General features: G+C 46.5%; 3 long non-coding RNA genes across 5 annotated transcripts; 2 read left to right on the forward strand and 1 right to left on the reverse strand.

Moving 5' to 3' along the window:
- Positions 1-4,090: 4,090 nt before the first annotated feature.
- Gm39606 lies at positions 4,091-7,050 on the forward strand. The gene is made up of 2 exons (XR_872284.2): positions 4,091-4,169; positions 4,332-7,050. It is a non-coding gene; the product is annotated as a predicted gene, 39606 (long non-coding RNA).
- A 13,445-nt stretch (positions 7,051-20,495) lies between these two features.
- Gm39607 lies at positions 20,496-58,391 on the forward strand. 2 transcript variants are annotated; one of them, XR_872286.2, is made up of 3 exons: positions 20,496-20,611; positions 22,179-22,311; positions 56,623-58,391. It is a non-coding gene; the product is annotated as a predicted gene, 39607 (long non-coding RNA). The 2 variants fall into 2 exon arrangements; XR_872287.2 differs by having other exon boundaries at positions 22,179-22,286; positions 56,623-56,641.
- On the reverse strand, positions 27,423-29,396 carry Gm32142. Of its 2 annotated transcripts, XR_381075.3 has the most exons (3): positions 27,992-29,396; positions 27,664-27,903; positions 27,423-27,565 (listed from the first exon to the last, which is right to left on the reverse strand). It is a non-coding gene; the product is annotated as a predicted gene, 32142 (long non-coding RNA). The 2 variants fall into 2 exon arrangements; XR_872285.2 differs by having other exon boundaries at positions 27,423-27,903.
- Positions 58,392-71,562: the final 13,171 nt, after the last annotated feature.

Below are 71,562 nucleotides of genomic sequence, written 5' to 3' on the forward strand. Positions count from 1 at the left end.
TTCATGTCTGCCCCTGACTCTTGCGACCTCCCAAAAATTAATTAATTAATTAATTAATTAATTAATTACAATTTTCAAAAAGAGTCCAGTTTGTGTTGTCTACATACCCACTGGAGCATGGTCAAACTCTCAGTGGTCTGCCCTTAACCAGAGCTGAGTCCTCCCCTCCTGAGCTCACCAGAAGCCATCACTGTGCCGATTCACACATCAGCATACCCATCATATTTTTTAAGAGTTCTCTTTGATGACTTCAGGCTGCTGCTTTTCAAGGATAGAGTTGGGGAGGAGCTGGGGTTGTCACAGAATCCTTCCATGTCGCTCTCACTCAACTGTGCATCTTCACAGTCAGCAGGAGACAGGGTCATAGGCTTCCACATGGTTTCTGGTAACAGCACAGACCGTGTGAACATGGCCCCCCAGCTGCAATAGAACCTTGTATCTAGACATGGCCTCTGACAGCCACACTGACCATACAACATGCCGTGCCTCAGGTGGCAACTCAATCCACTCACATCAACATGGCCCCCAGTGGCAGCAAGCCCCACAACATCAACATGACTCCAGGAGGGCTGGCTCAGCTGGCTCTTTAGGGTCTCATTGCATAGCTCTGGCTGTCCTGAGACTCACTGTGTAGACCAGGCTGGCCTTAAATACACAGAGAGACATCTGCTTCTGCTTTCTGAGTCCTGTGGCTAAGGCCTGCACCACCGCACATAGCTAGGTGGATATTTTATGCCGCTGGGTTAATTCTGGTTAAGCCTGGGAACACCTTTTCTCCCAAAAACTGCCACCACCGGTGGTCGATTAGCAAGTGACTCTGGAGCCCTGCCACATCAGCCTCACCTCCCTTGTCTGTCAGTCAGAGCCCTCCTCTTGGAATGTAAATCTACACCCTGCAGCAGTGGTTCTCCACCTTCCTTCCCTATGCCATGACACTTTAATACAGTTCTTCGTGCTGTGGTGTCCCCCAACCATAAAATTATTTTCATTTGCTATCTCACAACTCTGATTTTGCTACTGTTATGAATTGTAATATAAATATCTGACAGACAGGATATCGGGCATACAACCCTCAAAGGGGTCACGACCCACAGGTTGAGAACCACTGCTCTTGGGTTTTCAAGTTCCTTTTCCCAGAATTGTGCACTTCAAGACCCCACTTGCTTTCTCAAGCTCACCCTGAGTACTGACTTGCCATTAAACACATGCACCCACTCTCTTCCATCCCCCTGCTTTTTTTCCTCTGTACTTTTAACACAGCCATGGACTGATGCACACTTACCTTTCAGAGGAGTGTAGCTACTGATGAAACAGGTGAAAAACCGAAGCAGGTGAGGGACTCAACCTTCTTCACCCGGCTCTGCTTCCATCTTCTCCCTTACTGGTCCAGGATGCCTTTCTACTGCCATAACAGAAGAACCCCTTTCCCCCTGTGCTACAAGCTCTGGCCCACCTGGCTCCCAGATTTCTCTCATAGGTCTTCTGGATCCTGGCTTGGGGAAGAGCCCCGAGGCCCTAGGGTATGCTCATCATCCCCCGGTCACTGTGGCATACTTCTGTCTCTGCTCACTCTGAAGGGCACATATGTGGGTGTATGTAAACTTGTTCTGTGAGATGCTCAACATATCCTAATGGCGTCCAGGCACACCCAGTCACACCCTGTTCCTTTTCATCTGTGCTTGGTGCCACCATTTTCTGTGGGGCTAGAGAGCCTTGGGATGTGGGGCGGGGGGGGGGGGGGGGAGTGGCAGAGGAGGGTGTTGCAGCCCACCGGAGCAAGAGTGGAGTTGAGGTATGTTCACACCACAGAAATCTCATCTTGAAATTGGCAGGCATAGGATTGCTCCCCTCCTGCCCTGGACCCGTGTGTCCCAGTGCACATATTCCTGCACCCCTACCTTTGTTCCTCGGAGGAGGTCACATAGCATGCAGCCAAGTTAAACTCCCTCTCCCCTTATAAGGTCATGTCCAGCAGTACCTGAAATTCCTCCTTATGTAAATGAGGCATCCCCAGGATACTGGCTAATTGGGAATGTGGGACCTTTGAAACCTAAAGATCCACCAGAGTAGCTGGGCGGTGGTGGAGCACGCCTTTAATCCCAGCACTTGGGAGGCAGAGGCAGGCAGATTTCTGAGTTCAAGGCCAACCTGGTTTACAAAGTAAGTTCCAGGACAGCCAGGGGTATACAGAGAAACCCTGTCTCGAAAAAACAAAACAGAACAAAACAAAACAAAACAAAACAAAACAAAAATCCTGTACATTCACCCTGAAAGCCCCTATCCACCCTCAGAAGTGTAATAGCCCTGGTTTCCCCCACTTAAAGAGCTGGTTCACAGAAGCTGTGAGAGTCTGGAGAGTCTGTTCTCACCATGCTCTCTGCGACCTGATGTCTCTTTCAATCCAGTCAACCTGCCTCCGTCACCTTTCAGGATCTACTGTGTGATGGTTTGAATACACTTGGCCCAGGGAGTGGCACTATTTGGAGGTGTGGCCATGTTGGAGGAAGTGTGTCACCATGTGTATGGGCCTTAAGACCCTCATCCTAGCTACCTGGAAGCCAGTCTTCTCCTGTTTGCCTTTAGAATAAGTTGTAGAACTCTCTCTCAGTTCCTCCTACAGCATGCCCGCCTGGTCGCTGCTATGTTCCTGCCTTGATGATAATGGACTGAACCTCTAAACCTGTAAACCACCCCCAATTAAATGTTGTCCTTATAAGAGTTGCCTTGGTCATGGTGTCTGTTCACAGCAGTAAAACCCTAATGCACTGGTTGCAATCGCAGGTTATTACAACACTCCGAGATGCGTGGGGAAGCAGAGGCAGGATGGCAATTCTCTGTGATCTGAACTCCCTAGGAAGCCATCATTAGAACCTGGGGTTCACTGTCAACCCTGAATAGCTGAGGGCTGGGAGAGAGCATGGAAATGCTGGGGTGCCTCCTGATGAGGCGCCCCAGCCTTCCTCCACTTTCTAGTGACTAATGTTGGCAAAGAGGATCGCCCCTCCTCCCAGTTCCTAGGAATATCTTAACTTCAGCCACCATGAGTTGACTTGGCTTGAGAACAGAGCAGAACACTCTCACCCAAAGAAAAGAGAAACTGCCAGTTGAGGATCCCTTATCAAAAAGGCCAGGGACTTTCTAGTCCCTAATATTTGGATTTCAGAGTACTTCCGATTCTCGAGTGTTTGTATAGACTTCACCAGTTGACCTAAAATGCTCCAAAATTCAAACTTTTCCCCAACAGTTTTAACTACTCTGAGACAGGAGGATCACTTGAGCTCAGGAGTTCAAGGCCAGCCTTGGCAGCAGAGCAAAAACAAAATCTCTTTCATAAGTTTCAGAATTGAGAGCATCTTGAAATTTTAATCTGTTCAGCATTTGTTAACATGAACCCCAAGTCACTAAAGATTTTATTGAGGGGCTGGTGAGATGGCTCAGTGGGTAAGAGCACCCGACTGCTCTTCCGAAGGTTCAGAGTTCAAATCCCAGCAACCACATGGTGGCTCACAACCATCCGTAAGGAGATCTGACACCCTCTTCTGGAGTGTCTGAAGACAGCTACAGTGTACTTACATATAATAAATAAATCTTTTTTAAAAAAAAGATTTTATTGAGCCCTGGGGTGGGGGTGGGGGTGGGGGTGTTCTTACTGTGATAAAACTCCATGGCCAAAAGCAACATGAGGAGGAAAGGGTTTAGTTCACCTTACGGCGAATCCATCACCAAGGGAAGCCAAGCAGGAACCTGAAGCAGAAACTGGAACAGAAGCCATGGAGAAATGTTCCTTACCCACTTGCTCTCCATGGCTTGCTCAGCCTGCTGTCTTATACCAACCACGCAGGGCTATTTATCCAGGGGTGGAAGCACAATGGGCTGGGCCTTCCCCATCAATCACTAATTAAGAAAATGCACTGTAGACCTGCCTACAAGCCAATCTGATGGAGGCATGTTCTCAATGAGAGTTCCTCTTCCCGAATGACTCTAGCTTGTGTCAAGCTGACATAAGACTAGCCAGCACAGATACCTCCATGCCAAGCTCTGGGTTAAATATTAGAGCTAGTAGGTTTAAAATTAAACCAGGGTGCAGGCCCAGGAAGTGGAGTCTGGGTAGACATTAAAGTCTCAGAAGTGCCTAAGTCTTCCCCACAAAGGACAGAGGGAACTGAGAGGTGAGTGTCTGTGAAAGGACCCTGTGAGTGACATACATGGGGATGGGGGAGGGGGGTTTCCTCCACAGCGATGTCCCGGGGTATGAGTTCTGATGCCCTTCTAAACACAGGCTAATGGGGCTTGTGTTCTGCATGTGGCTCCGTGGCCACTCCTATTTACAGACAAAAACCAGAAGCCGAGAAGCCACCTCTCATGCCCAGACGCCACAGGAAGAAGAGCCAGCAGCTCTCCTCAGGCCTGTCTGACTTCAGTCACAGAGAGCCTGTGACAGCAAACTGGTCCCAGTTCCAGACAAGCAGGCTTCCACGAGGGACCAGGAAAGCACTGTCGAGGCCACTTCCCTGGTGCCTCCACTAGTCATATAAATGCCAACGGGCACCAGGGCTGTAGGCAATGGGGTCTGCCAGTGCTGGCAGCAATGGCTGTGTTGGTGGCCTCAAGTCACAGGAGGGAGCCAGCCACCATTTTGTGAGCATAAGGCTGAACTGGACACTAAATGGCTGCAGTCCTCCTGTCCTTTTGGTGTGAACCTTAGCCTTTAATGGCTGAACCATCTCTTTAGACTGCAGCTGCTGTCTTCCATAGCTCCTTTGTAGCAGGAGTTGAAGTGTCTTTGCTCAATCCCATGTCTGACTTGGCCTTGTGACTTAACCTCCCTGAATATGTAAGCATGTCTCAGTTCCAAGCCCGGGGTTCAAGAAGTCTTGTAGCTAGCTTTTGCACTTACATCTTTGGCAATGGAAAGAAGCCTGAGAGAGACCCAGGCTGTTGAATGGGGCACATGTGATCCAGTCACGGTTTCACCTTAGGTGACAGCCAAGCACCAGCCGTGTCCTGCCAGTTCACCACGTGACACATCAGCAAGCTGTAGCAGAGGCAGGCTGGAAGGCTCACCAGCTGGCCCGCAGACTCTGGAGCAAATAAATGTTTATTGTTTGAAGCTACAGTTTAAGCCAAGGGGCGGTGGCCTGATTGTGTGGCAATACAAAACTGATACAGCAGGAAAGCACACGAAAGAGAAGGAAGGTGTGAAGTTGGAGGTATTCCCACCAGGCATAAATGGAATAAAGAGGGACTCAGAGGGAAGGCAAGGAGAGCCTGCCTGAGTTCAGTGTGGAGTGGCCAGAGAAGAGAAATTCCAGATAGAGAGGAGGCTGAGAGCAATGAGCACCTGTTAACAGGGGAAGAGGGGCCTCAGCTAGCGGGGTGGCTGCATCCTGCCAGACTGAAGTACAAAAAAGAACTGAGAGAGCCCCCTACGGATCCCCTGGGGTCCTGAGTGCCATAGGAGAGGTCCAGACATGCCAGTGGGCAACTGCAGGCTCTGGACTGGGATGGGCATGTTAATAGTCTACATTTTAGTGACTGCGCGTGAGAAAGGCAGAGAAATGTGTAGGGGCCACAAGGGACAAGCACACTCAAAACCAGCAAGAAAATAGAAGGTGGCCAGAAGGTGGGGACCTTTAAATTGCACTGGTATTGTAAGTACAACGATGGTTAAACATGACTGTTAAATGTCACCATCCCAGAGCACAAGCATGGAGTCCAGGCTACTCCAGAGGATGCGGACGAAGGATTGCTTGAGAACACGATTTCAAGACCCCTAGGCAACATAGCAAGACTACCTGCATTTAAAAATAAACAAACAAACAAACAAACAAACAAACAAATAAATAACATCAAACTGTAGGTAACGGGTGGCACTGTGTCGGGAAGATTTCAGGGATTCATTGAAAATGGAAGGAGGAGCCCTGAAGGATGGCCCAACACTTAGGAGGCAGAAGCAGGTAGATCTCTGAGTTTGGGGCCATTTGGTGTTCTAGGACAGCCAGAGCTAAACACAGAAAGCCTGTCTTTATGAAGACCCCTTTCCTTTGTCCTTGGCGTTTCTCAGAACTTACTGGACACTTTCACTCCCTTCCCCAAGCTGTTGCAGTTTCTCCAAAAGCTTCAGGTTCCCCTGGCTCTGGCGCACAGCTCTCAGGCGTGCAGGGATTGCAAGGCCACGCTCTGCCTCCAGAGGGCGCTGCGCCGCCGCCTGGGGGAGCGACTGACCAGGGATATTGCAAGTGTGTTTGTATGTGTTCTTTAAATACGGCGCCTGCATCCCGGGCCCCTTCCCGATTACGTTTCTTATCCTGCTCGCATCTGTCTAGTGGAGAATTTAGCCGAGCCTGAGATGAGGCTAACTTCAGCGCAGGTGGGACGAGCAGGGTTTATGCAACAATGCAGAGCGGTTCCAGAACGCCCCCGGCTAGGGTGTCCCAGACCGAGTAGTACCAACAACCATAGGGAGGACCCTGTGGGGATCGCGACCCCAGAGCCTCACGGCTCGAAAGTCATAGAGACCTCAAGACCCAATGGCCTCTGGAAGCTCTCTGGAGATACCTTGGGAGTTTCCAATTGATAACTTGTTTCAGTTCTTAAAATAAAAACAAAGCCGGGCGTGGTGACGCTTGCCTTTAAACTCCGGAGGCAGAAGCAGGTAGATCGCGGAGTTTCAGGCCAGCCTGGTCTACGCAGCGAATTCCAACACAGCCAGGGCTACACAGAGAACCCCTGTCTCAGGTGCTCAGGCATGGGGACTGGAGGTTGGGGGTACGACCCCAAACCTAAGTAGCCCAGGGAGATGTCTCAGTCACTATTCCCCAGCAGGAAGCTGCGACACTTGGAGCCTTTGGGATTGGCAGAGTTAAAATCATATAACCCAGGATGCCGTGGACTCTTTTTTTTTTTTTCCAACCCCGACGACGATGGAATTTGGAATTGGGTAGAGGGGGCTGGGAAGGCAAGAAGCTGTGATCGGGATGCATCCTTAGGGTGGGGGTCTGGAGAAGTCGGTGTTCGGTCACTGGGTGAATAATAAAAGATGCAGCCCTGCCTGTGAGCAGTTTGTGTGATGTGTTCCGGAAAGATCTAAGTGTGGCAGAGGGTGAGAGCTGAGAGTTAGCAGGCTAACCCGTGTGTAAGAGTGCCTTCTGCGCGTTCAGCAATCCCTTAATTACCTAGGGAGACCTTCCGAAACAGGAACTCAATATTGGTCCCTAAAAGGTTGGGTAATGGGTTTTCCTTACTTCTGAAATCCAAGGGGATCAATCACTGATTCCCCATGGTTCCCAGACTCTTCTGGATGTCTTTGTCTTCTAAAAATCCTAGGCTCCCACGAGAAAGCACTTAGTTAAGGATGCAGAGATGCTGTGTACCCCTCAACCTATTAATCATCCTGAAACCTTTGCTAGGAATTTCCTGCTCCTTGATCCGACCTCCTCAGCAGCGCGGCTAACTCAGACCTGGGGAGGAATGCTTAGAATTGCTCTCGCCTGTCCATCTTCTATTTACCCCGCCCAGTCTTCTGTTCACAGCCAACCCCTGGGAAGCAGGGAACTCTCTGGCTTCCCTCTCCGGTCCTGCAGTAGCCATCCTGAGATGGCACCATCTTCACAAATTGGGTTTCTGTGTTCCTTCTCCAGTGAGTGCTTATATCAAATTCAGTGCGTGCTCAGAGTGCACCAGGCCGTCTGATTGCAGCCGGCCAACACCCACCTTTTTTATCGGATGGAGCTCAGAACCTCATACAGGCTAGGAAGGCACTCTACCAGTGTGCTACAGTCCAAGCCTAGTATTTAAAAAACGTTTGTGTATGTCAGCAGTTCTCAACCTGTGTGCCGTGACCTCTTTAAGGGTCGAATATCAGATACCCCACATATCAGAAATTTACGTTACAGTTCATAACAGCAGCAAACTTAGAGTTATTGTATGGTTGGGGGTCACCACAACATGAGGGACTGTATTAAAGGTTGAAGCACGGGGGAGATTGAGAACCACTGGTGTGTGTACATATATATTTAAATGTGTGGGTATGTGGTGTCTGTGTGTTCGTGTGGGTACACATGCATGTGTGTAAGTACCTGAGGAGACCAGATCAGTGTCCTCCTCCATCACTGTCCACTGGAGACACGGCTCCTGTGAGTATCACTATGAATTGTCAACTTGACAGAACTTGGATGGAATCACCTGGCATACCTTAGAGGGTGTCTTGATTGACATGGAAGATTTTGTGGTTCCCTGGGCTTGGGTCCTGGACTACATAAACAGGAGGGAGCTATCTAATCCTGAATATCCATTCCTCTCTTTTTGCTGACTGCAAAGCAATGGGCTCAGCTCCCTGAAGTTCCTGCTGCTCCCCAACCATGATGTAAATTAATGTCACTTTTGTCAGAGCATCAAGGCAAGTAAGGAATGCAGTCTCTCAGTAAACATAATGGTTCAGCTAGGCCTGCTGACCAGAGGGCTCTGTCTTCCTGCCACCACCCCCAGGGGGTGACAGATGTCCTGTAACAATTTTACATCAGTGCTCCAAATTCAGGTCCTTATACATGCTTGGCAGGCTCTTTCCCAAGTGAGGCATCTCCCCTATTGCAGTATTTTATATCTTAATAGGAAGAGCAGAGTAGATCCAAAGTTAAACCGTTTTATATATTGGTGAATATATGGAGAAATTAAAGTAGGCTGTATATAATGACCCGTGCCTGAAATCCCAGAGCTCAAAGGCTGAGGCAGGAGGAAAATCCTGGAGAATGAGGACGGGCCTGGGAAAGGTGGGGAGGTGGAAGGGATAAGGGAAAAGGGCTAACCCACACTAACACTATAGGGCTGAGGTGCAGTGCTGGTCTGGAAGATGCCTCCTGGAGAGGGGCACTTGAGACCTTACCAGCAAGAAGAGGGCCACCCTCAAGATGTGTAGACAAATGCTCCAACAGAGGAAACAGTCAGGACATGAGACCTGGGGTGGAAGCTACCAGAGAGGAAAAGGCACCAGGGACCTAGGAACAAGCTGTGCATGCTTTTATACTGTGGTGTGTTGTCTGAGCGATGTGACCCACACCTGTAGTCCCAGCATGTGGTCAGGGTCAGCCTCTTACCCCAAGAACCATTCAGGCTAGACATAAACACCTTTACCATATGGCTGACCCCAGTCCCAGCACTTGGGAGGCAGAGGCAGAAATATCAAGAGTTCTATGTCATCCTAACCAGATAATGACAGAGGAGAGGAGGCAGTGTTCAGTGACCTTAAGGAGAAGCGGCGGTGGGGAGGGCCTGGTGATGAGCATTCCGAAGAGCTGGGGTTATTTTATTTTAAAGTTGTACATTCAATTTTGTCTATGTATTTATTTTTGCAGCTGGTCTTGCTATATTGTCCAAGGTTAGCATCAATTACAGGCATGACATCTGTGACATTCAGTGTGTGTGTGTGTGTGTGTGTGTGTGTGCGTGTGTATGTGTATATATGTGTGTGTGTGTGTGTGTGTGTGTGTGTGTGTGTAACCCAGGTGAGCTGGAACACATATTTTAGCTGAGGGCGGTCTTGAACTCCTGACCTCCAGCTCACTTTGCTTCTTTATTTCTGGTGTTGTACCTCTCTCTCTGTGGCTAAGTAACAATGGCAGTGACTGGGAACAAAAGGACATTCTAGGGTCCAAGGTGCTTGGCCTCAGAAGTCTCTCTAGTGAGGGTCTTAGAGGTCAAAAGGTCAAGACTTGCACAAGCCCACCAAATGACAAGCGTCAGGAAACACAGGCTTCCATATTTGATCCTGCTGGAAGCCTCCCAGACAGCTTCCTTTACATGGGACCCCAATCACTTTGGCTGGCTGTGATTCTCAGCCTTCTCCTCTAGCTCCTGGTGTCTTCAGCGCCCTGCTTCGGAGTGGATTACTTCCCTCATTGGATGCACACCATGCAATGACTTTGTGCACCAGCTCAGCTACAACAGAGCTCTTGCTTCACGATGTGCCAGCGGAGTGTGATACAAACAAGATCCAGCTTCCCCTCGCAGCAAGGCTTCCTCTAACCCCACAGTGTGTTCCTGAGCTGAGGTCCTGCAGGGCCAGAGCTGGGATCTGGGGACTGCCAGTGGGTGCTGGAGACAGGGTCTCGCATCGCATCCCCAGCCCCTGCCTGAGACCTCACTGGCTTCATGGCTCTGGCGCTCACAGACCTTGAGCAGTCGGACAAACTCCGAGCATCAGTTTTTTTGTCTGTATCTGAGGCTAGAGCCTGACCGCCTATGAGTAGGGTAACTCAAGAATGAAGGGGGAGTTACCTGCTATGTTGCAGGAGGACAAAGGAACTCCCTGGGTGCAAAGCTTCTAAGGGGACTCTGGTGGTTTGACTCTGCTTGGCCCAGGAAGGAGCACTATTAGGGGGTGTGGCCTTGTTGGAGTAGGTGTGGCCTTAGAGGAAGTGCGTCACTGTGGTGTGGGCTTTGAGACCCTCCTCCTAGCTGTCTGGAAGACTGTCGTCCTAGATGCCTTCGGATCAAAATGTAGAACTCTCAGCTCCTCCAGCACCATGTCTGCCTGCGTACTGCTATGCTTTCTAACATAATGATAACCGACCGAACCTCTGAACCTGTAAGTCAGCCCCAATTAAGTGTTATCCTTTATAAGAGTTGCCTTGGTCACGGTGTCTCCTCACAGCAATGAAACCCTAACTAAGACAGAGACCCTTCATCTTCAAAGCACTCAAAACCTTTTGGGTTTGGGTAACTCTGGAAGAAGGCAGCCTCTCCATGACCTGCTTTGTCTTCCAAACACTCACTGAGGTGAGAACTGTCAGAGGCCCTCCCCACTGACTCAACCGCTTTCCTCCCTAACCAGGTAAAACTGCACACTGGTCACAGTTACTTTCCTTAGGCTCCAAATACTATTTATCTGCATGTAAGCCACGGTACCCGGAACAAGCAGAGCACGGGGCCACCCCTTACAGTCCCCAGTAGGAAAGAAGGGTGCCTTGCCAAGGCCTTGTTGCTTGCCCATGTAGCTTCTCTTCTGGGAGATAGATGCCAGGGCACGGGCCACCCTTGGTGATCGAGACACACTGGAGAGTCCTTGAGTTCTCTGCTTCTGTGTTCATGTCCTAAACTGGCTGCCAGCCGTTACCTATAAACTAGAGCTCAGCTGCTTTCTCGGCCGTGGAGTGACAACAATGCCACCAAAATAAGCCACAGTCTTTTCCCTGACACTTGTACTCCAGGGCCTGGCAGCCACGCATCAGGCCAGAGGACTTCAAAGTCAGGGTGTGCCTGGGGGAATCCAGGAAGGAGACCCTAGGCAGGCAGAGCCTGAGGCATAATGCACTACAGAACTGATGAATTCTTTTGGTTCCAAATCTTTACAGCTTTGCCAAACCCAGTGGGGAAAGATCAGCTGCAAAGTTCTGTCAGGAAAGTACCAGGTGCTGAGCTGTTCCCAATCTGACTTAGAAGCAGTTAGGGGCCAGGGCTGTTTAGGGTTGGCATTCCGTTCTTTGCTAGGTCTAGGAGATGGCCAGCGCACTCTTGAAGTCAGTGCCACCCTGCCCCTGGGCTGTGCTGAGGTAAAGGCAGACACGGGGCCGTGGAGGAAACTGGAAGCATTTCCCTCCCACACTGCAGGACAACCACACAAAGGACCTCCTCTGTTGGCCCTGTATGATGGGATGGGCTGGCAGGGGAGGACTGAGACTGTCGCCCAGTGCAGGGCCAGGCAGCTGCAAATGAAACACAGACCTAGAGCACTCGGGGAGGCAAGCATTCGATCTTTCTAAGAGCCAAGAAATCCTGGCTAAAAGCTCAGCTACAGAGGGAAGAAAAGACTCGGGCAATACTTGAAACCAAGCAAGCCCCCTGGAAATGTTGGATTCCTGACAGATAAGGAGCCAAGCCAAGGGCTTTTTTCCTGCTGGCCCAAACACAAAAGCGAAGGACTCTGGAGAAGTGGAAGATCAGCCTGGAAGGGACTCTGAAAGCAGAAGAAAGCTCTTGAAGCCAGAAAATGTTCACCCCACTCAGACCCCAGGGCTCATATCCAGCCAGTGTGGGGGAAGGGACACTTGGTGTCACATACCTTCAAGGCTGCACTATCCTGGTGGACACTCCAGTGAGAGGCGCTATGGTGGTGTGGTATCTCCAGCACTCCAGGGGGCTTGGTTGCAAGGCCCAGTGCCCACCTGAGGTGTGTGAGTTATTGGTTAATACCTCTCCCATGCTCTGAAGGAAGTGACTCCTGAAGTAAGGTTGGACGTAGCTTGATTAATTCTTTGTTAGATTTTTTTTTCCTTTGTTCTAAGACAGGGTTTCTCTGTGTAGCCTTTGCTGTTCTAGAACTCACTCTGTGACCAGGCTGGCCTCAAACTCAGAGCTCGCCTGTCTCTGCCTCCGGAGTGCTGGGATTAAAGGCATGCACCACCACCACCACCTGGTTTAGATCTTGTTTATTTTTTGGTGCTAGGGGTTGTACCCATGGCTTCAGATATGCTAGGCACACATTCCCCATGAAGTTTCACCCTCAGAGCCTGGAGCTTCACCCCAAAGGAAGCTGCACAGCAGTACATTATGGGTAAAACTTATGAACACACAAAGGACTGTTCCTTTATCCATATTGCCTGTCATGTGGAGGGAGGATACTTTTTTTAAAGCTCTAAAAACTAGACATGGTGCCTTGTGTCTGTAATCCTACCACTAAGGAGGTAGAGGCAGGAGGATCAGGAGTTCAAGGACAGCCTGGGCTGTCTCAAAAAAAAAAAAAAAGGTTCTAAGATTAAAGAATAAAAGAGTTCTGTGTGAGGATTGGCTCAGTGGCGCAATCCTCCTCATTCTTTGCTAGATCTTGAAGAAAAAGATAAAAAGGATATATGACAGCTTTTTAAGAATAATAGAAAGAAAAGAAAAACCTTCCTTCTGAATATGAGTAGAACATTCTCTACACAAAGGAATTTGGGCAAAAAATAGAAAGAAGGGGTCAAAGGTCACCTATCACTTATCTCCCTGAAGGGGAGATTGTCACATTTCCTGTACATGCAGATATATGTTTTGGGGGAGAGGCAGGGGTTCAAGACAGAGTTTATCTGAGTAACCCTGGCTATCCTGAAACTTACTCTGTAGGCCAGGCTGGTCTCAACTCAGGGAACTAGAGGCATGTGCCACCATACCTGGCTCAGATCAATGTTTTTACATGAGGTGGAGTTGTTAGAACGAGGGCTGGGGGCATCTCAGGAGAGCGATGCTTGCCTCGTGGATACAACACTGGAGAAAGTTTTACCATGAGCCTTCTTCCTGCCCCTTTTTCTGCAGGTAACCCTCAGCTGGCCTGGCCTGGTTGGTTGCCCTTTGTCCCAAGAGAGGAAAGGTTACTAGTTGGCTAGGTAACTTAGTGTTAATTGTTAACCTGACAGAATCTGGAACCACTGGGGAGCTGGGCCTCTAAGCATTCTAGGAAGTTCTTGTGATTGTACTAATTAGTGTGGGAAGCTCTGAGTTAATTTTGGGTGGGACCTGGGCTGTATAAGTAGAAAAAGAGAAAATCAGTAATAAGTTTCCAGAACAATGGACAGTCTGCAATGGCAAAGGGGTCAGAGTCTGTGTTTCAAGTTGTGTAGAATAAAGCTTTAGTTACAAATGAGAAAGAGAGCTGAGCATGTGTGTGCCCCTTTGTGTCCCCTGCCTGGTGACAGATGTGACATGATTAGTTCCCTCAGGATCCTGTACACACACCTCCCTGCTATGAGGGAGGGTCTAACCTGGAACTGTGAGCCAAAGCCATCCCTTAAAACAGGAGACGAGAATGATGAACACCTACGATCTACTAGCGTTCTCCTTTAAATGCAGTCCAGAACTCATGTCCAGGAATGGTGCCGCTCACTTTTAGAATGAGCTGTTCTTCAGGAGGGCCAAGAGCCACCTTCAAATGTCTGCTCTATCTCAGGCTTTAGATGCAGTGACCCTGCTCTGGGAAGAAATTACTGGGCTGGGGCTGTAACTGTGTGCTGAAGTGCTTAAGCACGTAGGAGTCTGGGTGTTCACTCCCCAGTATTGTAAATATGGGGAGGAGGAGGGAGGGAGAAAAAGAAGAGAGGAGGGGAGAGGAGAGGCTCCTGTCCCTTCATTCCAGAACCCACCACTCTATGCGTTCCTGGTGCTGTCTGTTTTAGAGATCAGGTCAGGATGGTGGCAATCATGTTTGATCTATCTCCAATTGAACACGGTTGAGATTCTCCTGGGGTTAGAGTTCTGTCCCCCTTGTGGAATTCACTGGGTGTGACAGTGGTTCTACTCCATCCCTTCATGCTGAGTGCCCTTTGTGGGTCCCCACCAAGCCACTTGCCTCTTGGGATCACGAGCCCAATTCCCCCAGTGCCTCCTCCCACCTCCCGTTTCCCGTGCTTGCGTCCTCCTCTTCTGTTGCCCTTGCCCTGCACCTGGCCCACAATCATGCTCTTTTGATGGAAATCTTAAACCTGAGTCACTGAAGCACTGCTTTAGGAGCTGGGCCTTTGCACTAAGAGCCAGCCCCACCCCGCCAGCCCCGCCCACCAGCCCCGCCCACCAGCCCCACCCACCAGCCAGTCCTTTGAAAGTACCACGCTCAGCCTCAGGTCAAGTCAGATACCTGCAGCTCCTAAGAGTCTCTGAACCAGAGCTGCCAAACTGGGTTCCGGAATCAGTCACACACAGAAACTGTATGTAACACAGGCCACTCCTAAAAGGCACCGTGGTGTACAACCCAGCTACGTAGGAGCCTGAGGCAAGAGGATTGTTTGAGTCCAGGAGTTCGAAGCCAGCCTAAACAACAGAACAGCATCCCAGCTCACTGAGTGGCTTAATTTAGGGCTAATTACACAGCAGAGAGGAGTAAACGCTTGCTTGTTACTGTTCTTTCTTGGGTCAGTATCCCAGGAGAAACAGTCCAGAAAAGGAGATGCCCCATGTGTTCCGTGGAGAACAGAACTAACAAAAGCGACACTCTGCCTCACCGCGGGCCTAGAACCGTGTGAGCCAGCCACAGTCATGAGGTTTCATGCCAGTGTGAAGTGTGTTTTAGCTTTAGAGAGGAAGGGCTCAGAAGGGATCCCTGGACCCACGGATGCTCACACAAGGACTCGGTGACAAAGCACCAATGTGAATTACTGGGATCATGACCCAACAGTCCCTGTGCCTGGAGTCCGCTGAGTACTATGTTCTTGAGTAGCTGCTTGTCTCCTTGCTGTGGCAAAACACCTACCAGATGCAGCGTAAGGGCGGGAGGGTTAACTTTGGCCACAGTTCCTGGGGAGACCATCTACCTAGCGAGGATGGTCAGGCAGTAGGAGACTTCTGGGCCTCATCACGTCCACAGTCAGGAAGGAGAGCAATGGATGCCTTTGCTTAGCTTGCTGTCTCCTTCTTATGCAATCCAGGACCCCAGCCCACATGAGGGTACGTGTTCTCACCTAAACTTACCTAGGAAATCCTTCACAAAAATGTCTAGATGTTGTCCAAGATGTCTTCAATTCTGTCAAGTTGGCAGTCAATACGAACCACCACAGGCCCTTGAAGCAGCTTGAGGTAGAGTCCTTGCCTGGCAGGCCTTAACCAGTCTGCGAATAACCCTGCCCTTCCCATGAGGACAAGCAGAAGTAGTACCTGCTGCGCGGCCTATCCTGGGAGCTGACCAGGACAGCGAGGCACAAGACAGAACGTTTCTTCAGCTAATGGCAGCTCCCGTTCAAGATGTCCTCACCCCTCCCCTCTCTACCCCTGAGGTTCTGGGAAGTCAGCCCTCTTCTCAGTCTCTAGGCTTTCCTGGTTCTCACTGAGGCGGAGCGAACCAGACACAGGTGGCCACGGGGTAGCAGAGAAAGAGGAAGCAGCCAGACCCATACAGGCTTCTCAGCCAAGGCCTGGAAGCCCTCTCAAGGCCAGCCTGGGAGACATGGGCTGCCTGGGGTGGGGGTGGGGGTGGAGGGTCTACCTACAGGCTCCTTTGGGGGAGGCTCTACCTACAGGCTCCTTTGGGGGGAGGGTCTACCTACAGGCTCCTTTGGGGGAGGCTCTACCTGCAGGCGCCTCTCAGTGGCCAGCCTCCACTACGGCCCTCCACTGCAGGAAGTTTGCTGCAAAGCACAGATTGTTTGCACACTGCTGACCACTTTGTTCCATTTTGCTGTCTTCCTCTCTTTTGGTTTATTCCTTTCTCTGTTGGGTTTGTCACTTAAAGTCAAGGACGTCGGCCTCCCCATACCCACGAAGTGACAATTTCCATTTCCCACCCTCCGCCAGAAGCAACGCCCTTGGGTTGGATGTTACTAGGGCTCCGAAGAGACCCATAGATCATGAAGGAAACAAACCAGCCCAGGTGCTTTTGTTTCTGTGTTGCTGCCGCCTGTTTTTCACAAGTCTCTCATAAGTTGTAGATAAGGATGCCTTTTACTTTAAACATTAAAATCAACTTCCAAGTCCCAAAGAACATCGCACAGCTCCATGCACTGCCCAGAGGGTGAATAAAGAAACCCACGATGAACAGGTTAATTCTGCACTTCTTGGGCATTCCCATGCCAGGCTGGGTGTGGCGCTGCACGCCTTCAACCTAAGCACTGAGAGCCACAGAACAGGTGGAGCTCTGTAAGTTCGAGGCCAGTCTGGTCTCTATAGTGAGTACCGGGCTGCCTAGTAAGACCCTGTCTTGAGAGGGGGGGGTGGCAAAGAGGAAGGAAAGAAGAGGGGGGGAGGGAAAGGAGGAAAGGGGAGGAAGAGAGAGAGAGAGAGAGAGAGAGAGAGAGAGAGAGAGAGAGAGAGAGAATATCCATGCCTCTCTAGGAGGGAAATCTCTGTTTCCTGGCTCCATGCATCCCTGCTTGAGTATGCAGCAACAAGGCAATTACTGAGATGTGTGTGTGTGTGTGTGTGTGTGTGTGAGAGAGAGAGAGAGAGAGAGAGAGAGAGAGAGAGAGCTCCTGCAGAGCAGTTCCCATGATGATTTTTCCATTGATGCTACCATTCAAGGAAGGACACCTTGACTTTCCTTAGGAGCCTGTTGCTTCCCAATGATGGTCAGCTGTTCCCATGATCCACAGGACAGCCATCATAAGGACATGCATGCCATGGCATATAAAATGCAGCCTGAGGCTGTGCCTTCCTCCTTGGCACAAGGGTGGTCACTGCTTTGGTGACTGTCTTCCTGCCAAGTGCCTTCAGCTACTTCCTTCCACCTACTTGTGCTTCTTTCTCCTTTCTGTCTCATGCCAGCTCCCTCGGTGGAAAGGCTGAGTGTCCTTAAAGGATCCTTCCTCAGCCCCTGACACCCAGGAACCTACTCAGCTTAAAAACAGCAAGCAGCCTTCCCCAGCATGCTGCCTCCACACTGAGAACTGGGGGCTTCCAACCAGGGTGCCTCCCCTTAACCCACACATCCTCAGGTGACTGGAGTCTGAGAGGAGTGAAAGGTTCTCTCTAGCATGGTCGGCAGAGGCTAGGAGCTTACTGACATCGCCGACTGTACAGAAATGCCATCAGAACGGCATGCAGGAAGAACCAATTGCAGGGTGCTCTGGGGGCTTCTTCCCGTCTGTCCACCCTGTACACCAAGAGGTAGAGGTGTAGCTGTAGGCAATGATGATTTAGATGAAGACATCAGCTGAGTGCCCTGGAAAGGGGACCAGAAACTGGAGACCAACTGAGCACATAGAGAGACCCTGTATAAAACTAAACACGTCCCACTTGCAGTAGTACACACTTGTAATCCCAGCGCTGGGAGCTCCAGGCAAGAGGACCGAGAGATCAAGGCCAGTCTTACCCACAGTGGGGATTTGAATGAGAAGGGCCCTAACAGGTTTGTGAATCTGTAGCTCGGCCCTCAGCAGGTGAACTGTTAAAGAACAATTACAAGGATTAGGAGGTGTGGCCTTGTTGGAGAAGGAGTGTCACTAAGGGTGGGCTTTGAAGGTTTCAAAGCCCTTTCTGGGCTCTCTCTCTCTCTCTCTCTCTCTCTCTCTCTGCCTACAGATCAGATTGTAGCTCTCATCTACTACTGCTCCAGCACCATGCCTGCCTCCATGCTGCTTTGTACACTCCCCACCATGATAATAATGGACTAACCCTCCGAAACTATAAGCAATGCCCCCAATTAAATACTGTCTTTTATAAGAGTTACCTGGGTCATGATGACCCTTCACAGCAAGAAGCCATCTTGAGATGAGATCACCCACATGATGAGTTCAAGTCTAGCCTGGGCTACATGAGACCCTGCCTCAAAATGAAATTAATCAATTACTTAAACACATAAAGTACACAGCAAGTGTCTAGAGTCCAGCCCACGATAATCTACCAGCTAACTCTTTCTGTTTCATAAAGCTGTAGTGTTTTGGGATGAGAACTATCCTGTCAGGTATTTGAACTTGGCCCCCTGTTGTTTTGGGGAGGTTGAAGATACAAAGCCTTGTTAGAGAAGTATGTCCCTGGGAGAGGATTGGATATTATACGGGCCCACCCCACCTGCAGCTCATGCTCCTTTTCGTACTCGTGGTGGAGATGTGAGCTCTTGGCTTCCTGATCCAGTCACCACGCCTGCCTCTGCCGTACGTACCTCCCAGGGATGAACTCTTACTCTCTAGTACCGAAGCCCAAATCAATCCTTCTTTCTACAGTTGCCGTGGTCATGGTCTTTTATCTCAGCAACAGAGAAAAGAAGCTGATACACAAGCCATCCCTAACGCTGGGTCTGAAGCAGGCGCTGTGTTGAGTTCAAGGCTCTGCAGACCCCTGTGTAATAGCCTGGCAAGGAGACCCGGCAAAGGCTGAGGGCTGCCTGAAGGCTCAAGTTAAGTTTTAAGTTTAAATTACTGTGCTTAAGAGATCTATAAAATAAAGATGTCTAAGCCCGTTAGCCCCACTTGCCCAAGGACAGATAAACCTGTAAGCCCCATTTGTCCAAGGACAGATGACTTCCTGGAATGCTCAGGCTGTCCTTCATGTAAAGCCCCAACTGCAGAGGGTGTACTCGATCACATGTAGGCAGGAGGCACATAGGTAGGAAGTATGTCAGAAGCATGCTTGCCCCCAGTTAGATACGTCCTGGTCAGCATTTAATAAAGCTTGCTTCAAGTTTAGCTCAAGCATTGTGAGAGTGGTCTTATTTATTGACCTACCTAGGATGAAAACATGAGGCAAAATAAGGCCACAGGTCCAAAGATGCTGCCAAAGAAGAACCCCTCTACAGCCCTGCCTGTTCCCCAGAGCAAGCCACCTTGAAGCAACCAGACTCCTTCCCCTCCCAGCCACCCCCACCCTGCCACCCTACCTGCATTTGAGAACTGGCTGTGCTACTACTGGGAATGAGGTTCTGCCCTCAGGACTCTGGCTTTTGGCAGAAGCGTATTTCTGAGTCCCTGTCTCTCAGCTTGCTTTCTGGTTCGCCATGAGCTAATCTGGCTTTCCAAGGAACTCTGCTCAGCCTCTCTGGGGTGTGGTGGTCACCCCGGAACAGATAATTGCCTCACATCTGAACATTAGCACGTAGTTAATGGCATGGCTACCGTCAACAAGTTCACTCTTTGTGATGGCCCAGAACAGCTGGGATTTTGGACACAAGTGCGGACACACTGCCAGACTGAGGCTGGGGTTGGGTGGGACAAACAAGTCTACCTGAGGCACAGGAATGCCTGCCCTGCCCACTGGATTCCAACCCCAAAGCCTTTGCACACACACTACATGCTCGCCTGGTACCACCACCGTTTCTCTGGCAGACATGGCTGGCTCTCCCCTTCCCCACAGACTCCTTTCTGTGTGGGATGTGTGTGTGGCACATGGCTGTACAAGAGAGTGCAGGCAAATCCAGCCAAGTGAGGCTTCTGGGAAAGGCGTTTCTGATGTTTTTTAGAAAAGGGAAGTAGCAGGCCTCTTGTCCTTCCTCTCTCTTCCGTCCAGAGGTCAGAGTGAAAGCAGGAAGTACCACAGTGGTTTCTGTAATCTGGAGGGCTAAAGGCAGGAGCTGAAGAAGAAGAGCAAAGTGATAGAGGCAGAGGCGGCCTGGGGCCCGGATGATTTATTTAAGCAGCCATACTTGTCCTGGGGTTATTCAAATTAATGTTGTCTTTGTTGATTGAGAGAGCTGTGAATTTCTAAAGAACTCCCAGGAAAAGTCCAGCCAAAGAAGCCAATTTCCCAATGCGTTATTTTTGTTTTTGTTTACAGTACTGGGGATTAAATTTTTATTTGTTTGTTTATTTATTTATTTATTTATTTATCTACTTACTTACGTAAAAACTTGAGGCACAGTTTTATGTAGCTTAAACTGGTCTCAAACTTGTTACCTGGCTAAGGATGATCCTGAATTGATTCTGCCCCAACATCTCTACAACTAAGCTACATCCCTATCCTCTTCTAAATAATATTTTAAACCTGTTTTTACTCAATGCTGCACTGAGTTTCAGTCTCTAGTTCCTTTAACAGAGAGTCCCAGGTCAGCGAGGTGTCACGGGGAGGGATCTGCAGGGTTAGTTATCCACAGTGGGTCAGACACAGGCAAGCCCTTCCCATCCTGGGCCGGTCTTGCTTGTAAATTGTCCCATGAAGAGATGACTGTTTATTCTAAGCCGAGGCCAGGACCTGTGGGTCAAGTTCCAGAAGGCAGTGAGCTGGCCACTGGAATGTGAGTGTGGGTGGGGGTGGGGTGGGGAGTAAGGAAGTGGCCACCGGCTTCCACTGAGTCACAGAAACTCAAGTGAGGAAGGTTCCCAAGGTCCACCCAGGTGTAGCAGGGAGAGCAAGGGCTGGAAGGAGGCAGGCATTTACCCAGCAGATCCTGGGAGGCCAAGCAGGCAGTCGCTACAAATACTGCCCTGTGAAAGCCCCCAGGAGATGGGAGATGCAGGAGGCCCTGTGTGTGTGTGTGTGTGTGTGTGTGGTAGGAGGTGTGGGGGTCTTTGTGTGTGAGTGTGTGGTAGGTCTGTGTGGTGTGGGTGTGTATGTATGTGGTATGTGTGAATGTATGGTGAGTGTGGTGGGAGTGTGTGTGATATGGGTGTATTATGTGTATGTTTGTAGTGTGTGTGTGTGTGTGTGTGTGTGTGTGTGTGTGTGTGTGTAATTCAGAAAGATCCAGAGCCCTTGCCGTTGTCTAGTTTGAACTTCAGCAGTTGTTGGGTGTCATGTATCTGTATTGATCTTGAGAAGTTAAAGTTGAGGTCTGTCCTATGTAGCTTTAGCTGTCAGTCTGACACAGCTTAGTCATCGGAGAAGGGAGTACCAAGGCAGGGATTGCCCAGACCTAGATCAGATTAACCTGTGGACATGTATGTGGGGGATTGTCTTGGTTGTTAGCTGATGTAGAGAGCCCAGTTCATTGTGGGTGATACCATTCCCGGAGCAGTGGTCCTTGGGCTGTATAAGAAAGCAGCCAGGCACAGATAGGACCTATAAGCCAGCTAGCAAGTTTGGTTCCTGGTTTCAAATTCCTTCTATGATTTCCCTAAGTGGCGGACTGTTGTCCGTGTTCAGTTGTGTTTGTAAAAGAAATACAGAATGTCTTTCCCAGAGCAAAGGTCTGAAACTGAGCAAATGTGCAAATGTAATAAAGATAGACAATAAGACACTCTGGGGGTTAGGAGAAGGAGGACCACAGCAGAGTGGAGGGATGTGTGTTGTGGATGGCCTGGTGCTGTTGTGAGCCAATCACCTAATGAATAAAGGAGTCAGCCACTGGGTGAGTAGGCGGGACTTCCGGGTTAGAGGAAGAGAGGAAGCAGGAGAGAGTTAGGACCTTTTGGATGGGGATAGTGTGAGGACAAGATGTAGCTACGAGTGTCTCCCAGTTTCAATGGCGGATCCATTAGGATTTCCCCCCAAGGATTTAGATTTAATAAGCTTACAAGATTAGGTTTTAGTTGTTGTGCCCAGTGATTGAGTTACCATTGTTTCTGAACTAAGTTTGTGTTGCATTTTCCTTCACACAATGGCTTGTCTGGGTTCAAGAGAGAAAGGTACGGTGGCAAAGAATGGGTTTGCAAGATGTGTACCATAAAGGAAGTGGGGGTTTTGAAGCAAGGGGCTGGTGTGGTAGCACCAGTGGTCCCAGTGGGAACCCAGTGAGCTGGGTGGAGAGATTTTGGAGCACTGAGTCAAAGTCTCCACGAGATAAAAACAGGCCATTGCCTGCCAATGCATGGCCGGCACAAGCACTGGAATGAACCGGTTCTATTTATTATTTCCTGCAACAGATGTGGACGAAACAAACATCACAGGAAGCCAGCAGGACAACATGCCCATTATCTGCCTGTCATCTGCATGTGAGGTGCCCATACCATTGCAGAAAGGAGCAGAGTGTGGTGAGGATAATGGCCTGGTGCAGAGGTACATCCCTAAGGCAGGCTGACCCAACATCCAAGAACCTTTGTCTGCTTTTCACTGTTACAGTAGCTATTTTAACTGCTGTACAGTAGGTGGGTAGCTAAACCTGGCTAGTTGGTGCATAGACTGTGACCCTAAATCTGGTAACAGCTATACAGGGTACAAAGAGACCTGTCCCCGCTGAAGGAAAATGGAGGGTATGTACCATCTGTGGAAAATTCCAAGTGACAAGTGGCCTTGGGGAGTCAGAACGGACTTTAAACCCACCAGTCTTAGCCTGCATCTTTTCAGAGTGTTACTCCCTGTGATTGATTTGTTTCTTTCAAGCTAGCTGCTCTGCTACAGGGTGACGTTGGATCACTCTTAGATTCCCCTTACAGTCTGATAATCAGAGGCACCTATGTATAGCTAAGCTAGTGGTGTCCCAAAGGAAATATCAGGGAGTCATGAGTCCAGCCACCCAGTTGCCCTGGTGCTGAAATCTCTGAGTGGAACTTGAGGCGAGAGGAAAGGCAGTCTGAGCCATCCAAATAATTTCCACAAGTTCCTTTGCTAGCGGCAGCAGGTGCCAGTCCACCTGAGGAGGCCGTGTGCCATGAAAGCCTGAAGCTATGTCTGCTTCTTCTAGTGTCTCCCAAAAGGCAGGGTTAATAAATGTTTGCTGACCGTTTTATAAATGTTATAAAACATTTTATAAATTGTTATATATGTTATAAAACAGACAAGTGGAGCCAGCACTGTCTCCACTCCAAGGAAATCTCGGAAACTAAGAATGGATATGGAAGCTGCTGGATCCTCAAGCTCTTTGGAATCAAAAATAACAGGAGAAATCCAGACCCCTTGTAATGAGCTATCATTGAGAATAGATAGAGTAAGGTTGGTGACAGAGCTCTGTAATGCAGCACTACCATGCCTGAGGCCCTGGGTCCTATTTCCAGCAGCAGCAGCAGGAGAGCAGAAACAGTGGTCCTAGCACTCAGGAGGCTGAGGCAAGAGGATGGTGAGTTCGAGGCCAACCTGGGCTACAGCATGAAACTCTGCCTCAAGTCACATGCACACCCCATAGACACTTGATATGGCAAAAGCAGCACTCAGGAGAGGTGACACTAAAAATCTATTTTAGAACAGTTAGTGGGTGATAATCTGTCACCTAGCCTGTCCATTGAGGGGTGACAGTCGGCATGCTCTTCACTTACATCATCTCATTGCTGCTCTCCCAGGCTGCCCAGCAGTGTCCCCTGGGCTCAGAGCCAGCCTCTCCTCTTGACCTTTCTCTGGCTTCTCTCCTGAGAGAATGTAGATTTAAAAGCCTGCTGATAATACTCCCTCCTCAGACTGTAGACACCTAGTAATCAATAGCATCAGCCATTGGGTGAGTCCCTTGGAGTGGAAAGATGGACTCTTTCTCAAGGAAATGCTAGTAGGCTGGAGCTGAGCAAGGAGAGGTGACCTGGATGACGAGGGTCTCTTTACATACTTTTTTTTTTTTGTACAATGTAAACTAATGTAGACAAAGCAACTGGTTTTGTGCCTGGCCTGGATGATTGTATAAGGTCTGGCTATCCACTAGGTGGCATGGGGAAAAACATTCCAAGGACAGGGTAAGTCAAAAACGTAGGCTTGTCTTTTGTTTTTTGTTTTTCTTAGAATGGACATCTTAGACCAGAGTAGAGTTGATATGAAGAAATAGCAGGAAGTTAAGAATTGACAAATTGATTTTTTTTTAAATTTACTTCCTGGCTTGTTTTAATTTGATTTAATTTTATGTGTATGAGTGCTTTGCCTGCCTCTATGTCTGTGTGCAGCATGCATGCCTAGTATCCACAGAGGTCAGAAAAGGGCATCGGATCTCTGGGACTGGAGTTATAGACATTTGTGAGTACCATGTGGGTGCTGGAAACCAAACCTCAGTCCTCTACAGGAGCAAGAAGTGCTCTTAACTGCTGAGTCAACTCTCTAGCCACTACAGATCAATTAGAGTTAGCTGAGAATGTATGTTCCTACAGGCAGAAGAGAGCCAGTGAACAACTAACAGATGGAAAACTAAAACTGGATAATTTCATAGTTATGTCCATATCCCTCTTGCCCTCTGCTTCAAAGGATAGCCTTGGCTTTACATTCTAATCTATTCCCACTTCTTTTTCTCCAACAGACATTTACACCTTCTCTGCATAAACCATGCAGGCGTCAGGGAGACTCCAGAGTGGGTCTGGCTGGTCTGCCCCACCGAGGATTGCTCCTGGTTGAGCATGTGACTCAGGCCTGGTCTACTTCTGAGAAAAACGACCTAGTTTCTCAGAGAAGCACCTAAGAATAGAGGGTCTTTCTTCTTGCGCAGGACACCTTCATATCTAGAGGTGACCTGCTTGCCATGAGTCTGAGAATGTAGACAATAACAAAGGCAGCATGGCAGAGAGGAAAGGGCTGTTTCTTTGAGTTACTCTGAGCCATGGCATGGCATCTGTCTTTTTCCATAGCAGAACCCACTGTTGTGATTTTAAGCCAGGGTGAGTCAGGGTTCTCCTTACTTTTGTTCCAAAATATCCCCTTGCTTTCTCAACAGCTCCTGAAATCCCTTTCCCCCAGTAAGCCTGCTCTCTAGAGGACTCACAGAAAACCAGTTCTATAACCTAATGATGCAGAGGAAACCAGGGCCCCATCTCAGGGTTCTGGAAAGATGGGCCAGAAGTTAAGAACACTTGCTGCTGCTTCTGCTTCTTCTTCTTCTTCTTCTTCTTCTTCTTCTTCTTCTTCTTCTTCTTCTTCTTCTTCTTCTTCTTCTTCTCCTTCTCCTTCTCCTTCTCCTTCTCCTTCTCCTTCTCCTTCTCCTTCTCCTTCTCCTTCTCCTTCTCCTTCTCCTTCTTCTTCTTCTCTCCTCCTCCTCCTCCTCCTCCTCCTCCTCCTCCTCCTTCTCCTTCTCCTTCTTCTTCTTCTTCTCTCCTCCTCCTCCTCCTCCTCCTCCTAAGAATTTGCTTTATATGTATGAGTGTTTTGCCTGAATGTGTGTATGTGTAGTATGTATACACCTGGTGCCTGTGGGGTTCAGCAGAAGGCATCAGATCTTCTGAACCGGAGTTACAGGTGTTTGTAAGCCACCATGTAGGTGCTGGAATCTACAAAAGCAATAAGTACTCTTAACCAAAGAGTCATCTCTCCAGCCTCTATATTGCTGCTTTTGCAGAGGACTTAGGTTCTATTCCCAGTACATACGTGATAACTCACAACTCTAGCCCAGGGAATCTGACATTTTCCTTGGGTCTCCAGGGGCACCAGGCACACTGGCAGTCTACATACACACATACTCACATATAGGCATAAAAGAAACTTTTGTTTTGAAGGGCTTTTCTATTCTTATTTTATGTCTGTGACTCTTTGTGTGATGTATGTCTCTGCACTACATGGATGCAGTATCAACAGAGGCCAGAGGAGGGTTTTGGACCCCTTGAGATAGGATTTACAGACAGTTATGGGTTGCCTTGTGGATGCTGGGAATTGAATAGGGATCCTATGACCAAGCAGCCAGTGTTCTTAAGTGCTGAGCCATCCCTCTTGCCCCAAAATAAAGTAATTTTTTTTTTAAATTAAGAATGGACTCTGGGAGGCCGGGCAGTGGTAGCGCATGCCTTTAATCCCAGCACCTAGGAGGCAGAGGCAGGCGGATTTCTGAGTTCAAGGACTGGTCTACAAAGTGAGTTCCAGGACAGCCAGAGCTATACAGAGAAACCCTGTCTTAGAAAACCAAAAAAAAAAAAAAAAAAAAAAAAAAAAAAAAGATGGACTCTGACACTGACTGCTCTTCCAGAAGTCCTGAGTTCAAATCCCAGCAACTACATGGTGGTGGTTCACAACCATCTGTAATGAGAGCAGATGCCCTCTCCTGGTGTGTCTGAAGTCAGCTACAGTGTACTCATATACCTAAATTAAATAAATAATTAAAAAAAAAAAAAGAGGACTCAAATGGCAGCTCAAAGACAATTTTATTAGAATTTAACAGAAAAACTTCAGGGCAGGCCAACTATAAACTTCACTGGCTGCCCAGAGGCCAGGAGTAGAGGCAAGAAGGAGAGAGCCAAGCTTGGAAGCTGGCATAGAAGTCAAGCACTTGATAGTCAAGCAACCACATGGTGGAGGAAATGTTTTAGAGAAAGAATAAGGAAGCTAAACTTGTTAGGGAAAGCATGTTAGGAGAAAAAAAAAATACCCCAGAGAAGGGGTAGGTTTACAAAGCTACATGACTGAGCTATTGTGAGAGAGACGCGTGTTCTTTACAACAGGATAGAGTGGAAGGCACAGTGTCTTAGTAAGCGACTAATTTTTTATCTATCCTTTAGCAAGATTTAAGTGCTCCTATCTTCCTAGAGGTGGTTCCTCGACAAATGATCAGCCCAGCACGCCTGGAACGCCTGGACATTACTGCCACCTAAGCAGACTCTGCCTGAAGGTTTTCCTTAGTGGCCTTTAGCACCATTCTTTCCAGTCCCTCCCACCCTTGCTGCCTGCCTTACTCCCCACCACCGTCATCCATGAGGCACTAGCACACTCTGAGTCAGCAGGTCTCTACTCTTGCTGTTCCCACCCTTGAGTTAGATAACTGCAGGTTCAGTCTGTCGTAGACCCAGGAACTTCGGAATTACAGACTTTCCCCAGAATTGCCTTAGGAGAGCTAGAGTAATGGCCAACCTCACCGTGAGCCAGTGGGGCTGCTAGGGAAAGACCTAATAAGGGGATCACTGGCCATTAGAGTATTCACTATCCACTGAAAAGGTCAGCTTAGGAACTTTGGGAAGGTCATGAAACACTTGCCCCTTCGGAAGGGAGACGATAATTAACATTTCTCAGACCACGAGGCAGGAACAGACCTGTGGGTGGGGACACATTCCACAGGACTGACCATTGCTCATCTTCAGACAAGGGAAGTCATTGTCACCTCATTCCCTAAAGACCAATCAGTTTTAAGGGTGTACTGTTCCGCCAATCATATTGTGCTTAGTTGCTGATGCTCTATTCTGCCCCTGGAAACCATATAAAATCTCACCGAATGGGTACTGGGGGTCACCGCCTCTCCTTCGGGTCTGGGACGACCCCAGTGCACTGAAACAATAAATTCCTCTTGCTTTTTGCATTGATCCCAGCTCCGTGTGGTTCACTCAGGGGTCCCCTGGTAAGCTAAGGCTCCCCGGAGTGACACCACCATTTTTGACTAGCGCTTTCTAAATACTGTGTAAATCTCCTAAAGACTCGGTAGCATCTCCATTTTCTACAAGACAAAACACAAGGGAGGTTTGAGTGAAATATCAGGTGTGAGGGAAGGGCAAAGTCCTGGGAGGAAAGGGAATGCCATTGTGAGACTCTTACCCTGTGACCTCAAATTTAGGCAGATTTCATCCTCCCCAAAAAGGAGCTGAACTTCAGGACAGGGGCTGGAGAGAGGCTCAGCAGTTAGAAGCACTGGCTGCACTTCTAGAGTTTGTGGGCTCAATTCCCAGCTCCCACATAGTGGCTCACAAAGTCTGTAACTATATTTCCAGGAAATACAACATCCTCTTCTGACCTCTGAAGGCACTAAGCATGCAGGTGGCGCATAGACATACATGCCTGAAAAAAAAAAACACCCATACATATTAAATTAAATTAAATTAAAATTAAAACAAGCCAGAACCATGCACAAGTGTGTTAGCAATACCAGCACTCGGTAGCCTGAGGCAGAAAGATTGCTGAGTTTCAATGCAGCCTGGACCACAGTGAAGCTGTTTAAAAAACAAGATTCTCAGGACTAAAGCCAGGCTTGGTGGTGCACATCTGTAAATCCAGCACTTGGGGACCTGGACTGTTTCCGGTTCCAACGAAACAACATTGTGAACAGCAAACTCAGAACCAGTTGTTTTGTTGTTTTTGTTTTTGTTTTTGTTTTTTCTGGGCTTCTTCAGCTTGCAGTCTTCTTCACTCCAGGAGGGGTCAGTAGCAAGCAAAAGGTGACCTGGCTTCTGGGTTTACCATCCTGTTCTTGGACGGGTGTCAAACGAAAACACTGGGCCTCACAATTGCTCTTTCATGAACGTCTCTGCTGGCAGAGTCTTCGGTGAATTTGGGGCTGGAAGCTGACAGCTCCTAACCTCTCTTCTGGCTCCGCCTTTCTGGCGTCGGGAGACTGGAGGTGGGAGGTATGGGGACAGGATCTAAAGTCTCAGGAAGAGGGGAGGCCGGGAAGGAACTCCCTGCCCTGCACACCCCTTTAGTAGGCTCGTCTGTAAGTCAGTGCCTGTAGGGCGATTGTCATGTTAATTATTGGCCAGCCAGCTTCGGGCCTGGCAAGCCAGCTCAGCAGCCATGACTCATCCCTTTCCTGCTGAGGCTTCCGAGGAGCCCTGGAGGCCCTGTTGGGCACACCCCTTAAATGACACGTGCCCTCATAATTTCTGGGAGTGTTGCAGCCTGTGCGGATGTGTACCTCGAAGTGGACTCACCATCAGCTGAGCCTTGTGTGGGTGTTTCCTAGCCCACATCCTGTGCACTATTACTTTCTACCCATAGTTGGAGGAAAATCCGGACCAGAGAAGATGGGCCTAGGGCTCATCTCTAGCTGCTCACTGTCTAGAGAGAGGGTAGGAGGGAGGGAGGGAGCAGGGACAGGGCCTGAGTCAGTGAGAAGGGCAGGGTGGCACCACGAGTGGGTGGGGAGGGAATGGCTGGAAAGATACCAAACATGGAAAAAGCCTGCAGATGCGGGACCGGTGTCCTTATTCCTCCCATCCCCCAGGTCTGTGGGCTGCCACCCATTTGCCAAAAATTCCAGAGCCATCTTGAGATGAAATAGGATCAACTTTATTTATTCTTTTTCCTTCTCTCTTCCTTTCATTAAGTTGTTTTGTCCTGTATTTAGCTTTGAGGTGTGTGTTTTAAGGAAAATATTTTATTTGTTGTTTTTTTTGTTGTTGTTTTTAAATTACGGGGTCCTGGATTTTCTTGGTTTCTGAGTAATTGCAAGGGTTATTGAGGATTTGTATTGGCAACACTTTCAATTCTTTTCTTTTTATAATTGAAAAACATTTCTGTATTTTGATTGTTTTTTCCTCTCTGGCAATTCCTCCCAAGTCCTCCCAACCTCCCTACCCACCCAACTTTATAGTTTTTTTCTTTCCCTTTCAACAAAGAGGGTCAACCAACCAACCAACCAACCAAACAAGCAAGTAAAACTCCACAAAACCCCACAAAAATCAAAATAAACAAGAAAAGACTGATAAAGCAAAAAATAGCAAAACAAAACAAAATGGGAAAAAATCCACAGAAATACCAGGGAGTTTGTTCTGTGATGGCTAGCTACTTCTGGTGTGGGGCCTGCCCAGAGTCTGGCTGATAGACACAGTGAGATCCATTGGAAAAAACGGATTTTTCTTCTGCCAGGGGATGTCAGTTGCCTGTAGTTTCTTCGTTACAGGTGAGACCCGAAGTCCACTTCCCCATTTGTTCTCAGAGCTGGGATCCTGTCTGGCTTGAACATGTAGGTCTATGTAGGTCTTACGCATACTACCGCAGCCTGTGTGAGCTTCTTTGGTCATCAGTCTTGTTGTGTCTGGAAGACATTGTTTCCTGGTGGCCAACCATCACCTCCAGCTCTTACAATAGCTTCTTGAACTTCAAAGGAAGGAGGGAAATGTTTGCATCAAACATCCTATTTAGGACTGAGTGCTCAAAGTCTCTCACTCTCTGTACATTATCCAATTGTGGGTCTGTGCTAATTCCCATCTACTGCCGGAAGAAGTTTCTCCAATGAGGGTTAAGCAAGACACTGGCCTATGGGATTAGCATTATGTCATCAAAAGTAATTTTATTTAAATGTTTCTTTAGCATAACAATTATAGTAGGGTTCCCCCTAGACTGCGTTTGTCTTTGATGGTAAGGTGTGTTTCTTGGATGTAGCAGAAAGACAAATCTAGTTTTCTAATCCAATCTGTTAGTCTATGTCTTTTTATTGGAGAACTGAGGTCATTAATATTGAGAATTATTAATGAGCAGTGTTTATTGATCCCTGATATTTGTTGTTATGGTGGGGTCTTGGCCACACATACTTTTGATTTACTCTTCTGGGATTATTTATTCCTGTGTCTTTGGGGGTATGGCTTACATCTTTAGACTAATGTGTGCCTTCCAATGACTTCTGTAGGCTAGATGAGGAGAAAGTAATTCTTTATATTTGGTTTTATTATATAATGTTTTCTTTCTTCTTCTATTGTAATTGGTAGTTTTAATGGGTTTGGTCTCTCAGAGTCTGTAGAACAACTGTCCTTTCTAGTGTCTCAATTGAGAACTAAAGTGTTATTCAAACGGGCCTGCTCTTTATACCTTCCTTGGTATTTTCCCTTGCAGCTTTTAATATTCTTTGTTTTGTACAATTCATGTTTTGATATCTTGGTAGGTATCCTTTTTTGGATTAGAGAGATATATTTTTAATATTAATTTTAATTTTAATTGTATGCTTTTGACCTGAGTTTTTTCTTCTTCTCTCCTTATTATATGTAGGTTTAGTCTTTTTCATAGTGTCCCATAATTCCTGGATATTTTATGCCTGGATTTTTTTTTTATTTTAGATTTAACATTTTCTTTGTCTTCAATACCTGAAAATCTCTTCCATGTCTTATAACCTTTTCAAGGTTTACCTCTGAGGTTTTGTTTGCCATTTTAAGCTAGGTTTATTTCTAGGTTTATTTCACTTTTTTCTTTTCTTTTCTTTTTTTTTTTAAAGATTTATTTATTTATTATATGTAAGTACACTGTAGCTGTCTTCAGACACTCCAGAAGAGGGAGTCAGATCTTGTTAAAGATGGTTGTTAGCCACCATGTGGTTGCTGGGATTTGAACTCCGGACCTTCGGAAGAGCAGTCGGGTGCGCTTACCCACTGAGCCATCTCACCAGCCCTTTTATTTTCTTTATTGATTTTTATTTCTATTTTCATGCCTTGGATTGTTTTCCTTACTTCATTCACCTGTTCGTGTCTCCATGGTCTTTACTAGGCATTTGTTTACATCTTCTTTGAGGTCCTTGACCACATGTTCTCACTGAATACTTTACTTAAATTGTTTTTTGTTTTTTTTTCAGGGCCTGTTGTAATAGGGCTACTGGCTTCTAGAGAAAGCATATTGCCTTGGCTATTCATGTTTGCATTGGGATCTAGGCATCTGGGGTTTTGATATTTGAGGTGTCTTTTGGTATAGACAGATTTGGCATTGACTTTTCTGGGAGGATGTTCCCTCTTTTGGTTGTTTTTGGTCAGTCTGGGTTCTAGGTGGCTGAAAGGTTGCTAATAGAAAGAGTGTTTGTGGGTTGGCATGTGACACAAAGGAATGGAGATGAGCTAGAGGAAATACTGAGAGGTCATTAGAAAAGAGCTAGGAAGACCAGGTCCACACCAAGAGATGGGTTACCCAGGAGGTGGGGGTAGGGTGGGAGGAGGATCATGAAGAAGAGTTGCTGCTATGGTTTGAATATGCTCGGTTGCCATAGGAAGATATTAGAATGGAGAACAGGAAAGATAGTGAGAATCACCCACTTGAATCCCAGCCCAGTGTGGCCACCAGGAGTTCTTGGTAGCTAGTGTTTCTGCTGCTCAGCTGCAGACACAAAGAATGGAGATGTGGGGACTGGAGAGATGGCTCAGCTGTTAACAGCACCGACTGCTCTTCCAGAGGTCCTGAGTTCAATTCCCAGCAACCACATGGTGGCGCACAACCATCTTTAATGATATCTGATGCCCTCTTCTGGTGTGTCTGAAGACAGCTACAGTGTACTCATATACATAAAATAAATAAATCTTTGAAAGGAAGGGAGAGAGAGAGAGAGAGAGAGAGAGAGAGAGAGAGAGAAGAAAGAATGGAGATGTGCTAGTAGGGAAGACTGAGAGGGTCCACAGAAAAAAGATAAGCTGGGCCCACGCCAAGAGGAGGAATCCCCAAGGAACGGAGCTGGTGTTTGTTTTTTTGAGACTGGGTCTCACTATTGTAGTCTAGGCTGGCTTTGAGTTCATGGCAATCCTCATGCCTCAGTCTCCCAAATTAGCCTCCCAAATGTTAGGATTATAGATAGGTATGGACCATGGCCATAGTTGTGTTGTCATAGTTTGGGCTCTGTGATAAAACCCTGTCCAAAATCAACTTAAGAAGAATGGGTTTATTTCAGCTTATAATTCCCAGGTTACAGTCCATCTCTGGGAAAGGGAAGAGATGAAGCAGGGACCATAGAGGAATGCTACTTACTGACTCACTCTCTATGGTTTGCTCAGCCTGCTTTCTTATAGAGCCCAGGCCCATCTACCCAGAGATGGGACCCTGAACAAAGGGACTGGGCCTTCTCACATCAACCAACAATCAGGAATATGTCCCACAGACATGCCTACAGCCCAATATGATGGAGGCCGTTCTTTGTAGAGATTCACTCTACTAAGAGTTCCCAGGTATTGGCCAGGTTTGTGTCAAGTTGACAAAAACTAACCATGACAGCCACTATGACTATGAGTACTAACTTCTTATTTCTCTAAATTCTAGAGAGTTTTAAAACAAACATCAGAGCAAATCCTGGGGTCTGGAGCCTTAGAGCACTGATTCTCAACTTGTGGATTGAGACCCTTTGGAGGTGGAACAACCTTTTTATAGGGGTTGCCTAAAACTATCTGAAAACACATTATGACTCTAACAGCAGCAAAATTACAGCTATGAAGTAGCAACAAAAATAATCTTATGGTTGGGGGTCACCAGAATATGAGGAACTGTATTAAAGGGTCACAGCTATAGGAGGATTGAGAACTCCCTTGCTAGAGGCTGCCTATTCCTGCCTTTTCTCTTTATTTTAATGATGAATGGCACTGGAGCCCACATCCCCAGTGCTCCTGGGCCATGGTACGCCCTCTCCTTATACCTGACTATGGTTTGATGGAGAGGCAGTGTGGTGAAGGATTAAAACCACTGTGGTTAGGGAAGCACCAATCAGCCCAACAGGGCTAGTTCAAGAACTGTAGGTAGAAAAAAAAGCATGTTTCTGTTCTTTGGTCTGGAGTTTCCCGATTTTCTAGGATGGCTAGTCACTCAGTGACAGAAACCTACCTGCTTTTGTCCCTACGGTGCTGGAGTGACAGACTTTACTGTCATATCCTGCTGAACTTGTGGTGGGGGCCAGGAATCTTCACAGTCCTTTTGCTTATACAGCTCTACCTACTAAGTCATCTCCTCTGCTCAGGTTTTGTTCCTCTGTTTTGAGAAAGAGCCTCCATGTAGCCCAGAATGTCCTCTACCTCAGATCTTTGAGGGACTACAGGTGCACACACTATCATGCCTGCCTCTGGCAAGGTCTCGCTGTGCTATTCAGGTTAGTCTCCAACTTTTAGGTTTAAATTTTGTCCATGTGTCTACCCAATAACTGCCACCCAAATTGTCATGCCTAGTAACCCCAGGCCCTCCAAAGGCTCTCACCTGCCTTTTCATGGAGGGAAGAAAACATTTTTCCTTTAGGCATCTATAACTCTCTGGCTGGCTCTGTAATTTAACCTGACAACAAACACAATGCCTTGCTCTGTGGAAGCAACCCAAGCCAGCAACGTAAGGTACATTTGAGGTGCTAGCACTCATCCAACCCTAAGAAGGTATCCAGCTCAGATAGATGTGAAATTAAACTCGAGGGCAAGAAAGCTTTTGGATGGTTTTATGTGTAAAGAATTTCCATGCAAGTGTGAAGAACTGAGTTTGAAATCCTAGAACCTGTCTGAAAAGCCAGTCACAGTATCCCACATCTGTAAGCTGGCAAGGCTATGGCAAGATAGATGTATAAGATAGAAAAATTCTCCAGGGTACATGAGTTAGCTGGCATGGCATACCAACAAGGAGTCCCTGCCTCACAAGGACTGACACCCAAGGGTGTCCTCTGACCCTGATGCAAGTACCCCCCCCCCACACACACATACACACACTCATACACATCTATGCACACCACACACAAGAGTTAGAAGACTGTTGAGGCACCCATGAACAAAAACCATATTGAGGAAGAAAAAGCATTCCCTTTTAGCATCTTATGTTCAACAACAAGGATGCTACAAGATAAAGAAAGGGCAGATTAGTTGGATAAACATTAGAAACCTCACAGAGGTGACACAGTGAAACCTCCAAGAAGACAGATAGTTGTATGTGATGGTTTCAGCATTTACTTACTTATTACTTATTACTTTTAAAAACAATGTTGTGCCCTGTGGCCCGGACTGGCCTTGAACTCATATTGTAGTCCAAGCTAGCTTTCAACTCACACAATCCTCCAAGTGCTGGCTTACAGGCATGGATCTGCCTCACACACAGCCGCCTATACCATTTAACAAAGGACAATCTATGTGTGGGGACAGTCATAGGACAAAAGAAGAGGGGTATGAGACTTTAAATGGGGTTCACTGTGGTATGGTGGGGAGACCAATAGGTGAGTTGTTTATTTTATGTTCTGAGTTAAGCCAGAACTCTGCCACTGAGCCTTGCCACCCCAGCCTGAAAGGAGCAGAGAGAGGGGTGGGAGGAGGAAGAGGAAGATGAGAGGGAGGAAAAGGTTGAGGACTTAGGCAGTTCTGATTTCTTGGGGTCTTCTGCCCTTTGTCAGAGAAGAAGCCGCATCTGTCTGATTCTCAGGGGCTTTCTGCTAAGAGGCGATTTGGGGCCAGCAGATTCTACCCTCAGCTGCAGTGGGTGCTAACAGAAGGAAATACCTTCTCCGGTCCTTAGGATTCTGTCAGAATAACCTGGCCCAGCACTCCCTTCCCCCAGCTGCCTTAACCCAGCCTCAGTGCTTCAGAGTGTGTGGACTAGTCTCTATCCAGTACAGCTCATTTGTTACAGGTGTGTGTGTGTGTGTGTATGTGTGTTCTCCCTGTGCAATTTAGACTAGCCTTAAACTTCAGTAATTTTCTTGCCCTTAGTCCCCTGCACTGCTGGGAAGACATGTGTGCCATCACACTCAGCTCCTCAGTGTGCAGCAGAAAGCTTTGCAGTGAGGTAAGACACAGCTGCAGAGATGAACCTAAAATGTGATTGGGCATGGAGATGAGCCTCCCACCCCCTATCCCAGGCCCAGGCTAGAGCCCAAATCCAGGGCCTTGCAAATGCTAGGCAAGTGCTTTATCACTGAGCTAGACCCCAGTCCTACAAAGAAGTCTGGAGAAAAGGGAGTTACTGTAGGGGAGAGAAGTCAAGGATTGCCAGGCTCCCATTGCTAAAAAGAATTGTGGTGAAAATTACTTTTCAAGACCACATTTTTGTCCATGTGGCAGGTTAGTGGCACTTGCTGCCAAGCTCACTGATCTGAGGTCAGTCTCTGGAACTGGCATGGTAGAAGGAAAGAAGTGACTTCCTACAAGTGACTATTCACTCACTGGAAGTGACCATTATTGAATCTGGTATTTGAAAAGGAAGCTAAGTGGCCATATCAACGCCACTTAGATAGCCTGATACTAAAGCCAGTAAAAACAGGCCAAATTGTGCTCCACCAAGACCAAGTCCTTCCATAGGGAGGCATGTACCATGTCAAGCATGGGCTCACACACACACACACACACACACACACACACACACCTTTTTTTCCCAAAAGAGATGGTTCAGTGGGTAAACATCTTTGCCACCTATCTTAACAAACTGAAGACTTTGAGTTTAATTCCCAAGACCCACATGATGTAATGAGAAAAATGATTCTCATAACTTGTCCTCTGACCTACACACATACACACACACACAAAACACACACATATAATACACATGTGCACACATAGAGGCATAGATACACACATAGACATACACACACACATATAATACACATGTGCACACATAGAGGCATAGATACACACATAGACATACACACACACATACACATGTACACACTCATAGATGCACACACAGAGATATATAGACATGCACACATACACATGTAAACACTCATTCACATATACACACGGGCATATATACACACACACAATAAATAAACAAATGTGATATAAATTTTTTAAAAATCATGGACTTTTGCTTATGATCACAAATAGCACTTGTCAGAAAGCCTTCATATTAGAAGTTCTAGTGGAGGTACCTGGGCCCTTGTCTTATAGTGGAAGAATCAGCGAGTTAAGAACGCTGCCAGAGTCTTACAGGCATCTAGCTCAGTAGCTCCAAAGTCTGGAAAGGATAGCAGCTCCCAGTGGGAGGACCAGGCCTTGTTGGTGGAGCACTTTTCAGCCTGTACTTGCTGGCCTTTTGATCAGGCTAAGTGGTGTTGATATGGCCACTTAACTTCCTTTTCAAACACCAGAATCAATAATGGCCACTTTCCAGTGGTTGAACAGGCTCATAATTAGGCCTCAAAGTGACTGTGAAGGAGGTGTCCAGCCAGCCTGGATTCTAACCCTAGTCTCATCTATTTCTAGATGGTATAGATTGAAGGCAGTTGCAAACTCATTTCTATACCTCCAATTGCAAAAACTGGGTTAAAGAAATGGCTTAGTGGGTAAAAGTGCTTTCCATACAGCCTGTAGACATGAGTTCGATTCCCAGAGCTGATGTAAAGGTAGAAAGAGAGAATTAACATCATCAAGTTGTCTTCTGACTCTGCAGTCTCACAGTGGTATGCATCTCCCCTCTTCCCACATCATGCCTCCACGCACAACATCATGCCACCCCCATGCCATGAACACTCACACACACACACACACACACACACACACACACACACACACACACAAACACACACACACACACCCACACACCATGAACACACACAGATAATGAGTATATCATTTTTTCTAAGAGAAAGGAAGATGGAGATAATTGTCCTCCATTGTATCTGGCCTGAGACTCGCCTGGCTACGTAGGACACTAAATAGCTATAAATTGCATAGGATCTGATAATGATTCATCTTGGCATTAGAATGCTTGCTCCTGGAACACTCCCTCTCAGAATATGACTGTCACCTAAAAGGGATGCATATGGATTCTCTTGGGGGCAGCTCTAGTCAGCACTGGGTCCACAAAGATGTACTTGAAAATCCAGCTCAATGGGAGTGATACTCAGCACAGCATGAGAGGCCAGGAGAGGCCCAGAGAGTCCTGGACAGTCACAACAAAGCATCATGCCAAGGGTCGGTTGTACACATCTGTCATCTCAGTGCTCCTGAGGTGCAGGCAGGAGGATTGTTGTATGTTCTATATACTGCATACCAGACAAGCCTGAGCTACATGGCAAGACCCTGCCCCAAACAACAAAAAGTCCTGAAAGAATTGATAAGCAAGAGAATAAGTTCAATGTGAAGGAAAAGTAGACAAAGCAGACTGAGGAACATCGAAGGGGCAGCCTGTTCTTTAACCTGCCCTGAATCGGCCATCTGAGAAAGTGGTCAGGATTAAACTCAGACTGCCTAATAGTGGAGTCACCACAGGGTCTTGTTGTCAAAGCTTGGTTTTGTGGGACAAGATTCCACTCTGCAGCCCAAGCTGACTTTGAACTTACAATGGCCACAGGCACCTGCCTCAGCCTCCTGAGTGCTGGAATTACACGCATGGGCACCTAAGGCTTTAGCTGCCTATTCTTGAGTTATCTTTATTGTCCTCATTTAAGGCAGCAACTGTGCACTGCTATCTGAAGACTCATTCATTCACACTTGTTATGGTGCCACCAGGGATGGTCACCTACTTTATTCTCTGTCATGTTAGGGCTCTGTTAGTTGTTATATATAGTTGTTATATATTTTTCCATAACCAGGAAGTAGAAAGAATATCCCTGACAACACCAATATTATTTTCATTAATTAATTAATTAATTAATTATAGTAAATTGGTGCCCAGAAAGTGACTTCAATTATTTTCCCCCTCTCTTCCTTCAGCCAGCTATGTTCATAGCATTGTCCTGGCTAAAAGCTGGGGTTTTCTGCAGACAGATCTCCCAAAAGCTCTTTCAGTTGGAAGAACTGCAACTAGCAAATTCCCACCTGCCTCTTCCCTCCCTGTGAGCCCTCCCCTGGCCTCCCCTAGCTCTGGCCTCTCATCTCTTCCTGTTCTGAACATGGCTCTCAGAAGCCTTGAGACTTGGCTTGAGTTCAAGTCATTGCTTTGCCTTTCTCCTGGTGATGTTTGCCACTTAAATTTTCTATCTGTCATAGTCACAGAGCAAAGGGCTTCGTGATGGCCTGACACAAGCAGTCGCTCACTTCAGTTTTTCAGAGCAGCATTATACCCATCCTTCCCCAGTTCTCAAAGGCCAGGCAGGAGAGACAGGTGCTAAGACAGTGAGGCTGTGTCAATATGCTGTCCAGAGCAAGGGTGTAGCTCCCACCCTGTTGCGTGTAATTTTAAAAGACACATGACTGCCTTTCTAGGAGATCAGCCAGTGCTCTGTCCTCTCCTGGTTCCCTTTGCTCTATCCAGCTTAGCCCAGGATGGGTTGCAACCATTCCCACTCCACCAGCTCCCTCTGGGCTTCTCTTTTGTTCCTCTGGCTAACTTTGCCAAGCACTGCCTTGACTTCTTTCCTTCTCTGCCCACCTTTGCTCCATGGATGAAAAATAACTCAGAGAATATTATTATTTTAGAACTTGCCAGATAACACAATTGTTGGGCACAGAATCTCCTGCCCTAACCTTATCAGCCTAGCCTATAGCAACCATCTGCTGGTTCTAGCTACCCCAAGATCTTACATGGTTGTTACATGCTTCTCTTTCCAAAGCTTGGCCCAAAGGGCTCTTCTCTTCCCTCACATCTGTTTTTCCCCTGGGACCTGAAAGTCCCACCTGGACCCTTCCCCCAGTAATTGGCTCCCACCTTCTTTATTGACCAAATCAAGAGCCAATTAGGGAACCAGACCTTACTATCAGCACCTCTGCTTACACCACCCCTGTGAGGGGGTGCCAAGGATAGGCTGAGTTAGGAAGAACCATGTTATTTTGAAAGACCTCCTCCATGTGGGACTGAAAGGTGACAATTCCTTGAACTACAGTCACTTGGTCTCCAGACCTAGCATAAGTTATTTCTCTAGATGCTTGCCTTCTCTGAACCATAGACCCCAAGTAATGTCCAGCAAGGAAAAACAATTTTGGCTTACCTAACATACTTTAACTGGTTGGCCCCTAGCAATGGCCAACTTTGGGCAAAAAGGGGAAACTTTATAACACCCCCTCCCTTCCATCCCAGATTATAAGTGAAGGCTCTGATTTTTAAAAAGGAATTTGTTTTTTGCTTATGAGTGTATTGCCTGCATGTATGCCTGCACCATGTATGTGCCTCATGCCCTGAGAGCTCAGAAGAGGGTGTCAGATCTCCTGGCAGTTACATGTGGTTATGAGCCACCGTGTGGGTGCTGGGAATTGAACCTGGGTCTTCTGGAAGAGTAGACCTGTGCTCTTAACTGCTAAGCTATCTCTAAGGCTTCTAAGTGCTAATTCCTACTGAGCTTCTCTCTGCAAGTTTTCCTCCAAATAAGTCACGTGTTCCATTCATCGTCTATCTTATCTCCTCATTTTTCTTTTGTGGATCTCTCTTCTTTCTGGAGTCACTGGCCACCAGCCCATGAGGACAAAGGGAGCAGAGTTGATAAAGGCCTGTGAGTGGTAATAATGACATCTGGGGACCAGTTTCAAGGAGACAGATCAACTTTACTGACAGTGAATCAAAGGTTATATAGTTTGAGAGAAGCACGTAGGAATCTCCAGGATGGGCAAAGGTCATTGGCTGGAGGCTAAGGTACTTGGATGCCTCATTAGCATGGGGAGGCATCCGGGAAGCCTCAGGTGCTACCTGAATGGTTCTTATTGGGAGAAGGGAAGCTGAACCTTTAATCTAACCAAGGCTACATGACATTCTGCAGGTAGAGGGTGGAGGTTTCAGGCTCCCCAGACAAGGTCAGAGATGGAGAATCCTTGCTGACAAAGCAAGTCACCATTTTGTGCCAAGCTCAGAAGGCTATCTGGACAATGGTAGACTCTGACCTTAATTAGCAGAGCAACAAACACTCTTTTGAGCTGCAGATGCAGTCTTTCCTATGCAGGCCCAGGATCTGAAAGGTCTGGAAGGGGAAGACCCAGGTCCGAGAAGACCAAATAAACACCCCTAACTCACCTCTTGGAACTGGAGAGAAGGTAACTGTAAAGCTGAAAGAATGTGTGTAGAACATTGATGACTACTCAGGCCAGCCCTGGTTTCTGTGTCAGCTGGTCTGGACACAAGGCTTCAGAGGCACCCTGTCTCTGCTTCCTTCTTCCTCCATGGTTTGTCCTGCTGCCTCATTGAGTGAGGGGAATGGCACCATTCCTCTTTTCTGGGGCCATTTTCTGAGTCTCTATCCATCCCTCCATTAACTCATCTAGTAAAGTCTAAGGCTCCTTAGATACAAGTCAGGGGCTGCTCAGGACAGTGGCACTAACAGGAGATCAGAGGAAGAAAGCCAGGCCCCAGGCACTGAAGCCTCTTCTCTAAGGACAGTAATTCATTCACAGCAGTAAAGCCCTCAGTGCTGATCCTTGTTGATTTGGGGTGAGGGGAGAGGTGGATTGAACCCATGGCTTTACACTCCTGAACTATGCCTCTAGCCGAAATTACATAGCTCTCTTTTCCCTTTTCTTCCTTCCTTAAAATCTGCCTTGCTGGGATCGAACACAAAGTCTTACCCATTTACTATAGGCAGGTGCTCTAGTATGCACTCAGCCTGCCAGCCTTAGTTGATTTGCAAAGGACCCTATCTCTTCAGTCCACCACAATGAGGGGTTTAAGTTTTGACAGGAGTTTTGGAGGGACACAACTGGACTATACCAACATCCACATCTTGACTTCTATGAGACCTCTTCCCAGCCCATTCCATTAAGTTCTCCTGCTTCTGAGTGTGTACCTGAGGCTTTTGTTTGGATGCAGTCAATCATACCTTTAGTTTTTAGTATTAAACATAGAGACTTGGCTGGGTTGAATAATATCCCTCTTGGATTTCAAGCCCACTAGAAAGTTAGCATATACCCTTGTTTGGAAATAGGACCTTTGAAACTAGCTCAGATGAAGGCATAGTGAATGAGGTGAGGGCTTCAAGACTAGTGTAACTTTGTGAGAGAGGAGGAGAATTAGAAATATAGACACACATAGGAAGAAGGCGGTGTGGTGGAGGTAATGATTAGAGGGATGAATCTACAACCCCAAGAATTGCCAAGCTGCCGGAAGCAGAAGCAAGCAAATGGAGCTTCCCCACCGCGCCCGCAGGACGACAGCACGCCTGGCCTGGACAGCACACCAACTCCAGCGCTCTAAACGCTAAGATGGGGGCATATTTCCAGTGTTTGAAGTCCTTAGGATGGAGTGATTCTTCTGACAGCCCCAAGAAACTCATACTGGGACTTCTGGTTGGCTACAAAACAAAACAAACACTGGCTTCCTAGCTGGTAATGACTCATGATAGAATACTTAGGGCATCATGCCTAGCATGCATGATGGCCTAAGTTTGATTCTCAGCACCACATAAACTGGGTGTGGTAACCCATAGCTATAGTACCACAACTCAAGAATATAGAATATATAGACAGGAATACCCTGCTGCAACCTGCATGGCTTAGGGATTGACCTAGCTGGGGCAGCAGGAAATGAAGAAGAGATAAACACACATACAGAAATCTGGAGTTTAAGCCACGGCTTCCAATGGAGATGCATCAGCACTTGTACATATATTTTGTACATCTGAATTGAGAAGGCACAGGTTTATTCTATACAGTTGAATGAAGAGACGGGTTTAGTTAATCTTGGTAGGAGGGTGGTCTCTCTAGGGGAGAAGTTTTAGGCTCTTGAAATCCTGGAGGAAGAAGCTATCATCAACATTTTCTATACTGTCAACATCTGTGCAAGACCCAGGAGAAGGCTTTGCCACTCTGAGGCACTGGGGTCTTTAACATATTCATGATAATGCCAACTATACTATGCCAACTATATGCACTCAGGACTTCACTCCCCATAAGCTCTGAAGGTACCAGTCAATCTTAGCTGCCAAGAGTTTGAGGCTCACATAGGACATATGAAACCCTGTCTCAACTCCCCACATACAACAAAACAAGCTCCCTATACTCCCCAACCCCCCAAAAAACCCCGAAACAACTGTCTGAACAGCTTTCTTTGTCATGAACACTCCATGGCACTTGCCTGTTTTTAATTCACGTATCTTTTTCTTGATATGTTCCTGAGCTAGTCTCGTTTCCAGACTTGAGTGATGGCCTCAACCTCTCGATGTTGAGGACAACAAACATACACTATGCACCTGGTGTGTTATTTTTATTTATTTTACTTTTTTGTTTTTAATAGAAAATCATTCAATAATTACCAACTTCTCCAATTTTAAATTTATTATGTATGTGTCTACACATGCACTGAGTTGTGCACATTTATGCCACAGAATGCATATGGAGGTTAATGGGCAACTTTAGAAAGTCATCTCTCTCCTTTAGTGTAGGTTGTTAGGCTATAAGTGGCTCTGCCTGCTGAGCTATCTCACTCTCCCTGCTTTTTGAACTTTTGACAAGAACTAGGTATGGTGACTCAGGCTTATAATAATATTAGCACTTGAGAGGCTGAGGCAGGAGGGACCTGATCTCCTAAATCCCCAAGGTAAAGCCCAGCACCAGTGCCATGATGGCTCATGATGGCAGGAAGAAGTATTTGTGGAACCAAAGTCCCAACTATCACATCAAGGATGATATGTCTTTATCAGGTTACAGGGAAATTTATGTATATGTAGCTGAAGTATCATAACAATAATGAACATTTGATGTAGATGTCTTATGGGGCAGATATCATCCTAAGTATTTACAGCATAAAAGCACAGCAAAGATACAATCCAAAAATATAGGAGTCTCAAGCAGCCACCATCTACCTGCTTACTGTTCTGAGTCAGGGACAGGTTCTTTGGATGGCTCTCCTGTGTATATCGGTTGGCAAAGGTCACAGCTGCACTCAGCTGATAGCTGGGTTGGCCTGTGCTCACCAAGAGACATGAAGTGTGATACCTGCCCTTCAGGTGGCTAGCTTGGGCTTCCTCACATAATGAATTACACCATGACTGGCGTCTTAGTCAGGGTTTCTATTCCTGCACAAACATCATGACCAAGAAGCAGTTGGGGAGGAAAGGGTTTATTCAGCTTACAGTTTCCACATTGCTGTTAATCACCAAAGGATGTCAGGACCGGAACTCAAGCAGGTCAGGAAGCAGGAGCTGATGCAGAGGCCATGGAGGGATGTTCTTTACTGGCTTGCATCCACTGGCTTGCTCAGCCTGCTCTCTTATAGAACCAAGACTACCAGCCCAGAGATGGCCCCACCCACAAGGGGACCTTCCCCCATGATCACTAATTGAGAAAATGCCTTACAGCTGGATCTCATGGAGGCATTTCCCCAACTGAAGCTCCTTTCTCTGTGATAACTCCAGCCTGTGACAAGTTGACACAAAACTAGCCAGTACAATTGGACTTCTTGCATAAGAGTGGCCTTCCAAGAGTGTTGAAATCAAAAGCTTAACTTTAGTTGTCACTCAGCATAACTCTACCATACTATATTGGTGTGTGCTATCTTCTTGTTGGCAGCTGCAAGGGATTATTAGAGCTGCAGTGATTTAACTAAGCACAAACGTGCTACATTATATATCTGGAGGTCACAAATCTGAAATGGGTCTCTGTGGACTAAACTCAGGTTTGTGTAAGGCTGCTTTTCTTTGAAGAGGTTCAAGAGGACACATTTTAGTTGCCTTTTCTTTCTTTTCCTTTCTTGTCTTTTCCTTTCCTTTCTTTTCTTTTCTTTTGTTGAGGCTGGGTCTCAATAGCTCAACCTGTCAGAAGTCATCTAGGAAAAGTTAAGGAATGCAAGTGAAGTTTCTGGGGATGGCCCACCATTTTGCATGACCTGCGATGGATGAGGTTCAAGAATGCAGGGTCCTTAGAGACTTCATCCGAGGATTGCTTCTTACTGCTGACATGCCTTTTTTTTGTCGCCATTACATAGCCTAATGGTTCCTGGGCATCAGCCCATCCTATTGGGCAGATTTCTACAGAGCAACATGAAGGTGTACTCTCATGTAGTAATGTTATGTAGAGAAATTGATGATTTCATAATCCCTGATAATGATTTTATAGAACTAAATTTATACAAGTAATTTATAGATCTCTGTAGAGTAAAGGCTGCATATAGAGTTCTGTAAACTTTCATGTGCCATGGGCTAATTGCACTAGGAAAGAAAGCAGGCTTGGAACAAATTTATGATCACAGAAAACATTCCTTCTAGGTTAGGTGTGAGACTAGTTTATATATACAAAACTTCAAAACTACTAAGACACAAAGCAGATGATTTGTATCTTGACCAAACTGTGCTAACTTGTGACATAAAAAATATTGCTTTAAACTTATAATGAACTTTTAGGGGGCAATTAGTAATAGCTAATGAATGTTTGGTGGGATAGTAGTTTTAATGGAAAGACATGTAAACAATTCTGCTGTGATTTCTTAACTCCTATCAATCTATAACATGAATTATTGACTTAAACTTACTATGAACTTATTGGAATCTAAAAGTATTTAGAAAATCATGTAACCAATTATCCTCTTGTAAGTTCTACTTGACAGTTGAATGAGGTAATTTTTTTTTTTTAGAGAAAGTATGTATACTGAGAACAGAAATAAAGGCTTGCTGGAGCGACATCCTCAGTCCAGCTTTTCCATATTCTTAACAGCTGCTTGAACTACTTGGTTTATTGCTCCTTTTATCTTTAAAGCTACTGATGACTAGTCAAGTCCCCGTGTTGTTGGACTCTGTCTCCTGCCTCTCTCCCTCACATCTAAGCACCCTGTGGCCCCAGCTCAAGGACAGCAGATACTAGGAAACAATACTATTTGCAACCTAGAATCCCCTTTGCCGCATATATATTATCTACCTACAGATTCCAGGGACTAGAGCAGCATGTCCTGGGGAGGGAACTATCTTCTGTCAAGAATCTTGTCAGTGACAAGGAGAGTCTGGGCTAATGGGAAGGGAAATTGAGTCCACTAGCTGGCGGCAGGAACAGCAGAGCTCTGAGGTTCTCTGTGGTCCACCACAGTGTCTATCAAGTCATGTTCCCCACAGGTTCAGGAAGAAGTGTTCCCATTACCCACGTTCCAATACACGACACAGCTGAACAGGTGGCCTGTGACATTATAGGCAATGCCAACTGTGCCCTGCTCAAGCCACTTCTTTTATTTTGAAACAGCATCTCACTAAGTTGATCACTTGGCCTTGAACTCACCTGTCAGCTCAGGCTAGCCTTGAGCTTGTGATCCTCCTGCCTTAGCCTTCAGAGTACTAGGATTATAAAAGCCTATGTCCCAGACCTAGCTCTCAAACTTATCTCTGGCTGCTTGTCCTTACTCTTAGAGGCATAGATGAAGTGGAAAGCTATCTAAAGTCAAGGTCTTGCCAAAGGACATTCAATTTTTAGGACTGTGAACAAAATTATGACTTTTGCTCTGTTTTGTCTTTGTGGTGATACTGAGGGTTCAATCCAAGATCTTTCTGGGTGTGCCTGCTGCCACTGAGTGACACCTCAGCCCTCAAATAGGTTGAACTTAATTCATCTGGCTATTAATTCAGTAACTGTGGAATCACAACTAGAGGCTAATCGTAGGTAACACATTAACCCCAAAAGAATTACTCTGTTTTGTCAGAATTCTGTCATTCTATTCCAGAACTTGAGATAGAGCCTGGTATGAAGACCATGCCAAAAAGAAGGAGACACAGGCCAGACAGTGGTGGCACACACCTTTAATCCCAGCACTTGGGAGGCAGAGGCAGGTGGATTTCTGAGTTTGAGGCTAGCCTGGTCTACAGAGTGAGTTCCAGGACAGCCAGGGCTATACAAAGAAACCCTGTCTCCAAAAAAAAAAAAAAAGAAAAAAGAAAGAAAGAAAGAGAGAGAGAGAGAGAGAGAGAGAGAGAGAGAGAGAGGGAGGGAGGGAGGGAGGGAGGGAGGGAGGAAGGAAGGAAGGAAGGAAGGAAGGAAGGAAGGAAGGAAGGAAGGAAGGAAGGAAGAGACACAGACCTTATAATGTGATGCTTTTGGATAAACTCACTGGCCAGCACATACATTCTGACTCTTTGAGCCAGACTCTGTGCAGAGCACATAAGACAAAGATAATTTTACAAGTCCTGCCCATTAGAAGTTGGTGTGTATGAGTTGAATGTGCTAACTCACACCAGAGACTCTCGGGTCAAGAGGGTCTCACTAGGCAGCAATAGTGCAGTTTATAGGTGTCCATAGTTTATACCTGAGGATACAGAACACGAAGATGTTGGCCAGTTTTTGCCTGTCAGCAAGGTAAGGCTTTCCCCTCCAAAATCAATATTCAGAACTGTAGAGAGAATCTCTTGTATACTGTATAGAAGCATCATTTGTCAATAAAAAAAAGCTGTTGGCCTATTGGCCTAGGCAGAAAATAGGAGGTGGGAGTTCTGGCAGGAGAGAGGATTCTGAGATAGAGTCAGACATGGAAGAGATCCACCCCAAAGCTGATGGAGCTGGTGGCATAAACCTGAGGAGGGGTTACTAGCCACATGTCAGGACTTAGAATAGAATAAGTGGGCGTTATGAGCTCCGAAGAATGAGCCAAAGCCTTTGGCCTAGGCATTTATTCATAAATAATCCAGTCTTGGAGTCATTATTTTGGGAACTTGGCACATATGTGGTTACACAGAACAGAAGGGGTTACCTCATTTATCATGCGACACCAATGCTTTAATTGGTGAGGAGAATATATCTATCCTGTCCCTACTCACTCTCCCTGCCGCGGTGAAGATGGAGCCCTGGGCCTCCTCTATGTGAGACAAGTGTGTCTACCACTGAGCTACCTAAGTCTCATTCCCAGCATGCATGAACACCCCATGCACGCACACTGTTCTGGGAATTTTGAACAAGGTTTATGGAATATAAACAAAAACAAAGTTTAGGTTTGGAGGTATGTGCCTTTAATTGTAGTATTCAGGAGGTAGAGACTGTAGGATCTCTGTGTGCTCAAGGCCAGCCTGGTCTACATAGGGAGTTCCCTGCATACATAGTGAGACCCTATCTCAAAAAAACAACAAAAGCAAAGGGAGCCAGATGGGGTGCAATACTTACACCCATACAATACAATAACTGCAGTGCTCATGAAACCGAGGCAAGTAGATCTCTGTGAGCTCAAGGCTAGCCTGATCTATGCAGCAAAGCTAGCCTGGTCTATGCAGCAAGAGCTTGTCTAAAATGACAGCAAAGAAGCTAAACAGCACATGTATTCTAGTCACTGAGACAGGAGGATGATTTGTGTCCAGGATTTCAAAGCCTGTCTGCCAACATAAAGCGATTGAAAACAAACAAACAAGGAAAAAAGAAAGAAAAGAGACTTTAAAAAGAAGCAACCTGCACAGTTCTTGGTGGTACACACTGATAGTCAGCACTAAAAAGGCTAAGAATCAAGTCCAGCACTTGGGAGGCAGAAGCAGGCAGATTTCTGAGTTCGAGGCCAGCCTGGTCTACAAAGTAAGTTCTAGGACAGCCAGGGCTATACAGAGAAACCCTGTCTCGAGAAAAAAAAAAAAAAGAATCAAGCTCAGGAGTTGAAAGCCAGCCTTGGCTACATAGCAAGATCAAGGTTATCCTGGGCTGGCCTGGGCTGCAAGAGACCATGTCTTATAAAATAAAGCCAAACAAACAAAACCAGATTCTGTTGTTGTTGTTGTTGTTTTTTTTCTGAGCTCAACACTTACCTTTAAGCAATTCAGTGTAAAAGAAGTGACAAGTGAAGATACCAACTTGAAGATTACATGACACCTGGGCATCGCTTGTCCCCTAAGGCCATGTGAGAGGACAGAGACACACCTAGAACCTCTGCCATGAATTTTCTGAAAACTGAGGTTTTAAGAGGGACCTGGTCAACCTTCCTCCTGACAGCTAATTCGGGGCTAGGTTCAGTGGATGGGGCCTGTGATTTGTACAGGGCCTTGTGGGTCTCTCCTCCCAGGGGATGCAGAACTGACATCATGGGGAAGAGCTGTCTTCACATTCCTGTTGAAGACAGAGAAGAGACTTGCTCCTCAGATAGATGTCTGCAGAGCTGGGAGGATGAGGGGCATACAGAGTAGGGATGGGGACATGTGCTTCAGCAACAAAAGCAGGAGCTGCAGGGGGGTTAAGTAGTGATCTGCAGGGACACAGGCTTTGGTAAGCCTACTGGTCTTTAAAAAAGTAGCAACGTTTGAGGAATCACTCATGTGACCTAACAATGGCTATTCTCGATGGTCCCAGTCAGGGTAAGTTTGTACCCATTCACCCATCTTGATCTCCCAGTCTTACTATGGAGTAAGAGATAGGAGGAACAGAAGAATGGGCAGGCAGTTGTCCTAACATCTGTGCAGTCCTGGGTTTGTGGGCGTAGCACCACAAAAAAAAAAAAAAAAAGAGAAAAAAAGAAAGGAAGGAAAGAAAAGAAAAGAAAAGAAAAGAAAAGAAAAGAAAAGAAAAGAAAAGAAAAGAAGAGGCTGAGAAAAGGCTAGAGAGCTTTGAGTTGAGACAGTTGGGTATTTGGTTGAGGTAGAGCCAGTAGGAGATCCTGGGTTAATTTTTCACTGATGCTGGAAAAGTGGGCATGCCCTTGAGAGCGCCATCCAGAGGTGGCATCCAGCAGAAGAGAATCAAAGCCATTTCCAGTAGGATGGATGGTCTTGTTGTCTACTTTATTGGATTGAGGAATACCTAGGAGGGTATGTTCAATTCAAGCAGTGCAGACATGAGGAGAGTGCATCCCCTTCCTCCAGTGAGCCTTTCTCTTAGTAAATCTCTCCAAGGAACACTTGGGCTGAGTGACATTCCCAGTCAGAGTGGGACATCTACATGAAAACACGTGCCTCTGCTCTGTGTACAGTTACCCGTGGGTGTTTCTAGAGTTCAAGAATGTTAGATCACAGACCTTTTACCTGCTTCAAACAGAGTGCCCCTGTCCTCCCCCAGGGCGCTAGGCATTTCCAAATAACAAACCCTAAACAAACTGTACCATGGCTTACTTATCCAGGGAGGTCCTTTGGATTTTTTTAAACACCCGCTTCAGCCAGAAACACTAGAAAATTTAATGCTTCTAAGTCTAGTTGGGTTAAGTCGGTCAACCATGGGCCCATGTTCTTGGACACACATCTTCCTTTCCCCTATTGTCTCCCAAGGAACCGTAAGTGAACTAACTCTGCTCTCAGGTTTAATCCTTCTCTAACCTTCCGAGCTGCTCTGTCTGGGCTTTTGAACCCTGTGCTTGAAGGTTGATCCTGTGTGTTCATTATCACACCCCATTCTCTGTTCCTCCCTCATACACTGTGCTTACCAATTCCAGTAAAATTTCTCATCAGTTCACTGTCAGTGTACACTGTGGGACGGTGTTATTTTGCTTCAACTGTGTATATACCTTTCTTGGAGAACTGTAGCCAAGACTGTACACATGCCAGCATGCTTGATCATTTGGGGTTGCCCCAGCTATACCAAGAACGTTGGCTCACCCTTCTGGATAGTACAGAGATTCTCATCTAGTGCTAGAATCCCCCAGACATTTCAAGTTTACCTAAATAGCAAGCATGCTTGTACCTACAGGGAACATTTATCTGAATAGCAATGTACCTGTAGGAAAAAATGAAGGTGCATGGTGGGCTGGTGTGTAGAAATCTCTGTTTAGTGTTAAGCAAGATGGGAGCTAGGGAGGGAGAGGATAGTTGAAGGGGATTAAAGTCAACAACCTTGGGGGCTCATCTTGGAAAATTAGGGTATGCAGAAATTATTTATTTATTTAATTTAAAAAAATAAACCTCAAAATTACTGCGGCTCCATCTGGCTTTCATTTCAACCCCGTGTTTCTTACAGAAAAGAAAGATGGCTTTCAAACTAAAGATGAGCCCTTCCAGAAGCAGAATGGACAGTCCTCTCTCTCAGCGTGACAGCAGAGTTTTCTTTATGCTATTAAAAGCTGTGCGGGCTATCTTTTTCTCTAAACACCAAGATGCTGATGTGGGGCTCCTCCAAGTAGTTAATCTCCCCAGTGAACTCTCCACGCCCCACATTTCCTGCTATTTTATATGGCCGAGATTTGTAACTGGAGCTGCTGCCCAGAGTTCCCGGGCATCTCACCTACCGAGGTGCCCGACACAAGTATTCCAAATAGTCCTCCCCTGCAGGTGAACAGTGAGGGCCTGTGCTGGCTGGAGAGAGAAGCCCACCAGGCAAAGCGCTGTAACACACTCCTGGGTAGGCTTCTAGTGGGTGCTTGCTCACAGTGCTTTGTTCTCCAACACTAGCATTTGAAAGTGTCACCACCCTGCTACAATAAAGGACATTTTTAAATGGCTGGCTCCTGTGATAAGCTAGTGTTTGTGAGTTCATTAAAAACAGCAGCCTTCTAATCTTCTGCAAGCCAAAGAGCTGGGGTGACTGCTCAGACTTCCTTACCTTTGAGTTAGACCAGAGCCAAGGCTGACAAAGCAAAATCTGGGGAGTTGGTTTTGGGGGTGTTAAGGTGACACCCCACCTCTGCCACTTCTCCCTTCTCCCAGTCATCTTTCTCCTGGGTGCTCATGGATTGACATTCTCTTGACATCATTACATTGAGTTTGTTCCGTTTCCAAGTCAATCCCTCTCACCCAACTCACATGTCTGTCTCTGGCCTGCTTCCTGTAATTCACAAATTGTTGCCATTGAACCAGACCCTCAGCGTCCTGCTCCAGCTCCACCTTCACAGACGCCATCCCCTCTTGCCCTCACCCATGGTGGATGCTTCGTGCCTTGAGCTTAGGCTCTGTGCTGGTAATGGGGATCCCAGCTCCTCCACCCCTTCCAGCCTCACACTATGTCCGGGCACCTAAACCGTCCCCTTGGTCTTTCTGTCTTAATGTGGTCTCCCAAGACAGAACGTGGACATTTCTTTAAAGCCACAGCCTGCCTTCTCTATCTTTCTCTTAGAGAATATTTTATGTATTATGTCTATGTGTGTGTGTGATCTGTGTGTGTTGGAGGGTGGAGGTGTGGAGGTCAGGAGACAGCTTTACATGAATTGGCTCTCTCCCTCCACCTTTACATATGTGCGTGCTTGAGAGTGAACCTAGGCTGTTGTTGGGGATATTGATGGCAAACCCACGACCCTCTCTTCTCTTTCTCTTCTTCCCAGGGAAATGCCCAGAATAAGTCATCAGTTCCCCTCCTTCTCATCAGTGTCCATCACTTGGCTCCTCCTCTATGCCCCACCCTCATTTGAGACCTGCCTCAAATTAAAAAAAAAAATCTGAGCCACGTTTTTCCTTGTACATTCACTAGAAAAGTCCTGGGTGCTGAACAAACACCCAGCTATGGTCGTGCACTGTGTGGCATGGCCACCAGAGGGGTGACACCTAACCCTCCTTGTATCACTTCCCCATGTCCTGTCTGCCTTAGGCTTTGACCTCCCAAGGAAGTGTCACTGATGTCTTTAACTCTGACTTTACTTCCTAGGGGTCCCTACCAGACAGGGCTCAATTCACAAACAAATGCGACTGTCTCACAGGCCTCTGTGCACTCATTCCTGTGTGCTTGCTGAGGCTTCCTCATCCCTTGCCGTGTTCTGCCCCACGACTGAGCTCTGCATTCATGCTAGAAGTCTGCATGGGAACTTCTCTGCCACCTCCTGCTTCACCCAGCTAATTCCTTCCCAACCAGACACCTTTCTGGCCTTTCTTGGCTGATCTCCTTCCCAAGTCTCCCTTGTGGCCTTTGTTAGGGGTTCAGAGAAAGCAGTCCTTTCCTGTAGCTTGTCTTTCTTATTGCCCAGCAAATGTTATAATTAATATTATTCTAGTTAATTTGCATTGGCCAAGTTTAATACAGGAAAAAAAAATGTCCTGAGGATAAGGGAAGGAACAGGCAAGAGGAAAAAGAGTCTTTATCTACTTGTGTCCTCCAATTGAGAGAACCATTCTCAGAAGATAAGGCCATCAGTAGGATGGCTTTATGTCCACCTGCAGATTCTTTTGTAATTTCCCACATGGTAGGCACCCCACCGTGTGCTCTTTATCTCACCTCAGAAACAATGATGCTCTAGGCGGCTGTCTATCAGGTCCTATTGTCTGTGTCTTTACTGCTACTTAGCTCTGTTCCCCACTGCAGGAAAACCATTTTTGCTTTAAAACAAAAGCAAAACAAAACCCCTCCATTCCCCCCCTTTGTGTGTATGAATGTTTTACTTGCATGTATACCTGTGTGCAGTACCCTTAGAGGCCAGAGGGTGTTGGGCCCCTTAGGATTGGGATTACAGAAAGTTTGAGCTGTCACGTAGGTGCCAGGAATGGAACCCAGGTCCTCTGGAAGAGCAGTTAGTCGTCTTAATTGCTGAACCATCCTCCAGCCCCCTTTTGTCCTTCTGGTCTAGCTAGCCAGATTGCCCCAGGGAGTGAGTCACTGTCTCTGCTTCCTGAGTGCTGGGATTAGAAGCAGCTTTGCTTTATGTGGAACTGAACTCTCATGCTTGTGCAGCAAGGGCTGACTTTGTCTACTGAGCCACCTTCCCAACCCTATGAAATTTCATCCAAAAATGTTTATGTATTGGCAGAGAACTCATTCTAAAGGAACATTTCGAAAGATCTTTATTACAGTAGTCTAAGTGAAGTCAAGGTTTTATTTTGCTACCAATGTTGTACTTTTAGAAGATCCATGAGTTTATAACCTAGACCTGGGAAGTATTAACTGTAAAATCCAGCTCTTGCCTAAGCAAATACCTTGTGTTTGGAATGCTTAGTGTGAACTTGCTGGTCTTCAGTGGGACTTGTGACTGTTACACTTACACTACCTCTTTCACAACTTGAAGGCTGCCTTTTCTAAATAGTTTATCAGAGAGTGCCAATACAATTTCCTAGTGTGACAAAGTCCCAGTGATACTTGAGACAGCATGAAACCGGTTTATTACCCTACATCATTACATTACAGATGATGGGCAATTCGTTCTCTTGAGGACTAGCCTTGACCAATGGATGAATGGATGGATGGATGGATGGATGGATGGATGAGATCTGGAGTAGAGACTATATTGTCTAGCTTCTCTTGCAGCTAGATGTGTGGTCCAATGGTATGTGAATACTGTTGTATGAGTCTTTCAGTAACTTCAAGGAACAGGATCTGCTGGAGTGAACACTCTTGTTATCCTTTGGTGTTGAAGACCTGTATTAGAACAATAGACAGATGCAGATGGAAAAGACAGGGTCCTAGCCCAGGTATGGTCCTTTATGTCCATAGTTCAATTTACTTGGAAAGCCCAGGCTGTAGGCTAACTTCTTTTCTTTTCTCTTCTCTTCTCTTCTCTTCTCTTCTCTTCTCTTCTCTTCTCTTCTCTTCTCTTCTCTTCTCTTCTCTTCTCTTCTCTTTTCTTCCTTTCCTTTCCTTCCCTTCCCTTTCCTTTCCTCTCTCTTTCTCTCTTTTTCTCTTTCTTTCTCTCTCTCTTTCTTTCTTTCTTTCTTTCTTTCTTTCTTTCTTTCTTTCTTTCTTTCTTTCTTTTATTGGCGTGCACCACCACTGCCTTGCATTGTAGGCTAACTTAGTCCCAGGAGTTGAAAAGGAGTCTGAGCAATAGTTGAAATTGAAAAAGACAGAATCCCTATCCTATAACCAGGGACTGATCTGAGGCTGCTGGGATCTTCTGAAGGAATTCTAGACAATATTCGATTTTATCTGTATGTACTTTGGTATGTATGATCAAAAATGAGGAGAGAATTTATTTACCTTTGTGTATGTATGTGTGTATGCATGCTCATATGTGTGTGAGTGAATGTGTGTATGTGCTTGAGTGTGCATTGGCAAGATGACAACCTTGTGTGTTGTTCTTCCTTGAATATTGCTCCAGCAACCTGTTTTTTGTTTGTTTGTTTAGACAGTCTCTACCATTCTTGCACTGGGATTACAAGTAAGTACCACCAAGCCCAGCTTTTCAATTTGGGCTCTAGAGATAAAGATCAGATCCCTGTGTTTGCAATGCCAGGGCTTCACTGACTGAGCAATAGTCCTGTATTCTGAGGTATAGTATTGCTATGTGGCCCAGGCTAGCCCAAAATTCAATCCTCCAGCCTAAGGTTCTCACATAACTGGATTACAGGTAAGAAACACTACACTTGGCTTTTAGTATATATAAAATGCAGGTTCTATTCCATATTTGTGATTGTTTAAAAACCAAGTGACAAAACCAAGAAATTATGTATTAGGACAATTTACATTAAGATAACTCTTTTTTTTTTTTTTTTTTTGGTTTTTGAGACAGGGTTTGTCTGTGTAGCCCTGGCTGTCCTGGAACTGACTCTGTAGACCAGGCTGGCCTTGAACTCAGAAATCCGCCTGCCTCTGCCTCCTGAATGCTGGGATTAAAAGCGAGCGCCACCACGCTCGACAAGATAACTCTTTTCTAGTTAAAGAGTTAAATTCCTCCTAATTGTTCAAGTTGAAAAATATAGGACATAGTATGCACACTCCTTCATCCCCAAGATGTTTCTGCCTTGAAGAAACTGAGAACTGGACAATACAACCTCCCCCTTCCCTCCTTCCTCCTTTCCTCCTTCCCTCCTTTCTTTCTTTCTTTCTTTCTTTCTTTCTTTCTTTCTTTCTTTCTTTCTTTCTTTCTTTCTTCATTAAGTAGAATACTTTCGGCAACCCCGGCAAACACATTCCCAGGAGCAGAGTTGGGAATTTCGCTTTGGAACAACCAACTGAAAACTGACTGTGTTGCTACACATCTCTAATCCTGGAACTCAGAGGGAGAAAGCAGAAGATTTGGGACCTGAAAGCCAACCTGATAAACCTTAGACCACATCTTAAAAGTCCAAAGCCAGTTAATTTTTCTTTTCCATTTTATATGTGTGTTTTATGCATGTTTTGCTTGTGTGTAGGCACATGCATGCATGTGAGTGTGTATGTGGTGTCCAGGGTTGTGTTGGAATTCATCCTTGATTGCTTTTCTTATTCTTTGGAGCAGATCAACCTAGATTCTCAGTCAAACTTAGATCTTGCTGACATGACTAATCTTGTTAGCCAGCCTACTCTGGGGACTCTGTCTCCAGCCTTCTATGGCTTCAATAACAGGGTGTCATGCCCTGCCTAACTGGCATTTATGTGGGCTCTGAGTATCTAACCACCCCCCCTGGTTTTAATGCTTGCAAAGGAAACACTTTAACCACGAGTACCTAAGTACCTATTTATTTATTTATTTATTTACTTACTTACTTTTGGACAAGAACTCTCATTATGTACTCCTGGCTAACCTGTGTAGACCAGACTGGCCTCCAACTAATGGAGATCTGCTTGCCTCTGGCCACTCAGTTCTGGGATTCAAGGCATGTGCCACCATGCCTGACTCCAAAACCAAATTTTAAAGAAGAAGAAAATAAAAAAGATCCAGTTAAGAGAAAGTATCATTGTACAGGGTGCTCTGGTATCTGAGAGCCATAGCGCAGGACTCTGATTATGCTAGGGTTTCTTTTCTTCTCTTTTTTTCTTTTCTGTTTTAGAACAGTACCCTACTCTAGAAAGAAGGCTGGAGCAATCAGTCTCAGCTGTGACTCCCAGCCCATCTGCAGGACTAACCAGCACTCACATAAACACTGCAGATCTTAGATAAAGAAGCGTAATTGTAAAGTTAAAATCAAGATGAAAACATCTGTGGCAAGCACCTCAGTTATTCAGTTCTATCTGAAGGCGCTTAATCTACCAGGAATATTTGCAGGGAGGAGCTATGAAGTGGTATGGTTGTAAGCCACAGAGCACAACAGCAATCTGGTTTCCCGGCCTATGAAATCAGCTAGCATAAATACCTCATAGCGGCATGCTGCCATGGTGTCATCTAAATTAAAGAAATGATTTCATTAATTGATGCTCCAATGGCTAGCTAAATATTTACACACTCCACAAGCACTGTACTCTAAGTTTACAATGGCAAAGCAGCCTGCAGAAACCAAAATATTGATTGAGTCATAAAAATTCGAGGTTATTAACCCAAGTGTCTCCCTGCTTTGTATCAAACTAATTGTGAGGCCAAGGGATGCAATTTCTGAGACAATTACCAGCAATGGGGGCTTTAATGACTTTGTCTTATTGTATTGAATAAGTAAACAGTAGCTGCCTGAACTGGGGTACCGAGTGAGGTTCCTACCAAATGCCAGTGTCAATCCAAACATTTCTCCTCCTAAGCCTAGATAAATCTTTATCTGAATTTAGACTTATGCACATTCCAAATGTGAAACCGTGTTCCTGAGCCTCTCTGTATCTCCAGGCAGACATGTCTGATGTACACGGCCAGCATTGAAGTTTGGGGAAGAAAACAAAGCAAGTGTGGATCCTCAAATGGTGAACTGCATCTCCATCACCCAAGTCCTCTGGGATGGCCTGACCCTGCAGACAGAAACTCAAGTCTCCTGCATGGCTAGATAGGGAAGGTTCATGTGCTGGGTAGAGGAGTGTGTGTGGGATGTGTGGGGGGACAGGACAGAACCCAGCACAGATGACTGTGTCCTGTGATGTGTTTTTTGTGAGGAGTCAGGCAACATTTGCTCACAAACTGTATAGCCATGTGTAGCTTGCTTGACTGTGGCAAAACAAGATGTATCACTGGGGGTGGTCACAAACTGTGCCCCAAGTCAGGTCTGGCCACCATCATCAATAAACCAAAACCAAAACCAAAAAAACAAGCAAGCAAACAAAAAAACAAATGAATACTAGAAAGCAGAGAAAAATAGATTATTCAATGCATTGGGAAGAGAGACAGTCCAGAGTCTGCCTTCACGGGCCTGAAGTGAGATCAGAACTTAAACAGAGAGCCAAGGCTGTGCACATTTAAGAGTCCTGGAAAAGGTGTGGCCACACTCACCAGTAACCATGTTTATTTGGGTTTCAGTCTCATCCTGCAAGGTGGTTTGATAAGTTGTTTAGAACTTTTGAAATTTCTTCCTGGGCAGCAAGTTCCTTGTATGGCTAGCCCAAGAGAACCCTAAGGAAATTCCCATTTCTTTGGCGTTCATTGCCACAAGTCTGATAGACCGAGAGACAAGCATCTCTTTAGAACACCTTCATTTCTTCCAGGCCTGCTACAGATGGACAAGAACGAGTCAGGGCTGCCAAGCAGACTTTCAGCCTACAGTGGGGAGACGACAGGAGAATGAAGGCAGCCAAAAGACTTAGCATCTGGCAGACAGCGGCAGGCACGGTCTGTAGGGTCAGTGGTTAAGTGCAGGAAGGCCACACAGAGCAGGAGGTGTCTGAATGAATATGCTTTCCCAGTGAGAAGCCACACCTCACCCTTAGACATTAATAAAGGGAAACATTCTTTAATAATACCCTGTGACTGCTTCTGGCCAATGCACACAAAAAAGAACCAGTCTCAAACAGAAAATTTTATCAGCTTACACAGGCTTTGGGCTTATGCATTCTGAATGCACTGTCGTCCCTTAGGTCCAGGCTCCAGGTTATGATCTGAATAATTTAAACAAGACAAGGGACTGCAAGGTATTGGCAGAATTATTTCTTAAGTATTGTTCTTTTTGTTACCTGATGTCATCTTGCCCACGTGGCAGATATGCTTTTCCTACAGGGAAAACAAGGATTAATGTTGGCTGTGATCCTGCACTGCCCTCTTGAGCTGCCCTTAGGGGCATATTCTTTGGGATGGGGTTAAAATCCAGTTGTTAAGTCAGGGTTGTTTCCTCCTGTTATGGGAATGAGACCTAATTGGAGTTATATATTGGTGAATAACCACTAGCAGAACGTTCTGAGTAACCCTAAACTTGATTTATAGCACAGAATTTTCAATCCTACAGTTTCTAACACATCTGATGTGGTGGTTTGAATATGCTTGGCCCAGAGAGTGGCACTATAGGAGGTGTGGCCTTGTTGGAGTAGGTATGGCCTTGGAGGAAGTTTGTCACTTTGGATGTGGGCTTTGAGATCCTTCTCCTAACTCACTGGAAGCCAGACTTCTAGCAGCCTTCAAAACAAGATGTACAACTCTCAGCCTCTTCAGCACCATGCTTGCCTGGACACTAAAATGCTTCCCACCATGATGATAATGGAATGAACCTCTGAACCTGTGAGCCAGCCCCAATTAAGAGTTGCCTTGTTTATGGTGTCTCTTCATAGCAACCCTAACTAAGACACCCGGTTGGTATACTACTCCTCAAGTCATATTGGAGGCAGCCCTTAGGTAAGTTCTACTTTGTGTTACTTGATATTTCCTAAGCAAGGTTATTAGTGAATCCCTTATAGCATCAATTTTCCTACTTCAAGGTTCTCCTACTTCACTAACAGACAGACAATGAATGGCACTCAGTATGAAGGAGCTCTGAGTTGGGCAACCATTTCCTCTGAATTGAAACATTCCCTGTTGGATGTAGAACAGCGATTAAGACTTAGGAAGCTTAAGGATATGTGACGCTCAGAAGCAGTAAGCAAGTGCAGGGTGGGCAGACTCTCTGCTTGTCCCTTAGGGCGGTAAGCTCCATTGACGTAGCTTTTAGTCCTTTCAGGAGCCTTTAACTGACCTATGCATGCTCTCCTAACTCCAATAAACTCATTCATTGACTTGTCAAACTAGAGTTGGGCAACATCATCTCTTTGGTCTGTTGTTGGTGTCCTTTGTGAGGTGGAGAGACATTTCTTCAAATCTCCCCAGAAAAAATTTATAGACTGTCACATCAGTTAGAGATCTGATAAGATGCTGGGTGCTTGTAGTACATGCCTCTAATTCAGCACGGGAGTCATCTCTGGCAGAAGAATCTCTGTGAGCTCGAGGTCAGCCTGGTTACAGAGCTAGTTTCAGGACAGCCAGAGCTACACGAAGAAACCTTGGGGGAGGGGAGGGAAATCTGATGAGATAGTGGTGGGTTATCGGACAGAGGACCCAGACTCAAACAGTAAGTAGTCGGAGACCCAGATAACCAGCTAGCATATAACTGGGAGGCCTAATACAGCATAGCTAAGTAATACAGATGTTTTTTTCTTTTATGGAACAACTGCAATACAGGAAGGATGCTCTCAGCTCCATGAGGTTCTCCATGGGCCCTGTGAACCCATCCTCTGCCTACAGCTCCCGCCTTTGTGTGCAGGGTTATTTCTTCAGATGTTCTCCACTCCGGTCACAGCTGGCTTACCAGTGCAACACTGAAGTCATAGCCTGTGGGACAGAGCCCACTGAGGGAAGAGACTTTGTGCTCTGGTCTGAATGTTTTGTATTCCTCCTCATTTGTATACTGGAATCCTAGCCCAAGAGATAGGGTCTTTGGGGGGGGGGGTGTTAGGTTGTGGGTCAGGACCCTCATGAATAGGACCACAAGAGGCCAGAGGTAGATCATTGTCACCACATGAAGACACACTGACCCATTAAAATAAGGAGCAGGACAAGGGTGATCACACCGTCTACTCTCTTTTTTTTTTTTTTTTTTTTTTTTTTGGTTTTTTCGAGACAGGGTTTCTCTGTGTAGCCCTGGCTGTCCTGGCACTCACTTTGTAGACCAGGCTGGCCTCGAACTCCGAAATCCACCTGCCTCTGCCTCCCAAGTGCTGGGATTAAAGGCGTGCGCCACCACGCCCGGCTCCGTCTACTCTCTCAGTACAGTTCTGGAAGTCTTTGCTAGGCAACAAAAGCAAATAAAAGGGATATAAATATGAAAGGAAATACTTATTTGCAGACTATACAATTCTATGTGTAAGAGACCCCAGGAAACATATCAGAAAATTATTAGGTCCAGTAAATACTGCCAGCAAAGTGGCAGGGCTCTTACACGCGTTCTCGCGACCAGCCTGGAAGAACACAACAAACCGGAATCTTCTGCGGCAAAAGCTTTATTGCTTACATCTTCAGGAGCCAGAGAGCAAGAGAGCAAGAGAGCGAAAGAAAAAGAACAAGAACAAGAAAGCAAGAGAAGAGAGAGCAAGAGCAAGAGAGCAAGAGAGCAAAAGCAAGAGAGCAAGAGAGAGAAAAAGAACAAGAACAAGAAAGAGAGAGCAAGAGAGAGAGAGTGGCAAAACCCCGTCCCTTTTAAGGAGAATTATCCTCCGCCTAGGACGTATTACTCCCTGATTGGCTGCAGCCCATCGGCCCAGTTGTCATCACGGGAAAGGCAGAACACATGGCGGGAAAACTGCCCCTGCACGTGTGCAGATTATGTTTACCACTTAGAACACAGCTGTCAGCGCCATCTTGTAATGGCAAATGTGAGGGCGGCTCCCCACAGATCCCCCTTTTCTTTTAATAAGAGCAGTAGGCCACCCATTTTAATGAGAGTGGAGATAGAGGTCAAATCCCCAGTGTGCAGGTAAAGGAGCCATGTACAGAATTAGCTCTTAGGCTCACAGGCTTTTACCCAGAGCAACCCTGACCTGCTCCCGTGTCGTTTTTCCTGGGGAGAAGGACACTTGGACACTCAACCTTCTTGAAAGATGACATGTCTCCCTAGAATAGGCTCATATATGCTGCAGAGCCCTTCTACTGCAGTGCTTAGCCGTGCAACTCTCTCGGGCTGCTGAAGCACACTCACTCTATCCCGTGCAATGAGACTAGCCTCGTGGGGTGCAAGAGCTGAATGGCCAGCGACCTATTGCTTAAGCATAGATAACCATATATCAGGGGAAGCACCATGTTCTAGAGCTGCAAGTGCCTGGGCAATAACCACCTTGTCTCTTCTAGTTTGGGCCTTAAGCTTACAGACCAACCAGAGAAGAAACACTAATCCACAGCAAAGTGTATCTCCAAATAATCCCACCCATACTCATTCTTTAAAGAAGGAAAATGCTGAGGAGATCCAATTGGGTAATCCTTTGGTCAGGGACAGGTCCAAGCGCATGGAGTTGATCTGAATGATGGCAATTCTCAATTCCCGAAGTGTCTGTTCAAATTCAGCCGTCCAATTCTGTAACATATACTGAGAAAGACTTTTTGACAAATTAGCTGCCCTAGTAAATTTCTCATACTGAATGGAAGTAACGCATAATGAGAGGTCCCCCAAGCTCCCGACAAACCCTGAGCCAGTCTTGTAAACCTTTGTTCTTTCTTGGGGCTATGGCCGCTCGGCACTCCTGTGTGGCTTGCTCATAAATGAGCTATTCTACCAGAGGTGTGGCTTGCTCTGAATCTGCAAAAATACGCTCTGCTGCCTCTGTCATTCTGGCCACAAAATCTGAGAAGGACTCCTGAGGTCTCTGGACAACTAATCTTTGTTAGTTGTCCAGTGGCCTCACCTGCTCGGGAGAGCGCCTTCCAGGCCCTAATAGCCTTTTCATCTGATTCAGAACTATTAAGAACTGGCTCCTTGAGCTCATCTAGTGATGAGTGTAGGCTCCTTCTCCTAGAGACCTCCGCTGATTGATCTTTTTTCTTTTCTTTCCTTCTAATCTCTCCCCAGGTATTCTTACCTGACCTAAACTTTTCCTCAGGTTCAAGACCCGTGGAAAGGCCTGTATACTTATTTTGTGTACCATATTTCCTCTTTGCTCCTACTCTCTCTCCCTGCTTTACTTCTGATAGATTGCCCTGAATTTCATCCAGAATTTTCAGCCCTGCCTTAACCACTTGATAACATGTGAAAAGGAACAAAAAGGCTCCTAACACTGGAGAAAGTTCAAGGCCAAACATACCTTGTAAAGCTATTTTCCACTTTACTTCTGATAGACTGTCTTGAATTTCGTTAGAAAGTTCAAGGCCAGACTTACCTTGTAAAGCTATACTTACGGGTACCCTGTTCCCCAGCTGAAGAGTTCTGAATTCACGCAGTTGAATCCTTCTCAACAGTCTGTGATGCGGGAACACTTTATTACCACCGTTCCCCAGCTGAAGAGTTCTGAATTCACGCAGTTGAATCCTTCTCAACAGTCTGTTTTACGGGAACACTTCATTACCACCGTTCCCCAGCTGAAGAGTTCTGAATTCACACAGTTGAATCCTTCTCAACAGTCTGTTTTACGGGAACACTTCATTACCATGACCCGCAGTTCTGGTTCCAGAATGAGGGATCTTCCTTGCGCCGGTGATGGTAACCGTCCCAGGTTTTCTCGTCCCAGGATTTCTCGTCTCGGGTTTTCTCGTCCCGGGTTTCGGCACCAACTCTTACACGCGTTCACTACCGGCCAGGAAAGAACACAGCAAACCGGAATCTTCTGCAGCAAAAGCTTTATTGCTTACATCTTCAGGAGCCAGAGAGCAAGAGAGCAAGAGAGCGAAAGAAAAAGAACAAGAACAAGAAAGCAAGAGAAGAGAGAGCAAGAGCAAGAGAGCAAGAGAGCAAAAGCAAGAGAGCAAGAGAGAGAAAAAGAACAAGAACAAGAAAGAGAGAGCAAGAGAGAGAGAGTGGCAAAACCCCGTCCCTTTTAAGGAGAATTATCCTCCGCCTAGGACGTATTACTCCCTGATTGGCTGCAGCCCATCGGCCCAGTTGTCATCACGGGAAAGGCAGAACACATGGCGGGAAAACTGCCCCTGCACGTGTGCAGATTATGTTTACCACTTAGAACACAGCTGTCAGCGCCATCTTGTAATGGCAAATGTGAGGGCGGCTCCCCACACATGCAATATTAGCATGTGGAAATACTACATTAGCATATGGAAATCAGTAGTTCTCCAATATGCCAATGATGGACATGCTAAGGAAGAAATCAGGGCAACAATCCCGTCCACAATCACCACCAAAACCAAAACAACAAACAACCTTGGCACAAACCTAACCCAGGACACAAAATGCCTCTATAAAGAAAGCTTTCAAACAATCATGCCCAGATGGTGAAAAGACCACCCATGCTCATGGGGTAGGGACTCTCCCTCAAGCTCTGAAGCACAGGTCTGAGATATTCACACAGTGAAGAAGTACCTAAATAAACCCTAGTAGTTTTTCCTAATTTTTTCTTCTTTGGTACTGGGGGTTGAATTCAGGGCCTTTTGCATGTTATACAAACACTCTGTTGCTGATCTGCAGGCTTAGTCCCTGAATTAGTGATCTCTAGAGGCATAGAATTTACAAAATGAATATATATATGTATGTATATATTATATATCACAATATATTTATATATTAATATTTCCATAATATATTCATAGATTCATTATATATTCATAGCTTACAGGCTGTGGTCCAGCTAATCCAACAATGGCCACCTACCAATGGAAAGTCCAAGAATCCGGTAGTTCCTCAGACACAAGGCTGGATGTCTCAGCTCATCTTCAGTATATAGTGAGATGCTAAAAAGTAGCTCCAATGCCATGAGGAAATGGACTAGATAGTGAAGGTCCTCACAGACAGGGAAGAGAGAGAGCCTCTTTTATCCATGTCCTTATAGGTTGTCACCAGATCTTCCCACCTTAAAAGAGCTGGATTAAAAGTGGTTCTTCCCACTTTAGATGGTTTAATTAAGAAAAAAAATGCCTCATAGGATTGCCAGTGCTTGGGTCTTAGTTAATTCCAGATGTGGTCAAGTGTCAAGTTGACAACCAAGGAGAGCCATCAGAGCCCCAAGGAGAGCCATCAGAACCCCCAAGGAGAACCAAGCATCTCTATCTACTGATTGTAAGGTCAGGGCATCTAAACAGGAGGGCCTCGTTTTGGTCTGTGGCAGAGGCAGAAAGGAAAGTGAGCCAGGCAGTGATGGTCCTCACCTTTAATCCCAGCACTCGGGAAGCAGAGGCAGGCGGATTTCTGAGTTCGAGGCCAGTCTGGTCTACAGAGTGAGTTCCAGGACAGCCAGGGCCACACACAGAGAAACCCTGTCTCAAAAACAAAAGAAAAAAAAACAACAAAAAAAGTGAGCCAGGAGTAGATACCAAGGGGCTTGGCTTCAGTATGGGGTCTCACTCATGGTGCCTACGCTGGCAGAAAGCATGGCTAAGTTTCCAGAACACCTGGTGAAGCTATACCAGCTCTGACTCTTCTATAATCTGTCATGAGAAGCCTGGGGCCCACCAGAAGTACGTTGGAAAGAAGCCCCTCCAGGGGGGTGTAGTTTGAAGAGAGCAGGGTAACTAAACAAACTGCAGGCTTTGAACAGAGATAGGTTGGGGTTTGTGGGGAAGCACGGCTCTCAAACTGTCTTGATACCGTGGTGTCAAGAAAGTTTACTTGTTCCTAGAAATGGAGGTGACTGTGTGGCCTGTCACCTCCTGTGAATGAATACCTTTGATCTGATCCTGCTGAAGTCAGACTTAGTACAGTACAACCTTCCAGGAGATAGACAGGGCTGGAATGTAAGGCACGGACTAAGAGCCTTGGAAGCCATTTCTAAAAGCTGGGCTTTGCCTTTGAACAGTGGGTGGGGCCATGAAAGCCTTCCAGGCCTAGGAGCAGCATGCTTGGGTTTGTAAAAATAAATAAAATATAATTTTAAAGGCTTGGAATGGAGCTGGGATCAGAAAAGGTCAGCCCTGGGCGATCGGAGGAACAGGTGAGAATTCAGCAACTGCTCCAACGGCAGCGTTGATGGCAGCAGCTGGGGAGAGGTGTAGGGATTTACTGTCTCTTCTTGCTGGAGAGATAGTGGTTCACTGTGCAGCCTTGGGTGGCCTGAGCTCACAATGGTCTTTTTGCTCCAACTCTGGTGTACTGTGGTGCTAGGAATTTGACACCACGCCTGGCCTGGAAAGTGAGCAGGTTCCTACAGATCGAGGAGCAGATCGTGCTGTGTGCTTGGCTGGGTCTTGGTCACTTGACATTTAAAACCTATATTATCAACTTCCTAAGGCCTGTGGTCTTACAGCACTTTACAGAGAGGAGACTGAGAAATTAGCTCACGTGTCCAAATCGCTCCTGGTTGGATGGAACAGATCGAGGCAGGCATGCGGGATGAGTACCACACGAATGGATGCTGGGGAGGCATTTTGAGATAGGATGTATAGAGAGAAGAAGCAGGGTTGTCCAGGAGCAAGAGACAGCCCCTGCCCCGGACTCAGTGGGTTGTAGAGGTAGATACATCCAGTTTTGTACAGGCCTCTTAAAAAACAAAACAAAACAAAAAAGTCCAAGATGATTCTTTGCCTTTCTCTTCCCTAAGGGACTATGTGGAGAAAGGATAGTGAGTTAGCTCAGTTATTACTGTTGTGGCTTCTTTTTAAAGCTCTGGGGTTGTATCCAGCTGTGGGGTGTTTATCTCTGAACCATGAGAGATGGAGTCTTTCTCTTTCCATGGGCAGCCATCAGACCCACCACCTCATGCCTTTAATTGTCTTGTTTTGCATGTAAAGCCCTTTCTTTGGCAAAGGATTCATCACCCAAGAGACTAGAAAGAATCAAGTAAATATGTGCTTGAACGGTTTCTAAAAATCTGCAGTTTTGCCCAGGAGACCAGAAAGGTTTCCGTTCCCTAGAGAAGCAGCAATTAAATGGGATATCCAAATACGCATTAAGTGCCTGATTGGCCCAGGACATAATTAGGTATTTGAAGAACATTTTAAACATGTGTCTAACATGCCTCCACATTGTTTCAATCCGTCAAGTAATTCTATACTTAGAACATGTGTTCTGCATAGTGAGTTGTTTTATAAATCCTCGTTAAAGGAGCTAAAGTAAAGGTTTCAGCTGCAGCCCATTCTTCAGAAGTGTTTATGCCAACCAAAGGCAGACAAAACTAAAGGAATCAGAGCTGTAAGCAGTCCATGTGGAGCTTCCTCCCTGCCTGGGTGCTGAGTGCCTCAAGGATGAACCAGTACTGGCAGGAGCTCCGACGATCCTGAGACCCTTTCTGCAGAACAGCTAGGAACTGTCAGAAAAGGGAGGAAGGGGAAGAATAGTAAGGTAAGCCCTCATGGTAGCCCCTCCCTTCCCCAGGGAAAAGTCACTTGGCTCAGAGGACAATGAGAAGCGGGTGTTCTGGCAGGGGGTTGGCAAGGGAGAAAAAGAAGGCTAGGATCTAATGTTCTTTAATGCACTGCACTGGCCAAAGGGGTGGAAGCGTATTTGCTTACTTGGGAACTTGAGGGGTCACTCCAGGAGTACAGGGTCCTCCTACAAAGCTCAGAATGGATGCCGGAGGTCAGTGGCTCCTCTGGGTTCCCTGTGTGGTCTAAAGACACCTGCCACTGTTTCAGAACTCTCAGCCTGACAGCTGTGACAAGGACACAGCAACTCGTGCAGCCTTGGTTTTCTGAGTATTTCAGTTTCTCCTAAGTTTATATAAGTGCTGTTTGCATATTAACTCTCTCGAGCTGCAAGGGACTATCCCCACATCCCTGTTCCGAAATAGGAAGGAAGCAAAGCAACTTTTCTTTTCTTTTCTTTTTTTCGACACAGGGTTTCTCTGTGTAGCCCAGGCTGTCCTGGAACTCACTTTGTAGATCAGGCTGGCCTCGAACTCAGAAATCTGTCTGCCTCTGCCTCCCAAGTGCTGGGATTAAAGGCATGCGCCACCACTGCCCGGTGCAAAGCAACTTTTAAACTGATTAGATTTGATGAAAGGGCAGGACAAGGGCATTCTCAGTCAGTATAGCTGGGACTGATACACACACACACACACAAACACACACACACACACACACACACACATATATAGTGTATGGGTGTTTCACCTACATGTATGTTTGTGCACCACATGTGTGCAGTGCCTACAGAGGACAGTAGAGGGTCTCAGGCCCCCTGGGACTGGAGTTGGAGAAAGCTGTGAGTCACCCTATGAGAGCTGGGGATCTAGCCTGGTCCTCTGAAAGAGCAGCCAGTGATCTTAACCACCAAGGCATCTCTCCAGTTCCTCGGGCTTCGTTTTAAGGTCAGAAACGCTGCAGTGGATAAAAGGTGACTAGGAAGTTAGGATCATATCTGGAAGGACTTTTGGGAAGGCAGGTGTAGAAAAAATTCACCCAATCATCAAAGTGTAAGCATACCAGGGAAAGATGAGAGGAGTGGGAAGTAAACAGGAGATGAATGGATAATGGGGGGGTGGGGCTGAGGGGTGCAGGGGCTGAGGGGTGCAGGGGAGTAGTGAGTGGAGGGGCACTTTGCGGCCAGGGAAAGGAAAGCATGCCTAGAGAAAGATGAGCTGATCCGAGTACAAGCTTCCCTCCAGACGGTTTTCCCTCCATCCCCTCGGAGAAGGTCACTGCTGTTGGGAGCCGCGCCCACATTCACCGTTACAAGATGGCGCTGACAGCTGTGTTCTAAGTGGTAAACAAATAATCTGCGCATGTGCCAAGGGTATCTTATGACTACTTGTGCTCTGCCTTCCCCGTGACGTCAACTCGGCCGATGGGCTGCAGCCAATCAAGGAGTGACACGTCCGAGGCGAAGGAGAATTCTCCTTAAAAAGGGACGGGGTTTCGTTTTCTCTCTCTCTTGCTTCTCTCTCTCTTGCTTCTTGCTCTCTTGCTTCTCGCTCTCTCTTGCTTCTTGCACTCTGGCTCCTGAAGATGTAAGCAATAAAGCTTTGCCGCAGAAGATTCTGGTCTGTGGTGTTCTTCCTGGCCGGTCGTGAGAACGCGTCTAATAACAATTGGTGCCGAATTCCGGGACGAGAAAAAACTCGGGACTGGCGCAAGGAAGATCCCTCATTCCAGAACCAGAACTGCGGGTCGCGGTAATAAAGGTTCCCGTAAAGCAGACTGTTAAGAAGGATTCAACTGTATGAATTCAGAACTTTTCAGCTGGGGAACGAGAGTACCAGTGAGTACAGCTTTACGAGGTAAGCCTGGCCTTGAACTTTCTAACGAAATTCAAGACAGTCTATCAGAAGTAAAGTGGAATATGTTTGGCCTTGAATTTTTTCTGGTGTTAGGAGCCCTTTTGTTCCTTTTCACATGTTATCAAGTGGTTAAGATAGGGAGGATTCTAGATGAAATTCAGGACAAGCTATCAGAAGTAAAGCGGGGAGAGAGAGTAGGAGCAAAGAGAAAATATGGTACACAAAATAAGTATACAGGCCTTTCCAAGGGTCTTGAACCCGAGGAAAAGTTAAGGTTAGGTAGGAATACCTGGAGAGAGATTAGAAGAAAAAGAGGAAAAAGGGAAAAGAAGAAAGATCAATTAGCGGAGGTCTCTAGGAGATACTCGTCACTAGATGAGCTCAGGAAGCCAGCTCTTAGTAGCTCTGAAGCAGGTGAAGAATCCTCCTCTGAGGAAACAGACTGGGAGGAAGAAGCAGCCCATTACCAGCCAGCTAATTGGTCAAGAAAAAAGCCAAAAGCGGCTGGCGAAGGCCAGTTTGCTGATTGGCCTCAGGGCAGTCGGCTTCAAGGTCCGCCCTATGCGGAGCCCCCGCCCTGCGTAGTGCGTCAGCAATGCGCAGAGAGGCAGTGCGCAGAGAGGCAGTGCGCAGACTCATTCATTCCCAGAGAGGAACAAAGGAAAATACAACAGGCATTTCCGGTCTTTGAAGGAGCCGAGGGTGGGCGTGTCCACGCTCCGGTAGAATACTTACAAATTAAAGAAATTGCCGAGTCGGTTCGTAAATATGGAACCAATGCTAATTTTACCTTGGTGCAGTTAGACAGGCTCGCCGGCATGGCACTAACTCCTGCTGACTGGCAAACGGTTGTAAAAGCCGCTCTCCCTAGTATGGGCAAATATATGGAATGGAGAGCGCTTTGGCACGAAGCTGCACAAGCGCAGGCCCGAGCAAACGCAGCTGCTTTGACTCCAGAGCAGAGAGATTGGACTTTTGACTTGTTAACGGGTCAGGGAGCTTATTCTGCTGATCAGACAAACTACCATTGGGGAGCTTATGCCCAGATTTCTTCCACGGCTATTAGGGCCTGGAAGGCGCTCTCTCGAGCAGGTGAAACCACTGGTCAGTTAACAAAGATAATCCAGGGACCTCAGGAATCCTTCTCAGATTTTGTGGCCAGAATGACAGAGGCAGCAGAGCGTATTTTTGGAGAGTCAGAGCAAGCTGCGCCTCTGATAGAACAGCTAATCTATGAGCAAGCCACAAAGGAGTGCCGAGCAGCCATAGCCCCAAGAAAGAACAAAGGCTTACAAGACTGGCTCAGGGTCTGTCGAGAGCTTGGGGGACCTCTCAGCAATGCAGGTTTAGCGGCTGCCATCCTTCAATCCCAAAACCGCTCCATGGGCAGAAATAATCAGAGGACATGTTTTAACTGCGGAAAGCCTGGGCATTTTAAGAAAGATTGCAGAGCTCCAGATAAACAGGGAGGGACTTTCACTCTTTGCTCTAAGTGTGGCAAGGGTTATCATAGAGCTGACCAGTGTCGCTCTGTGAGGGATATAAAGGGCAGAGTCCTTCCCCCACCTGATAGTCAATCAGCTTATGTGCCAAAAAACGGGTCATCGGGCCCTCGGTCCCAGGGCCCTCAAAGATATGGGAACCGGTTTGTCAGGACCCAGGAAGCAGTCAGAGAGGCGACCCAGGAAGACCCACAAGGGTGGACCTGCGTGCCGCCTCCGACTTCCTATTAATGCCTCAAATGAGTATTCAGCCGGTGCCAGTGGAGCCTATACCATCCTTGCCCCCGGGAACCATGGGCCTTATTCTCGGCCGGGGTTCACTCACCTTGCAGGGCTTAGTAGTCCACCCTGGAGTTATGGATTGTCAACATTCCCCTGAAATACAGGTCCTGTGCTCAAGCCCTAAAGGCGTTTTTTCTATTAGTAAAGGAGATAGGATAGCTCAGCTGCTGCTCCTCCCTGATAATACCAGGGAAAAATTTGCAGGACCTGAGATAAAGAAAATGGGCTCCTCAGGAAATGATTCTGCCTATTTGGTTGTATCTTTAAATGATAGACCTAAGCTCCGCCTTAAGATCAACGGAAAAGAGTTTAAAGGCATCCTTGATACCGGAGCAGATAAAAGTATAATCTCTACACATTGGTGGCCCAAAGCATGGCCCACCACAGAGTCATCTCATTCATTACAGGGCCTAGGATATCAATCATGTCCCACTATAAGCTCCGTTGCCTTGACGTGGGAATCCTCTGAAGGACAGCAAGGGAAATTCATACCTTATGTGCTCCCACTCCCGGTTAACCTCTGGGGAAGGGATATTATGCAGCATTTGGGCCTTATTTTGTCCAATGAAAACGCCCCATCAGGAGGGTATTCAGCTAAAGCAAAAAATATCATGGCAAAGATGGGTTATAAAGAAGGAAAAGGGTTAGGACATCAAGAACAGGGAAGGATAGAGCCCATCTCACCTAATGGAAACCAAGACAGACAGGGTCTGGGTTTTCCATAGCGGCCATTGGGGCAGCACGACCCATACCATGGAAAACAGGGGACCCAGTGTGGGTTCCTCAATGGCACCTATCCTCTGAAAAACTAGAAGCTGTGATTCAACTGGTAGAGGAACAATTAAAATTAGGCCATATTGAACCCTCTACCTCACCTTGGAATACTCCAATTTTTGTAATTAAGAAAAAGTCAGGAAAGTGGAGACTGCTCCATGACCTCAGAGCCATTAATGAGCAAATGAACTTATTTGGCCCAGTACAGAGGGGTCTCCCTGTACTTTCCGCCTTACCACGTGGCTGGAATTTAATTATTATAGATATTAAAGATTGTTTCTTTTCTATACCTTTGTGTCCAAGAGATAGGCCCAGATTTGCCTTTACCATCCCCTCTATTAATCACATGGAACCTGATAAGAGGTATCAATGGAAGGTCTTACCACAGGGAATGTCCAATAGTCCTACTATGTGTCAACTTTATGCAGGGAGGTCTCATGCTGGTTAATCAACTCATAGATCTTGTCCAGATACAACTAGATGTATTATGACAAATAACTCAGCTGGGATGTGAACAAAAGTTTCCGGGATTGTGTGTTATTTCCATTCAGTATGTTAAATTTACTAGGACAGCTAATTTGTCAAAAAGTCTTTTTCAGTATATGTTACAGAATTGGATGGCTGAATTTGAACAGATCCTTCGGGAATTGAGACTTCAGGTCAACTCCACGCGCTTGGACCTGTCGCTGACCAAAGGATTACCCAATTGGATCTCCTCAGCATTTTCTTTCTTTAAAAAATGGGTGGGATTAATATTATTTGGAGATACACTTTGCTGTAGATTAGTGTTGCTTCTTTGATTGGTCTGTAAGCTTAAGGCCTAAACTAGGAGAGACAAGGTGGTTATTGCCCAGGCGCTTGCAGCTCTAGAACATGGTGCTCCCCCTGATATATGGTTATCTATGCTTAGGCAATAGGTCGCTGGCCACTCAGCTCTTATATCCCACGAGGCTAGACTCATTGCACGGGATAGAGTGAGTGTGCTTCAGCAGCCCGAGAGAGTTGCACGGCTAAGCACT

This window comes from Mus musculus, chromosome 11 (genome assembly GCF_000001635.26).
Source record: "Mus musculus strain C57BL/6J chromosome 11, GRCm38.p6 C57BL/6J".
Lineage (NCBI taxonomy): Eukaryota > Metazoa > Chordata > Mammalia > Rodentia > Muridae > Mus > Mus musculus.